Raw genomic sequence first — 51,119 nt, 5'->3', positions numbered from 1 at the left:
ATGAAGGAGGCTGATAAGCTCCGTTAACCTGCTATGTGCACAAATGCTTCCCGAGCGCGTGCAGATCAGGCACGAACGCGTTATCATAGTTACTAGAGTGCATGGAGACGCGCCGTCACGCACGCGCTCCCGTTGTCCTGCATCTGAAATCCTGTCACGCGCATATAACTGGGACTCAGGTGACAGAGGTGTGAACTCACATGCCGACATTTCCGTAGGTGTTGTAATATTCCATATGGGTGCACGCCTGGATCCAGCCCACCACCCAGGTCTCGTTGCGCGGGACTGGAGGCATCACAATCCGCGCAGACGCTTTGAAATAGGGCGTCTTGTACTTAAGATAACGAAAGTGCTCCCTGATTTCCGTTGGGCAATGGTCTATGGTGGCGGACAGGTCACACACCACGATGCTCTCTCGTTTGATGCACGAGTTTTTGCTGCCCATGGCTGTGCGGTTGGAGGTGGCGGTCAGCAGGGATTAAGTGAACCTAAGTGAGCGGCTAAGTGAGCCTTGGGTAAAGAAGCAAGTGCTATCTTTTGTGCTGCCGTAATATTGCTGGCTGCAGGACTTTGACCCAAAATTACAGCAGCACATATAATGTTGTTACCACGCCCGCTGAGGTAAACGGAAACTGGACCAACTGATTGTCTTCACCAGGAACTAGTCTGGTGTTAGTGTTACAGCCACGTCAGTCACTCAGTGTGACAAAGGAGCAAAGAACCAGAGCGCAGTGTTGCCAACTTAGCGACTTTGTCGCTATATTTAGCGGGTTTTCAGACCCCCTTAGCAACTTTTTTTCTAAAAAGCGACTAGCGACAAATCTGGCGACTTTTTCTGGTGTTATTGGAGACTCATTCATGACGACTTTTTGATGTGAAAGGGCGTGTTGCTCTTACTCTCAACAAGCAGCGGTGCTGCTGTGGGCACCTCACCCGTGCTAAAGCGCTCACGGGTGGAGGATAGTCCTCCCCCACCTGCAGGAGATGTTCACACCTACGCGTCCAAACTACAAATGAACCGTGCGTGAGCGAAGCCGCTGGTCCCGCACTGACTGTAACGCAGTCAGTTCTTTTACTGTTATGCTGTTTTGTGGATCACAAGGTTTAAAACTACTTATAAACACACACACACACACACACACACAGGCAAGGTACTCTTTGTTTGTATGTAGACGTCATATGTTAATGAACCTATGTATATTCATGTAACCTCAATAAAAGAGCAGTGTTACGGGGGAGCGGACGAGAGCGACTGGGGTCAAGCGAAGGAACGGCGTTTGTCCGGTTCTCTCCCGTGCACGAGAAACATGAAGAACTTTGCCTACTTCGTGTCTTGCTTGCTGTGTAATTATATTGTCTTCAACGTTCCAGCGAATAGGTTCAAGCTACAAACCTATCAGACGCGATAAACGTGAATGCACAAATTGCACCACACAAACTGCCGCGTGTATTTTCGATCGCATTAATCGCACTAATTGTTCGGGTGAATCAGGCAGAAAAGCGTTTTCGCGACGACAATCTGCTTCTGAAGTTTTGTGGGACCCCCAGTCGCGCTTCATCGTGGTCCTCCATTGACTTTATATGTAAACCTGAAGCTCTGGTCGCTTCTATCGCGTTCGGTGTGTATGCACCGTTAGGGTCAAGAGTTTTAGGGTCAGAAACACGCCTTTATCAGCCTAACCCAGAGCTCGCTGAGGTGCTGTAGTTTCAGAGCCCAAGTTCATTTGGCCTCTGAGCTTACAGAGGCCAAACAGCGATAAACACCCCGAGGTGAAGGCGGCAGCCACTGGGCTACGTGGCAAATGTGGCTTGGAAGAATAGTTAGAAATAGGTCTGGGCGATATGACCCAAAATTCATATCTCGATATTTTTTAGCTGGATGGCGATATAAGACATATATCTCGATATTTTTTTAAAACCATAAGGTAAGAACAAAAAGAGAGTTCTTAGTCAAAGCTGTGTCCCAGATGTCACACAGGCACTTTTATTAACATACAGCATAGATGTACATGAAAAAAACTACTCAAAAATAAATTATGAGCATTTATTAAATAATAATGCTCCATAAATAAAAGAAAACTATGTTGATTTTATGCATAACAAAGAGCTCACAATTGTGCAGTCAAAATGTAAACTAAAAGACGCTGAGCATAATAATAAAGACAGATTTCACAGCTGCTCTCTTTCCAAGTTCGTGACTGACAGCCTGGAGTTTGAAATCCGCTTCATAACCGTGTCTCTTAACAGGTGCCATTTATGGTCCTTATACACACAATACGGTAATATTACGTTGAAGCACAGTACGTATCACTCCGCAAGGCTCCTCGGTAGCCATAATGCTCCGACAATCCATCAAGCCGGTGCCAGAGGCGGAGCCAGACATTTGAAACACCCGGGGCTTAGCCCTAAAGGGTAGTATGCATGTGGGATTTTTTTTTTTTTTTTTTTGGGGGGGGGGGTTAGAAATGACTGAAAGATTAATAGGCTCTGTTTTGAGTTTTGTTCAAAAAAGAATGACTTCATATAGGGAAAAGAGTAAAGAGAGAAACTATCTGTATTTCTATCTGCATTTCTTAATTGCAAATGGCACCAAATTTTATTCAAAATTGATCCACACTTATGGAGCTCCATAGTTCTTTTCCTGGTGTTTTGGTTGACATCTCTTAATTTTCCCATTTCAAAGAAACAGGCTCTGTGTTTTGCCTTATATGCATCCACAGCTGTGCCACCAATTTACTCACATGGACTCTACTAACCAATCAGAAGCTTCTTCAGCTCAGAATGGAATCGTCTGGAGTTTTCTTATTAATTAACAAACTTAGTGTATATGTACTCCTAAATTTGATCAAAGTGATAAAAAATAGACAGCTCTGTCTCTCTTTATTCTGACATTTAACTAATTCAAAATATATTTCAATATTTATCTAAAACAAAAGTTTACTCTAAATTGATGTTGTACAGTAAAAATGTTTTATGTTTTCTCCCTAAAGTGTAAATATCTGGTTACAAATGTGAATATCCTGCTGTGTACTGAAATCCCTCTTGTTTTGCATAGAAATATACTGAACAACATACAAAGCATAATATATAAAATAACATTTACCTGAGTTTTTTCTTTGAAAGAAGCCTCTAATGTCCATTCTTATATTTCAGTGCATTACTGAAACCGATTTAGTCGGGGAGGGTAAGAACTGAAAATATGAAATAAACACACGTAAGCTAAGACTCTCTAAAAAAATAGCATTTGTTCGGCTTTTCATTTCGCCATTTGTTGATTCACTTGAAGAGCAAGTAACGTAATATTGGTCAAGTGATCAGGTTGATATCAATCTTTCGTGATTCACCGTCATATTTACATTATTTGTACTGTACGAATGATTTGCTTTGGTACCTGGTCAAACTTAAGCTCTCCTTAGTATGGCTGGCTCCGTTTCTCCAACAGCGCACTCACTGCTGGCAGCAGCTGCCCCGCCCCCTCGCTCAGTCGCTTAGTGCCTGAGCTCGGATCATACCAATATCAGGGGGGATTCACGCACAGTCGTAAATTCCCACAGTGTGCACTATGTGCTTCGAATATTGTGTGTACTTTTTGTTTTATACAGTTGTCAGCCAGGCATCTAACTATGAAAAAATTACACTCCAAAAGACCCCGGGCTTCTGACAAAACAACCCGGGCTTAAGCCCAGTAAGCCACCCCCACGCTCCGCCCCTGGCCGGTGCAGCTCGTAGCTTACCAAAGTCGAACTAAAACATTTTTTGTAGTGATGGGATTTCCGGCTCTTTTTAGAGATCCGGCTCTTTCGGTTCGGCTCACTAAAAAGAGCCGGCTCTTTCGGCTCCGAACCGGCTCTTCAGGTTGCTTTGTTGCTTTAATTTATTTATTATTAACAATAATATAAAATTATGCACAAAAGGAATTACTAATGTAAAAAAAGTGGTTTTATTTATATATGTTTATATATAAATATATGCGGTGGCCCCTAGAGACAAAACACGTACAAACTCCAAAACACATTTCTAGCATGAACTGAACTTCCAAAGCAGAGCTACTAGATCACTTAAATTACACAATTGAAAGCATGTGTGTATTGTTTGTGTATTTATACACAGGCACTCATATATATTCAAATAATTTAAAAAAAAAAGTTAAACTACCTGTTACTATCACACACCAAATCCGGTCGTTGGTACTTGCTGGCTTGTGTAGCCACAAGATAACAAAAGCTCAACACTGCGCCCAGCATCCTGGAGCACTTCTGTTGTCTTTTGTACGTGTTTTGAGTTTTTATGTGCTTCTGAGTTTTTACATGCTTCGGAGTTTGTACGTGTTTTTATGTGTTTTGGAGTTTTTACGTGTTTTGGAGTTTGTACGTGTTTTTACGTGTTTTGGAGTTTGTACATGCTTCAGAGTTCGTACGTGATTTGAAGTTTGTATGTGCTTTGTCTCTAGGGACCACCGTAAATATACTTTTATTTATTCACTCCACATAAAATGTAATAAATAAATCATATAATACAAAAATCAACTATTCACATTTCAACTTTTAACTATTTAAATTTTCAGCTGTTTCCTTTTACAAATTTAAAGTGAAAACAACACAAAACACTGCAAACCACAACACAATTAAATATAAATTATAATATGAAAACAAAAAGAAGATGCATATTCTCTGTCATATGGGCCCGCATGAATAAACTTTCTGAATCCCTTATCATCTGCAACCGAAAATAGTTGTGGATGATTACTATACCTTTGTAACGTGACGTTGTTGTCCCTGGCTCTCTTTCTCTCTCTCTCCCTCTGGCTCTGTTCCTGTGCTACTGAGTGTAACTACCGCCCCTCCCCCCTCTGCCCAGCGTAAAGCACAAGGCTCGCGTGCAGAGTGAAACGGAAAAAAAGTGCAAGAGAGAGGGTGAGAGAGAGAAAGAAAGAAAAAAAAAACCCACGTGACGGCTCGCGATAAGGAGCCGGCTCGCGTCGTTCACGTCAAAGAGCCGGCTCTAAGAGCCATTTCGTTCGCGAACGACCCATCACTAATTTTTTGACAGATTGCTGAGCGCCGTGTTCCACATAAAATCGGTTCGCGGTCATCAAGCACAACCAGAATTCATACATAACACTGTCGATTTTTGAGAAAATGAAAGGATTTCAGGCCGTGCATGGCGTTAGCGTGGTTAGCTCGTTAACACGTTGACACCGTCCAGCCCCACGCACGGGGCGATGCGCAGTAACTCGTTAACGGAGATTTGCCGTGTCCATCTTGTCGCTGCCTGCAGGTGAAGCGATGGGGGAGGAGGGGGAGTTGTGTTCAGTGAAGGAGAGGCGAGGCCAAGTACGTTGCGTAAAGACAAAAGCGGACAAAAGAGAGGCAAACTTGTGGCTCCACAACTATAATTATAACGTAACATAGACTATATCGATATAAAAGATATTGTCACATCTTATATCTCGCATAAAAATATATCGATATTTAAAAAAAAACTCGATATATCGCCCAGCCCTAGTTAGAAAGGACCACCCTCTGGCAGTGTTGCCAACTCCTCAGTAATGAGGACCAGCAGGTTTAGGGAAGTCATTTATGGGGTCACACTCTGACCCCATAAATGACTTCCCTAAACCTGCTGGTCTGGAAGTCCAGCAGTTCATCTAAACAAAAGGCACTTAGCCTAAAACAGATATAGCTATGTTTTATCCTACCATAAAACAATAAGACAAGGTACGACCTCTCCCATGCTCCCAGAGTGCTCTGGAATGCACACAAAGTTTGCAGACTATTAAGGATCAAACCTCTACCAATCTAAAACTAATTATAAAACTCTAAGCATATATAAGTAGATATTTCTAAGCATAAATGACAATCAACAATACAAAACCTAACAGCGTCTACTGCTCGAGTTGGAAAAATCTGAACTCTAGCTTCAAGTTGCGCCGCGACAACCAATCAGGAGCCTGGTGACGTAATGCTCTGACCTAGTTCAAAGGGGCAGGTCCAGCCAAAGCCATTTATTCTTCATTCAATATGGAGGAAAGGCTCATCAACGCCGTAGCCAACCATCTGGAGCTGTATGACACCAGCTGCTTTCTCTACCGAGAAAGTGGAAGAGCCAGGGACACATACTCCAAGGAGAAGAGGAGTGGGTCTGCAGTGGGATCGGGGAGGAAATGGAAGTTCTCCGCAGTCATGGGGTTTCTGGACCCCTTCCTCACCTCGCGGGAGACTAGCAGCAATATCGTGCGGACCGTGGAGAACATCCTCCCCGAGGACCAGGGAAAGCGCCTCAGACAAAGAATTGAATTTTTCAAATGTATAAATTAGTTTTTGAAAACTGCACAGCTGTGTTAAATTTGGAAACATTGGACCCTAGCAATCAGTAGTTTTCTGATGAGGCAGCAGGCTCTACAGGGCAGAAACAATGTTCTTATTTTTCTCCTCCTTCTCCCTTAGACTCTTCCACTTTAAGCTGGGTCCTTTTTATTCCTGTCTCTCTGTAAGTAGTTATATTTTATATATTTATGTTTAATGTTTTTCTGTTTGAGAATTTTAATATTATTTCAAATAAATTTTTGTAACGACTAATGTCTCAGTTCTACCACACAGCAAATATTGGCACACAACTTGACACATGTAGAATTTATTTCATATTATACTAATGAAAAAATATACTATAGGCCTCATGATCTCCCGCTGCAGCGGGAACGCTTCATCAGCCGCAAAGACATGGGGCTAGGCTCCACGGTCTTCTCCACCAGGTAGAGGCTGGTCAGGAGGCAGATGGAGAGTCCCAGCCCGAAGAACCTGACCAAAGGTGGAGTTGGCCAGAATACCACCGTCGCTAGTCCTCCCGTACCCCCCAACATCAATGACACGGGAGCGATACCCTGCATCCCCAACCGCAAGGAGAACAATGGAAAAAGTTCCCTTGTAGTTGTGGAACATGGATCCTGAGTTGGGGGGTGCCTTCATGTGGACGTGCTTCCCATCCAGGGCTCCACAGCAGAGAGGGAAGTTCCAGCGCTCCTGGAATCCCTCTGCGATGGACTGCCAGTCTTCAGTTGACGGTACAGCCATGAAGTCGTCCACTAGACAGTCCCAGATGGCCGTCACTACCTGGGGGATGATCTGGGACACCGTGGACACACCGACTCTGAAACTGGACGCGATGGTCCTGAAGGAGTCCCCGCTGGCACGGAATCTGGACAAAATTGTTTAAAATTAGTATTATGTGTACTGCAGTTACAAAATACATTATTCAAATTCCAAAATACCTTTGTGATGTCAGATTTAAATTACACAACATAAATTTTACATAAAACATTTTGTAATTATAAGAATAATTCCATAATATATATTAGATATAATATAAAACTGCGAGTTGTGTTTTGTTTTAACTTTACCAAATCCTAATTTGATTGGTAGCAACTTTTACCACTACAGTGTGCCAATCACTCATAATTCCTAAACATGTCAATCAGGTAGGAATGAAGTAAGACATTAATAGAAATAAAGATTTGGATATTGACATGTAGCCCTTTCTTAAATCAATTTTAATATTTTTGAAAAATTAACCTGTGATAAGACATAGCATGTCAAGATAGAATTGTTATTATCATATAACTAAAGATGAACCAAACTGTTCACAATTTTATCTAGCTCTCAGTTTTGAAAAGGCTGGTGACCCCTGTTATAGAGTCTGACAGCTGCAGGGATTGTATACAAATATTCAACCAGTTCTATACCAGAATTAAACCAGGTCTAAATAAAAAATAAGGACTTTATAAGATAGACCTTCTGAGTATCACTACAAAGATTACCAACAGTGGTCCTCATACCACAGTTTGATATCAGCAAACACCGAGAGCATACATTGATATGACACCACAGCCATGCTATCATTGCAAACACTGATAACAGCATAAATCGAATTAAATCAGGACTTGATGAGACCTTTTGAGTATCACTAGAAATATTATAAATAGTCGTCTCTGTACCACAGTTTGCTATCAGTAAACACCGACGACATTCACTGACAGCATACCACATCCATGTTATCAGTGTATAAACTGATAGTTTAGCATATATTAGCACAGGTATCAATAAAGGACTACCGTATTAAACACTTTTACTAACCTCAGGGAGATGGACAGGCGCTCTGCAGGTGGGATTGAGCACCTGTAGTTGGTGTCTAGGCGGGCGATGCTTGGACTGACGCGGGACAGCAGCTCCTCAAACTGGGCGAGGGAAAGACGGTGGTACTGCTGAAAGCGACCGTCATCCAGACGCAGCTCCTGGAGCAAGTGGTGAAACTCACCAAACTGCTCACACTTCTGGAGGACCTGATGGACCCAGGTACGGCGAGGACATCCTTTACGCTGCTCTGCTCTCCACAGCAAATAGAGAAAGAAGACTCTCTTCAAACGCTAGATCGAAAGCTGCCATCTTGCAAACATAACGTCTGGCACTACTTCCTCCCAAAAGTTACGTATTTCTGCTTCACACGCGATGTTTTCAAGCGTGACCGATTTGCTTTGGACAAGCTTAAAGGTGCGAATGTCAGGGGCGTGTCGCGCTTCTTGGTCGCTTCTATCGCGTTCGGTGTGTATGCACCATAAGTTTCATTATCCCAAATCTTAGTCGGCCTAGAAGTGATACCTTTATGAAGCATTCAAATTTTTTCTTTTGTCTGGCAAACCATGAGCCTGTGGGCTTTAGTTTCATTGCAAGGCTTTATTAGTGCTGCACACATGTGAACAGCACTAATAAAAAGCCAGAGAGGTCGACAGCGACCACTGATTGGTCGTTAGGAGTTATTGCAATTTAGAAACTAGAGCAGCTAAAAAAGACCCTGCTTTAACATCCTGGCTGTAATAATTGACCAAATAAAAATAAATTTGTGTTCAGTAAGATGTGAAACCAGGATCAGAAGTTATAAACTCATCTGGAAAAGTGCTGAAAGTTTTTCCAGTAGATTTCTATACAAGTATCTTATAATCACTGAAGTCGCCTCCTGCTGGTGGATATAGGGCCAGCTCGTCCATCTTTTACCTACAGTCTGTGAATGTACCATGGGGACATTGCAGCCTCTTATACCCATGTAAAAATGTTACACTGTACCTGGGCTGTGGAGTGACAAAGAGGACCAAGTTCACACTTTATTTTTGGCATTTGTTTTAATGAGTTTAAAAACACTGCATGCAAAAGCCAGACAGTCTGAGAGAAAGGACTGTACGTCCTCCACATTAAAACACTGTAAAACACCGTCAGCCTGTCGCTTTCAGACAATCTAACGTCGACCGGCAGGACAAGTAGGAATAACAAGTCAGATTCACACGAAGGGCCGTGCAGCGCTCTGCTCCGAGCCCACAGGCACGGCTGTTAACTGTAAAAGACACTTGAGGCCCGGATGCACTTTGACGGCAGACTGTGTGACCCTCACGGTGAAGTAAAAATGTATTTTTAATTAACACGTTATTTTCATCGGGGCATGTGGGGGGGAAAAAGTTTCCCACTATAAAAGCATCAGTTCTCTGCGCAAAGTTTCAGTCCAATAACGATCGCCTTCTAAGTTGTCCCATTGGAAGTGCTGCTCGTGATTGTCGGCTTGGCCTCACAAACTGCCCCTGTGTCATGGCTACAATAATCAGGGTGTTAAACTATCTCTTTGTCCACATCGCTGTGCAGTTAGTGTGTGTTAGGGTTTGCAGTAAGCCGGCAGAACAGTCCTCCTCTGTTGTTGTTCTATATGAGGTGTGTGTGTGTGTGTGTATGTGAAGGCTTGTTCGGTTCGCACCAAGAGTAATGAGCAGCATCGGCAAGATAATGTGGTTACATCATCCACCTCTCTTCATCTCTGTCTCATCTGGACCAGTTCAGCAGAAGCCTTTTTTTTCAGTCCCACTGAGGCCGGATGAGCAGATCTACAGCAAATGCACTGCCTGGAAAATCATCAGAAGCAGCGTAGAGGTTTCTGGTTTGGGGCACTGTTTCACCTCCTTCTAAGGTGCACGGAGGAGAGGAAAAAGCCTGAAGAGATCAAACCTCCTGCAGCACCGACAGTATACAGAGTAACTGTAAGGCTAGACAAGCGCATTTGTGGCTCGCAGCATTCATCGGGGTCATCATAAAACATATTACAGATTAAATGATGCAGACGTGAAATAGAAAAAAATACAAAACGCACAATCTCAGCCAAGTGTGTGATGTTTTACGACCACGATGAAGGCTACGAGCCAAAACACAACAGCCTAATAGTGAACTACACTGAAGCTGTGAGCTCGTAGGCAAACAGCACACACTGGCTTTCATTTTCAGCTGCAAACCTTTTGACACACACATCACGACAGACCACCAGAGACGCTGCGAAGCAAACACTTCCTCTCACACCGTCACGTGTTTGGATATTTTGCTAACTGCTGAATGGACAATTTTTGAATGGACGAAACTTTTTTCGTCACCCTGAAGATGAACCGTCATACATTTTTTCTAGATATTTCAAATGCTGTTAGAAGACAAAGAAAAATCCTGTAACCCTCAGATGAGTGAGATTTAACAGGCGTTAGTTTGATATCCCAAATCTGGATGAGCAGGTACGTTGACGACAGCTGAAACGTTGCTGCGCTTCAGCAGATCACCTTCTAACTGCAGGGCTGCACGCTGCCAGGGTTAACTCAGAAGAAACTATGTTTTGGTGTGATCTCAGTCTTACATGAGTGGAACTTGGCATCAGTACGTTCTTCAAATGATAAAACCATGTTTGACTGTAGCAGGCTGTCATCAACACAGGCATCTCTGGCTTTTCAAAAGGCAGGGAGGGAGAAGCTCTGCAGCTCGGACGAACTGGCCACGTGCGATTGCAGGAGGGGGAAATAGTCCTGCTGCAGGGCTTCAGTCATGTCTGTGTGTATGTGACTGAAACCAAAGTGTTATTTCTGCTTTTCCTCTGATATGTCAAAAACAAGGTAGCTCTGTGTTTGCATGTGACAATCTTTAAAACACAAAGAAAAGAAATGACCCTACAATGTTTCGGCTTTACAAACGAGGCCTTGTGTGTGTGTGTGTGTGTGAGTGTGTGAGGCAGTCCGGTGTGACACAGCAGCACGCGTGGGCCCGACCCCGGGCTCCATTATAGAAAGCACACAAGCACAAACAGATACACGCGTTTGCACGCTCACGTCATCCCGGTGAGATTCTACTTGTCTGCGTCCACGATGAAGAAGAAACCCCACAGCGACGGCATCCTCGCTGGACGTGAACGCAACGCAAACTCTAACAACTTTCCTCGCTTAAACTCTTACACAGCACTTAAGTTTACAGAACAGAGCAGGCCACGAGTATGCTGTCTTTAAGGCCGCGAAAACCTTTGTCAATTGTATTTAAGCTCCGTCACTTCTTCCAGGGCCTGAGTAGCTACAGCACAGGTATCATTTACATCCCAGCGCAGATGTTCAAGCTTCAGACGAGTATTCCCTCTGTTGTGCAGGGCCGGAGTGCATGCCTGCACACCCGGCGGCCCAACGGCACCAGAAGCAGAGACTAACAAACTTTCTAATCGTCAAAGGCAGCGGTGGGGAATTAAGGCGGTTGTCCCCTCAAGATTCAAAGCACTGCAACTCTGATGAGGTCATCAGCACGTAATGCAATTCTCAGCCTGCTTATAAATATCATTTTTGTCCTCTTTTGCGTCTCATCTGATTATCCTGTTAGCAGAATTGGCCTGATATGATATGATGTCCAAAAACGGCCAATCAGATGCACGTGGTGTTCTACTTGGGCGGTATGACAACAACCGGAGGGCCTCTCCTCGGCCTCCACATCAGAACCTGGGCATCGTTGGCGTTGGGCCTCCCCATGGCGTTAAGAGGGATGGGCTCCATTCGAGTCAGCACCCGCGGCTGGTCCTGGTGCACCCGGCCCACCAGCCTGGCCCTGGAACCCAGAGGCAGGGACGGGTCCACTGCGATGTCAACCCTCATCCTCCACTTGATGGTGTGGAGCAGGATCTTTTCCCTGGATGTGGTGTTGAGCGCCACCAGCCAGGTGGTGAAACTCTGGTCTCTTTTGATGTTCGTCAGTAAAGGCGTGTTAGATTCGCTGACCGGCACAGCCCAGGTAACGCTGGGGTAAAAATTGTCATTCATGCTGACGATGAAGCGGGACGGCTTGGACGTGGGGCCGACTATGGTGACTGTCTCTGTCGTGTTTCCGTACCAAGGGTAGCTCACGCCATCTGAGTCGCTGATGGCCCGGACCAGGCCTTCACGGAGCTGAGGCAGCTCCCAGCTGGACCTGGAGGAAGACAGGAACCAAGAGATCTCTGGGTAACTCCAACATTCATTCAAAAGATGTTTCATAGATTTTAACTGACGTTCAAACTTATTAAAAACACAAGTTAAGCCACTGTTGCTGTGTATGACATGTATAAACATGGCACCAAATCCACCGATGAAAGTAGTCCCCAAAAAACGCATTTGATCCCTGTTAGCTGCCCCTTAATGGACTCCAGGAACACGTGTAACGTGTCTGTTAGTTTGCTAATGATACCAGCATGACTAGATCCAGTTGTGGTGCTGTGGCGACTGTTTTTCCTACACTGAAAAAAAGAACATGTTGGATTTACTTAATTCAACAGTGAGGACACTGGTTGAACATAGATGTTTTGCTTTGGCAGCAACTTAAACAACAACAACAAGTTAAATCAACACAAGTTATTCATATTCAATACACCTGTGTAGTTTGTGTTTATAAAATGTGATTAAAACATGTTTAGATGAAGTAATTTCAGCTCTTGAAATATTTTTATCCTTCACAATTTTCTCATTTTATTCCAACACTATTCAATAACTTTTTATCCCAATACTATTTGGTTACTTTAAAAACTACACGTTATCTTCATATTACATAATGTACAACAAAGTTTAGAGTCTGGTTAACAGATTTATAACAACTTCCATCCATCCTCTTCACCAGTCTATTGCAGGGCTAACATGGAGAGAATTCTTTTAACCAATTAACGTAACCCCAATAACTGCATGACTTAACTGTGGGAGGAAATAGAGTCCCCACAGAGGATTCAATGCATACTACACTGAAAAAAATGAAATTGGGTGATTGTTACATTTACAAAATTCTAACGTGTAATTTGATACAATCTAGTACGAATGGTTAGTTGCCTGGACTCAAGAAATGCACAAGATCACACAAGATTTCAAACTGCAGGAAAATCACTGGAGTTTTAAAAGGCAGACAACTGCACACACCACATGTATGCTATCACTATTTATTGCGGTTTAAGCTTTCAAGGACAAAAATGTATGGAAAATTCTGCATCAAGCCTTGAAATCATAGCTTTTCCTACTTTTGTTAAACCTCGATTGACATCTTGGTGGCGTGGTGGTTAGTGCTGTTACCTCACAGTAAGAGCATGGGTTCACTGGTTCAAATCCACAATCTGGCTAGTTTACAGTGAGTTCTATCTGAGTACTCTGGCTTCCTCCCACAGTTAAAAGGCATGCAGGTATTAGAGTTAGGTTAATTGGTGATTCCAAATTACTGTAAAGTGTGAATTTGAGAGAAAATAGTTGTTTGTCTGTATGTGACAGACTGGTGAGCTATCCAGGGTGCACACTGCCTCTTACCCTATCACTTCTGGGTTATGCCCCAGCCCCCCCTGCAACCTGGATAAAGATGGTAGTGGTTGTAAATCCATTCAATTTTTATGTTAACCAGACTCTAGACTTTGTTGAACATTTTGTAATATGAAGACAAATTTAATTATTTAAGTGACCAAGTAGTATTGGGGTAAAAGTTATTGAATAGTGTTGGAATAAAGTGACAAAACTGCGAAGGATTAAAATATTCCAAGAGCTCAACTTAATTCATTTAAACAAGTTTCACTCACATTTTATCAACACAAACTGCACAGGCTTATTGAATATGAATACGTTGTGTTGATTTAACTCAGTTGTTTAAGTTTCTGCCAAAGCAAAGTAATTGTGTGCAACCACTGTTCACTTAAGTAAATCCAACATGCTCTTTTTTTTTTTTTTTTTTTTTTTTTTCAGTTTAGCTGGATTCAAACCCAGGACCTTCTTGCTGTGAGACAACAGCGCTAACCACCGCACCACCAATCAAGACTTGACAGCTTAAACCACAATAAATAGCAATAACATACACGTGGTGTGTGTATGGTTGTTTGTCTCTTATAACTCCAGCGATTTTCCTGTGGTTTGAAATCTCGTGTCATCTTGTGAATTTCGTGAGTCCAGGCAACTAACCACTCTTATTAGATTGTATCAGGTCATCTGAACAAGAACAAATTAAGTTGTTGAATTTCATGCAGATCCTACATAATTTAATTATGTTCACCATAGGAACATGAAATTATTTTGTTCAAATTACAAGTTAGACTTTTGTAAATGTAACAACCACCCAATTTGCTTTTTGTTTTTGCTTTGCTTGTTTTTTGATTGGCTGCGGATTATTTTATATATATATATATATATATATATATATATTTCTACCATACCAAGCTTTTAGTTATGTGATACTGTATTCATTAAGCTGTTTTGCTTTTTAAAATCTATTTTATTACAAGAAATTTCTCTTTGTTGGGCCAAATTGTCTAAAGAAAGAAAGAAAGAAAGAAAGAAAGAAAGAAAGAAAGAAAAGCTATGATGGTTCAGTGTGCCAGTGGATTATCATCATCATCATCATCCCTTTGTTGTAATCAACAGCTTTGTCATCTGGAGGCCCCCTACCATCTATTTACCATGCCATGTGACCAATCCGATGACAACCTAAACCCCATCCTCTCACCCGTGCATGCACCACCCACACCCCTGCACCCAGCAGGATTAAACACCCCCTCGCATATGCCCTCCAGACATAACGCGTTTGTGTGTGTGTGAGGTGGGGGTGTGGGGGAGGACATGTCTCCGTGGGCACAATTTGAGTGTGAGAGCAGCAACTGTTGTTTAGCTCCTCTAATAGCAGCTTTTCTATTTAGGTGCCAGAGTCACAGGAACAGAATCTGTCGGTGGGCGTTTGAATGAAGGAGGCTGACGAGCTCCGTTAACCTGCTGCGTGCACAAATGCTCCCCGAGCGCGTGCAGCTCGGGCACGAACGCGTTATAGTTATTAGAGTGCACGGAGGCGCGCCGTCACGCACGCGCTCCCGTTTTCCTGCATCTGAAATCCTGTCACGCGCGTGTAACTGGGACTCAGGTGACAGAGGTGTGAACTCACATGCCGACGTTTCCGTAGGTGTTGTAAAATTCCATATGGGTGCACGCCTGGATCCAGCCCACCACCCAGGTCTCGTTGCGCGCGACTGGAGGCATCACAATCCGCGCAGACGCTTTGAAATAGGGCGTCTTGTACCGAAGCACTATGGGCGAGCTCTCCTCGATGACCGTGGGGCAGTGGTCTATGGTGGCGGACAGGTCGCACACCACGATGCTCTCTCGTTTGATGCGTGACTTGTTACAGGCGATGCTCTGGATGCAACCCATGGCTGTGCGGGTGGAGGTGGCGGTCAGCGGCGGCTAAGTGAGCCTGACAGGCCGGGAAACAGCACAGCTGGCCGGGACTCCACCGACACCGCGAGGCTGTGCATCCGATGAGATTATAAGGCAAAGGTGGGTGCTACCACGCTGCAGGCCCGGGAGGGTACCCGGTAACGCAGACACCCGCCCTGCTGATGTGCGAGCACATCTGCCCGCTGCTCTGGGGCTGACCCTGCGCGCTGACCTCCGGAGGATCCGAAGCAGAAACAAGGGAGCAGATAAATCGAGTGTCACGTGAATTTTAGATGCAGGGATGATTGCATCCTCTCCTCTAAACCCCAGCGGTCAGTTTCTCCCGGAGGATGCGATCCATCCGCGCTCCTGCTGCAGTCCCTGCCCGTAACCTTTGATCCTCGCCTTTCTGCCCCGAGCTGTCATGTCACAACAGGCGTCGGGGGACCGGCGGACGCTGGGACACCGGCAGGGGGACCCGAGGATCGGGCGGCGGTGTTTGGCGGTGCTGAACCGTGCATGAGATGCTTCTGCTGCTGCTGCTGCTGCTGCCGGTAACCTGAGCGAGGTCGTTAGGGTCCGTCATGCCTGGCCACTCGACCGGAGGGAAGCCCGGTGGAACAAGCCGGGAGTCCGAGCATCAGCGGTGGGGTAACCAGCCTCCTCCCAGCCACCACCCGGAGGGCAATTCCAGATCAAAGCCTCCAGACCCCGGGCATCAAATCCTCGCAGTGCAGAGCGAAAGAGCGCCGAAGGATCAAAATAAGAAAAATGAGAGAAACGGTGTCATAGTAACCGCGCCGCGTGCACCGCGCCGTCCTCCGCTGAAGAAGGCTGCGTGGCTGTGCGTCGCTGTTCAGCCTGCGCGGTGCTGAAGATGCTCAGCCGACCAATGAGCGGCGGAGGGAGACCGCACGGGAGCAGCTCTGCGACCTCTCCCCCCAAAAATACCAAACCCCACAAACACGGAGTCCACGCACGTGCCACTCTGCTCAATTTTTTAGGAGTGACTCCACCCTGGCAAAGCACCTTCCCGGGGGATTTGTGCCGAAGAACAGCACCTTTAACAGGAAGGGTCGTTTAATTGGTTTGAGAACATCAGGCTTTTCAAAATAAAACTGACACAGTCTCGGCAAAACGACATCACCTCACGGTACTCCGGCGTCTGCAGCCTCCCCTACCTCCACCCCGGCAGGCGGATGTTTCATATAAAGTGTTTTACTGGCCTTGCTCACCTTACAGCTACCCAGAAATGATACTACTGCTTTACATATAAGTATATATATCTACACACACACACAGAATACGTTGTTCCTTTTGCTTCACGTCTTTTAACATTACAGATTTTTTTGTTTATAATAATAAAACATACATGGGACATTTCCATTTATTAATAAACAACTAGTCATAAGAATTTCAGATGTGGTGCCACAAAAATATATGTATATATCATTTATTGGAGATAAAGAAGCTACTTGCTGTAGATGGAGAAGTGGGTCGATTTAAGTTGATAAAGATGGCTGAATGCAGGATGATGGCTTCTGAAAACAGCTTAAACAAGATGCAGATTCTTATTTATATGCAGTGCTGTGAAAAAAGTATTTGCCCCTTCTTGATTTATTAGTTTACAAATTTCAGATCAAATAAAATAAAAAAAAAATCATTTATTAAGGAAAAAAGTTATCCAAACCTTCCTGCCCTGTGTGAAAAAATCATTGCCAGCTTCAGGTAATAACTGCTTGTGCCACCATTGATGTCAGTAGTAACTGACATCAAACATTTAACTGGTATTGGAGGCCATTTTTGCCCAGTGTCTTTCTTATTGTTGAGTCATGACCTCTGACCTTAACAGAGCCAGACGAGGCCTGCAGGTCTTCAGATGTTGTTTTGGTTATTCTGTGACCTCCTAGGTGAATTTTGGTGGGCTGGTCACTCCTGGGAAGGTTCAGCACTGTCTGCAGTTTCTCCATGTGTGAATAATGGATCTCACTGTGGTTCATTGGAGTCCCAGAGCCTCAGAAATGTCTCTGTAATCCTTTCCAGACTGATAGGTGTCAGTGACTTTGTTTCTCAGCTGTTTGTTTAGATCTTTTAGCCTGCTTCACGTTGTTAGACAGCTTCTATTTAGCGATTTCTTGATTCAGCAGGTCTGACAATAATCAGGCCTTGGTGTGACAGTGCAATTAAACTTTGCTTTCCAAAAACGTAGTTAATTACAGTTAATTTAGAAAGGGGCAATTACTTTTTTACTGTATATATCAGGTTGACACCGAATGTTTATAAGATGGCGAAGTTCTATAATTCCAGTACTGTACAGTACAGTGCGAACTTACTAAACTTTGTAAAGAAATTGCATCTGCGTTTGGACATGTGTAATTAGTTGTTTTATCTATTTATTTCTTTTGTTTGTTTTCTTTCTGGTGTGTAATTGACCTCCTGCTTTGTTTATGTGCGTCTTCACTTTTATGTGAGGAGGGGTTCATTAAAAAGAAAGAAAGTCTCTTTTTTGTGCAACCGACGAGTTCAAGTGCTTTTATTTTGGAAATCAGCCATTTACAACCGCATGTTCTTCATTTCCGGGTCAGGTTGCTGATTCACATACAGGAGGAAAGCGGCGTGTTGGGCTTATAAAGTGTAAACATGGTGCCATTATAAAAAGTGGAGAGTCATCCCGGGTGTGTTACAGCCATGGTGAGTTTCTTATTTCACAGTTTAACTTCGCAAAAGCCCAACTTTAAAGCTAACACATGTGCTAAGCTAACCAAGCTAATGGTAATTCGGGAACCTCCAGCTAGTGATGTTGAAGCATTCACGCTGCTGTCTGAGTCAGTGAAGCAGGACTTTCTCTGTTTAGTTCGCTCCGGTCGAAACCATTAACAGAAAAAAACAGCAACATGACTTCATTCTAAACTGGGTCAGTAATCTTGATCTTTTTTTTCATGTTACATATTAATGAGTATTTAAAACAGCCAAGATATTAGTTAAAATTCAAGCTTTCCATCGGTGTTTGTGAGAAAAACTAAACTTTTGTTATTTGGTATTTATACCATGTTGAGTTGTCACGATTTAATATGTTAGTTACACGAATGTTACCCCTATGAGCAAGCACTTGGTGACAGTGGGAAGGAGAGAACCCCTTTTAACAGGAAGAAACCTCCGGCAGAACCAGGCTCAGGAAGGGGTGGCCATCTGCCATGACCGGACAGGACAGAAGACAAGTTATAGAAGAGAGCCAGACATTAATAATAAATAATGAGTCAATGCAAAGACGTGTATAAATACACAGTAAGTGAAGAAGAAACACTCAGTGCATCATGGGAATCCCCCAGCAGGCTACACCTATTGCTGCATAACTACGGAAGGATTCTGGGTCACCTGATATGTTGCAATGAGAAAGTGTAGCTTCAGATTTGTAATCCAGTCTGAGTTCAGTGTGATTAAAAATACATCCAGTGAGTCTCCTGCGACCTGATGTTTTTATATATTTTCATTTTGGTGACCTGTCTCGTTTCTCCAGGTGCCTTCAGATTTTAAAGCCCTGATCCAGAGATTTTATCATCTTCAGTCCGAGCGGGTCGAAACCTACCGGCTCTTTGAAGAGTACGTTTGAATCTCATGATAATGCTGTTAAACACACACAGTCCTGTCTCCAGTGATTACATCATGTACACAAACAAGAGGAATCTGTATTAAATGACTAATTGCCCCCCCCCCCCCCTGTTGTTTTTGTGATGGCTGCTGAATGTTTTCCAGGGGACACGAAGCCTACTTGAGGACAGGGCCCCATTATGACTTTGACCACTACAGGCAGCTGGTCCATGAGATAACGCAGGCGTTCTGCGGCATCTCTAAGGAAGTGCTGGAGATCAAGGGCAGGCTGCACGACGAGTTTGACAGACCAGACCTCTCCGAGCACATTGAGAAATTGCAGAACAAAGAGAAGGAGAAACTTGAACTGGTATGTAAGCACTTTCTGCATGGGTCACTTTTTAGACCGAGGCAAAGTCGAGGGGAGTCTAAAATATAATATACGTCTGTGTGGTGATGAGAGATTTCCTCAACGGGCCTTTGGCAAGAAACTATGGATGCCAGTAAACACGATCACAGTAAAGGCAACAAGGCTGTGTTATTCTCTTTGTCAGAAAGCAGCACTTTCCACTCACTTCTGACCATTTGTTAAACATAAATATGTATCCTACTTTAGCGAGCCGCCGACAGCATGCCTTATAGTACCTGCTCTGAACACAAAGACACACACGTTGTTCGCACTCGTTCAGAACATCTAAAACGGTTTGTGCTAGAAAGCAAAACTATAAATATATAGATTAAAGAAGATTATAAATGACTGACCAGAAAAGTTGAGCAGTTGTCAAAGAGGAATTTGTGTTGTTTAATAATGTGGTGTTAAACCGTACCTGACAGATAATGTTTCAGAACTTTTTCCAAAACTGGATGCAATTCTACTGATTCACCACAAGGAGGCAGAGTTTTTGCTTTAAACGAAAATCATTTCTTAATCGTTCTTCAGCTGAAAGCAGATTTCCCCACCATCAGTGTTGAGTGTCAGAAATCATTTGTAGGGCAGCAGTTTGTTATAAATCCTCCAGTTTAAATCACCAATGTGAGAAAAGCTTCTGGAGGGATATGTTTGAGATTTCATATTTGAGACCTGGATCTTTTGAGGTTGATTTATCATCATTTCTTCCCCCTGTCCACCTCTTACACACATACACTCTCTATGCTAAGAGTTGATTTGAAAAGGAAGAATGATCGAGTCACTGGTGTTTCTCAAGACTTGCTGTGAAGATGCGGAGATGGTCACCACACGGTGGTGCCAGCAGTCGGCCTGTGGACGCATATTTCCATCACCGTCAAAACTGGAGGACGCACCTTTTCGACTTACTTTGTATTAAAATTGTATTAAAAGTAAACAGAATCATCTGCTAGGAGTTAAATTGCTTCAAAAAGGCACAGCACCACAAACACAAGTCTAGTTTGCTGGGATGAAATCCAGCAGTGAGCTGCCATCCGTCAGCCTCCACCGGTCATTCAAAGTGACCAGCCTGTAAGCTTTAGTATCACTTTAAATCAACACACTGTTTAAAGATATATGTGGTGATTTTTTCTTTTTTAGTGTGAAGGGGAAAATTAGCTACAGAAACCAAAAACCTTTCTTTAAAGCAGAATGGAAACATGATTACTGCACAAGCAAGTCCTTCATCCCGAGGTAAAATGCCAAGCACAAAAACCCCTCCATAATAATGTTACCATGGTGATTTAAGTGAGGGGAGTGGCCGCTTTGATTGACAGCTGTGCAGATGCAGCCTGCTGTAGCTGGAAGCTTCACCTCCACCAATTTGAGCTACTGTAACGAGCCTCTTGACCTTTTTTAAATCTTTATTATTATTATTAAGAATGTTGACGTCTAGGCTGGATGTTTGGTTATTAAATGATCGTTTTGTTATACCACTATAAATCATAAGAACTGTGCTTCCTTACCAGCTTACAGCAAAATAAATACCATGATGTAACCTATAACGAAGGAGAAAAGGCTAACTTAATTTTGAATGACACCATACTTAAAATCACTTGCAGAATAATTTCTCTCCTTTCCTGTGTAATACCTGAAGTCATGCACTATTAAAGTTATTTAAACACTATAGATCTGTGTTTCCTTATTCTAGTGTGCCTACCTGCAGGTATTTGTAGATAAATATATTTTACTGTCATTTCAAATATGAAACATTGAAGTTCCTTTTAATTACGGGCAGTATTACAGAGTGTTGGACAAATTTGACCACCTCAGTGCTTCCCACATTTTCACAGACTTCGGTACATCTGGTGTTCAGAGATGCTGCTTTGTTCTTTTGTATAAAGGTTTACATTCCTCTATAATTCAGCTCCCTTTCTTCCAGTAATGTTATAAAGCTCCCATTATCTCTGGGTTAATCATCCGCCTTTCCTCCATCCTCTGCTGATGAGTGGTTTGCATAAATCTTATCTGATGTGCCCTCTCAACAGACGGCTAAGCTGCAGCTGGCCAAGCAGCAGGCCCAGGATCAGCCGGAGGACCAGAGCTGTCAAGAACAGATTCAGGAAATCAAGCATAAGTAAGAGCTGCCATTACAGCCCCTCAGTTTACTGTGCTCGCTTCCCATCAGCTCGCTGCTGAGAGGCTCAGTTCTTCTTCTAATTGATCCGATAATCTTTGTAACTGTTCCATATCAAACCAGCACAAATAAAAGTGTGTGTGTGTTGCTTCGTTGCCCAGGATCATCCAGAACAAAGAGGCTCTGAGTGAGATCATGCAGGACTTCAAGTATGACTCAGAGGAGTGCGACTGACAGCTCGCTCCCAGGAGGTAGCCTCTGTCTCGGACACTTTGAGCTGCACTTATCAATCCCCTCCCCCTCCACCCGGCTCCACCCAGCTCGCCGCTGCAGTCTTACTCCTCCCGGAGGGCCTTTAACATCCATCCTGCGTGAGTGTTTGTCTGCAGGCATGCGTTTGTGTTACTTCAGGGCTCAAAGAAAGAACTCTGCTGGCGCTGTAATGAAATGTGTATATAAAATATTCAGAAGGTGTGATCGGTTTGGAGACGCTCTCTTTGTTTGGATTGTATTTTTAAATAAAGACGCTTTACAAAACAAGTTTTGCTCTTAACTAATAACCAGCTGGTGTTTGTACACTTTACATCACACACAGTAAAAATAGATAAAATATTCACTTAAATGTGCAATAAGCTAAACGACATTTGAGCTGATCTGGTGACATGCCGCAAACTTTCACTTCCAGAGACGTGTTTATCTTACATTCTGTTAAACACGAAGCAGTTTGAACTTTTTTCGAGTATAAATTTGCAGTTTTTGAAGGCGTTAATATGTTTTGTTATTGCTAACTGATCTAGCAGACAGACTGAATGAAAGGCTGCTTTGTCTCGGTTATCTCCCACTCGGGCCTTTTAAAATCAAGAGTGTGTGAGCGCACAGCCTCTGCAGCGTCCCTTGGACGGGAGTTGGACCTCTCAACACTGCGGGGACCCTGTGGACCAGTCATCTGTCAAGCTTTCTCGATGTGCGTCTTGAATTAAATGCCACAGTCACGCCGAGTTTCTGTGCTATGAATTATCTTCTTGCAGAATCTGAAAAGACAAAAGCAGATGGTTCTTACTGGGATAATTCAGCTAGGGGAAAAAAAAGCCACCTCCACTAATCGTCACATTTCTCCGTGTGACTGCCGCTTTTCTCCTCGTTTTTATTCACCGTGTTGCCTCTCGCTGCTTTTCTCTCGAGGTAATCAATGGGAAGCTGTCACACTTTGCGGACAAAGACATTATTCAGACGACAGCTTGCCCCCTATAAAGCACACAAAAAAAATCCAGGCACCTCTGAGCTAATCGAGTCAGGCAGACCAAAGGTTTCTTCAAGTTCAAAGACTGAGCGTCAGAGGACGTGAACTCCTCACAGAGACTCACAAACACAGCAGATCTGGAGGCTTTGCGTGCCATTTGGGCCGAGTTATTTCTGTGAAAGGGGAACGCTCGCGCCAAGAGAAAACAAAACACAAAAGGAACACATTACCGAAGGCTGTTAATTACATTTACGTGTTTATTTCTCTTTGTTGTGGCCATCAGATGAAGATGAGAAGTCCACTCATTGAATATGTAATAAAATCAGAGTGCTCGACTGAGAGCGTGTCTACTTTCATGCTTCCACCTCTGGGCCTGTAAAGTCTAAACCGCACATTTTACCCGATCATAAAGTACAGACTGAAACTTCACAGAGCAAGTTCAAGAGAAATCCTTCCCCTTTGTGTTTGCAAAGATGCCGACCATATGATGAAGCAAAGGCAGGGTCAGAAATTCAGCTCGGGCCGCGGACACAGCCGCGCTTACCTACCTGCTTGCGCGTTTTCTGCGATTTCTGCAGCCACACCCTCCACTGATCGTACAGTTTCATCGACATGCCGCCGCAGCCGTAGGCGTGCTTGCGGACCCAGCCGAAGAACTGCTTGAGTTCCCGCCGCAGCGTGGGAGTTCTGCTCGCCGCTCTTAGGGTCGCACGAGCCGCTCTGCAGCTGCTCTGGGAGGAGACGGGGCGGGGGGAGACAAAGGAAGTGAGAAGATGAGCAGGTGAAGTGTGAGCACAGGTGTGACTTTTTAAATATCAGAAGAAGTTATGCATTAAAGAAAACGAAGCATGTTCCTGACCCGACTGCTCTGTGAATATTTGGAATGATTCGTATAAGTTTAGAGTTCTTTTCAGGTCTTCATTAGACAATCAAACGGAGCAGGGTTGAATTGAGACGCTGCCTTCGGAAGGGTTGACTCTCACAGGCGGGAAAACTCGTTCAAAACAGTCGTTGCTGCAGACAAAAGCTTCGATTCCTATTTTTTCTCCTCAATCAAAGACATTAAAATACGCTTTCCATCTTTTTGTACCTAATCTGTCTGATTGCGTGATAAAAACAAACAAAGTTACTCTATCGTAGCTCAACACTGCAAAACCGAAAATCCAAACAGAACTTTAGTTTCATTGTGACGCCATGTGTTTGTGGAAGCGACACTCAGTTTCTGGGCTCTTGTCGTCTGCCACCATCAATTCTTTATTGCAAACAACAGAGCCCGATAACGACTTCCTCCCCCTGACCACATAACCTATGTAACTCATTATCTGCCCCTCCAGCTCCCAAACCTGCTTCCACTCAGGCTTTATAGGCCCTGTGTGCGCCGCTGACAGACATGCCGCTTTTTAACTTGATCAATGTTTGAAGCCGACGACAAAAATCTATCAAACGTCCCCGCGGCTCTCCGCAGTTCCCTCTAATCCTCCGTCTGGAGATCCCTATCAAGGTACGTAGCCTATTGATGTTTGGTTCCTTTTAGGCCACATGCGGTTTGAATCTCCTTGTTCAGGATGTTGGATCGGGAAGGAGGACACATTGTTCTTTTTTTGGCTTTTAATTAGCAATGAAAGGTTGATTATTGGAGAGAACGGAAAGAACGGTCAAGATTTGTGGGCATCACAGACGCTTGGGAAGCATTTAAAGGCCATTTAAGCAAAGAGACACTCAGGGACAGGAAGGACTTTAGTGACGAATGTTTGCTACATCCAGGCTGATAGCTTTTACTTGGAGACGGCGTCTACTGTATTTCATGTCGTCTGTAAAGTTCCTACCACTGCTGGGCGTGGAGGCGGCGGTCGGATGGCTCCAGTCGCTCCAAATGCCGGCTTTCCTCGAGCCAAAGATGCCCACTGGGTTGCACCTCACCTGGACAAAATAGACGGTCCCAGGCTGGAGGCCTGCGAGGCGGCACGATGTCAGATTGCCGACATCGTCCACCAACTGATGGAGAGGTCAGAAAGAAACAGAGTTTGTAAGGAGACAGTTTTGACAGCTGGTGGAGGAAAAGCAGAAAGGCCATAAATGCCTCAACGCCGGATATCAGTGTCACTGTCAGGGACAGTAATCCACCGTGAATCCATTTCACCTGCTTTGATCTGAATGAAAATGAGGACTTCTGACCTGAAAGTGCTCAGATCCATTCTGCAACGTGACAGTGAGCTTAAACTTAAGGCTAGAGTCATACATGATCAGTCCTGCAGCACATGCTACGAGCCCCGATCTCAAATCCACAGAAGACCTGAGACAAATTCGCCAACTGTACCCGAAAACTGCAGCTGTACCAAGAAGCACGCTGCACACTCCTTCAACAGGAGATAACGATGTGATTTTGGCTCTGCTATTTTCTCCTGACTGCCTCTTATATAAAGTTAATTAATCATTTTTAATTTCACGGTCTTAGCTCTGAACGCCTCCCCACATTATTTTTAGCGTCTGAAACTTTTGTTTGCTCTGCTTTCATCCTGAATCTCCTCTGGATACTGGTGACTTCGTATTCAATAAATATTACGGTGTTTGCTTAATCTTCTCATTCAACAGAGAAACATACAAAGCAGAGAAACAGTAAGGAGCTTTGGTTAGAAAACATCAAAGAGAGTTAAAGGAGGAACATTTTGTGCACTTTTGGATCAAAACCAAGCTTCAACACTTAGAAGCTATAAATCGCTAACGACAGCAAGGAGAAGATTTGTTTTACAGCAAAGCAAGAAGCTTCATGTTCATCATTGCTCACACGTTTCCACAGTAGCTACAGAGAAAGTGTGTGTAGGCGAGTCTGCGGGTTTGTGTGCGGACCACCTTCCAGTCAGCGCTGTCCTCCAGTCGGTAGCGTATCTGATATTTGGCCTGAAACAGGATGTCCTTGAGCTCGGGGGGGATGGCCCAGCGGACCGTCAGCTGGTCCTCGAGCTCGCCGACACGATTGACCTGCACGTTGGCGGGAGGGTCTGTGGTCACTGCACACACAAGGGACATCTATTAAAGGGTTTGCATGCAGCAGGTGTAAAGTCCAACAAGGCAGGGATGACCAGTAAGAGATGAAATGAATGAAACTACTCGGAGGCTGCTTCTTAAATCATTAACACTCTTACGTGCAGCTTTAGAGTATTTACTATATTTGGCCTCATCCTTGGTCTGCTTTACCACACGATCAAAGCAAGAGCTGAAGCTTCACAGGGAATTTCCACGGTACAGATGAACTAAATAAATAGCTGTCATGTGGAAGGAAAAGCAGTGCAAATAAATATTTAATGGGGACCAAATATTATCCAACTTTATATTTATATCTTTGAACTCCATTACAGCAAGCTTGTGTTCATACTAATCGCAATTTATCTGATACCAGGACCTGGTGCAGCACCTCACGTCATCCTCTCTCTGAGACATACCTCACCATTTCAGCCAGCCTTCTTCCGATTGGCTGATTGTCAGAAACAGCAGGTTTCAATATCATTTGCCTTTATTTTTTCTGTAGTAATAACCCCAAATGAAAGAAGCCATTCTTGCACTGGAGAAAACAACAGCTTACGACCACAGCTTAAATAAAATGACTGTGATGGCGTGCAAGATATAGTCTGCTCAAACTGGCATTTACATGAAAAATTGTGTTAACATGGAGCAACTCAGATTCATTTTTATTTCCAAATCACATCAGTCGCCTCAAGACAATCAGATGAACCCCTGTGAGGAAAGACTTGGAGACAGTGGGAAGGAAAAACTCCCTTTTAGCAGGAAGAAACCTCCAGCAGAACCAGGCTCAGGGAGGGGCGACCATCGAGAGACTGATTGGGTTGAGGGGAAAAATACTGGACAAAACCCACACTGTGGAAGAGACGGAGATTACTAATAGGTAATAATTTTTTTAACTAACGGCGTATAGATGCCGCTTTCAATTTAATCAGAGAAAATCATACCTAAATTTGCTGCCGTCTACAGACAGAAATTCCCATCTGAGATCCGAGAAATTCAGAAATTCCTCCACATTATAAATGTGGTTTCTGCAGGACGGTGATCTTTTGCAGCTTTGCTTTCAAACAGGAAAATAACCAGAACACAACCAGCTGGTGACCAGTCGAGTGGACTCCCTACTTCAAAGGGTCGTGCTCATTATTCATTCACTGTGACGTGTTGGCATCTGTCTCCAGTTAGAAGCTACACAGCACTTATCTGCAAACCTGCACACGTCTGTCAGAAAGAAGACAACCTGCAACTGGTTGCTGCAACCTGAGATTTTTACTAATCACAGGTAGGTTTCCATGTTTTGTTTTGTTTTTGTTTTTACTGTAGTGCGAATGACTCATTAACGTGTACCCTGGTATGATTTTTTGGACCAGCTGATTACAAAAATGTGTGTGATTAGGACAATTTCAAAGTGATACCACGTTATAGGAAGACTACTTGCTGTCATGTTCAGAGGTTTCCTAATTTATCATTTTAATAGTTAAATGCTATTAAAATGCTAAATTAAAAACCTGGTGCTGTTCATTTAGTGTGTGCGCTTCAGTTTAGGTCAGTCTGTAGTTCCTGCGAGAGCACGTCGTTCCCTCAGTCAGTCATAAATAAAACAAAGTGGCTCGAGTGCTATGAAGGGGAGGAAGATGAAGGCAAAGAGGATGGCAGCACGAGAGGGAACACTCGTTAAAAATGCTTCCCATTTGTAACCTTCCGCTTAAGACATCGCTCACTGTGTGTCGGCTGACGTGTCTCTTTGTTCGGCTCAAGATGAAGAGGGAAACGGAGCCGGCAGAACTCATTGTTTCTGGTATTCTGGCAGCGCAACGCATCACACACGGCGGCGCTCCTCCTTCGCCTCCAGCCCACTCACAGCCTCCACGCTTTCTGTTCCTCAGCGTCCAATGAGGATTCACAGAGAGAGGATGCCGAGTTCCAAAACACAAAGGCTGCTTTATGAAATGCGACAGTTTACCGGAGGCCTGTGCAAGCAGATGAGGGCTACACTAATCATAACGCCACAATTTAAATTCCAGGAACATGTGAAGCCGTCACATGAGGGGCATCTGCTAAGGTTAACTTTTACAACATGACAGTTTTGTCTTAGAGCCACACACTGGAGCTCTGCAGACAAACGTAAAAGGAGAGGGGGAAGCGTAAAGCTGAGCTGAAACCCTCTGTTAACTTTAGATAGACGTCTCTCACTCACCTACATCGAGGATGTCCAGGGTGGTGATGTCAGAGGTAGCAGAGCCCAGCTGATTGGTTGCTTCCACCCAGATCTCGTACGGAGTGAAGAGGGCGACGTTGCGGGGGATGTAGCAGGAGTAACGCTCGTTTCCCGTGCTGTAATTTTCACACTCCTTCTCTTTGCCGTGCCATCTGGACGCAAGAACAGAGACTGAATCTGGTGTTTTCCGCCACAGAGGCAGACGGTGTTTTTAGGGGTTTGCATCCTCGGAGTGAACTCTCCAGTCTACCTGAGGGCGGCGGGATGAGGTAATCACCTGTAAGCTGCGACAGCGGGTCTGGAGGCACTCACCTCAGTTTGTACTTGAGGGCGTATTTGGTCGGGACGTGAGTCTCGCCCTGACCACCCAGGCTCCAGCGGCAGCTCAAGTCCTTCGTGTTTCGGGACCAACAAGTTAGATTGACGGGCTTCTCGGGAGGCACTGGAGACAAAACGGAGCAGAAAACAGAAGAAGAAGAAGACTGGTGTCAACCTATTACAATAAATAAAATAAAAAACAAACAAACACTAATGTCGCCTTAAAGATACTGCATGAAAAAAAGCACAGACAGACATAAAGATTATAATCAAGAAGGAACAAAGAGTAAGAGAGCGTTAATCACACACACAGTGAGTGTGAGCCATCTGATGCTTCATGTGGTTTTAATCGAGGTTTCTTAAAAAAATGAATTTTGTCCAGAAAAAGTACAGCTGGAAATCATTTAACTTTGAAATCAACTCAACTAATCTTAAAACGTTCAGATCAGAAATCTCTGAGAAAGTTACAGATTTACCACATGGACGTCTGACTTCAATGTACTGACACCTCACTTCCTAACCTTAACTGAAACTTTTCCACAAACATGCGTTTTTAAATGTTTTATATAATTTGGATTTTATGAGTTACATCTCTCAGGATATTCTGACCAAAGTGATACATTCTTATTTACATATAAGCAAGTTTTTCAAATTCATGTCAGAGTGAATGTTTATTACAACCTGAAACCCTTTGCTTTGTTTTTGGACCATCTCCTAATCTTCCCTCTCAGGATTAAATAGGCTTCGTTCCCATAAAATCATCTATTATGGAAAATATATGACTATACTTTCATAATGTAAATATTGTGTATGTGTATGAGTATAATAATTTCTGCCTTCATCAGCACATTAATGCAACAATGAGAATTATATTAACCTGTAGTATCACTTTAATAAAAATAACTATGATTAATATGATTCTTATTATAACTTGCACAAATGAAGATTTCTGATTAGGCAGACTAGATAATAACAGCTGAATTCTTTGAATTTTGCCCCCTACAGGACGACACAGGAGTTACACCTCCTGGTTCATGTCGCCTGTTAGTGAGTTTATTCTGCAGCGATTGCAGTTCTGCAAAATTAATACTGAGCTAATAAAGCTGATCATGTAATTATGAAGTGTGCTCATTTATAATGCCATCTGCAGAGTCAGTGTTCACCCTCCACTTACTGCCCACGTAAAGGCAGGATCCAGCCAGGACGCGTCCGTCCGCTCCGTGGCACACCAGGTTGTCTCCGGACCGCTGCTGGGATCCACTGAGGCCGTGAAGGGTGACGCTGAGGACGCTGGGGGACACCACACTGTAGGCGCTGCTGGACACGCGCGCTCCGTTCAGCGTCCAGTATAAAGTGCTGGCGTGCACGCCGAGCTCAGGGCTCAGCGTGCACGTGGCCGTTAGACTGGAGCCAATCAGCAGAAAGGGATCCTGGGGGGAGATCACCGCCACATCTGGGTGTTGGAGACACATGGACACAAAACAACCTCTTAAGCCAAAACCAGTATGAAGGCTTCATGTGATAACAAGTCCTGTCATAATCAAGTTCTCAAAGTCTAATTAGTATTATGCTCTAATTACTGAATGTGACAGAATAAATACCCAGAATCTAAAGTTTAAGATTATCTACAAAACCAGAAGATCCTCACATCCAGGCCTGACCAATAAAATAATATAATACATCATCTATTGACGGTTTTTAGAACAGTCCCTCTCTCTTCCCCCGGCTGAATGTGGAATAATTTAACCAAAACGTTCCTCGGAGGTGAAAAATCCTGTAAACTTGCTAATGTTCTCTTTCCTAACAAGACTACATTTAGATTTGAGGTTTGTAGCTTCCCCCCCCCAGTCATCGTTTAACCATAATTAACTGCGCTTTCTTCAGCAGCATCCCCAACACAGCGCTCGGCGGCTGTTTGTCTGAGTGTTTCTCAAACCGACAGCAGAGCCCGAGGTGAAACCACAGCACTTATAACAAGAAATCATTAGAGGCAAAATTTTTTGGCCAGCCGTGGGAAAACGTGTGTGTGCGCGAGTGTGTATTCATATCTTTGTGGGGACCAAAAATGGGAAGTTTGCTATACTTGTGCGGAGCAAAATCCCGGTCCCCACGAGTTTGAAGGCATTTTGAGACTCAAAATGTGGTTTTGGTGACTGGGTCACAATTGGGCTACGTTAGGATTAGGGTAAGGGTTATGGTTAGGCATTCATTTTCCATGGTTAGGGTTAGGGTATGCATTATGTCAATGAGATGTCCCCACAAGATATGAACAACCGACGTGTGTGTGTGTGTGTGTGTGTGTGTGTGTGTGTGTGTGTGTGTGTGTGTGTGTGTGTGTGTGTGTGTGTGTGGGAAGCAGCAGCCTCTCGGCACATATTTATGACCCAGTAATGAAGCGGATTTATGGAGCCCCGCTAGGATCAGTCAGAGAGGTCACCCCGGTTTACTGGTGAAACCCTTGAATGCTTTTCCATACCGCGACCGTCTGAGGCGTGAGGTTTGCCCCTGTGATTGATGCCCATGAGAAGCCCTCCTCTCTGTGTTTGAATGGCACCACCGGGCTCCTTATTCACAGATATTTGAGTTAATGTGTAGAGTTTTATGAGCCATGCTGCAGGTGGGCGGCGGATAAGCTTTCTAACATATGTTTCACTTCAGTGTTTTAATCTGTAATGTAAAGAGAAAATGTTTGAGGAACAGCACAGCAGTTCTCATCCTCGGCCCTCGGTGAGAGGGAATTAAACACAGTGCTAATTATGAGCGCAGTAAACAATATATCTGTGATAATATGAAAAATGAATACTGTTCTAACTGCACACCTCAGTTTTCTGTTATATGCAGGCACAACATCCCATAGTTCATCCCTTGGGTTAGATGCCTTTTCATGCTCGCATGATTCAGTGGTCAGTGTTAACAAACAAACAAAACCCATTCCTCTGAAAATGGTCAGGTCTGACGACAGGACCGAACATGAGCGAAAAGGCAGCCAATCTCCAAAGAAACACTTTCAAAGACCTTCAGAAAGCTGGAGAACTGTTGCTCAAGAACACTCGAGGAATGTCTGGCTTCTTGGAGGCAAAATATAAAAATGTTTTAAAGGGAAATTAGGAGTGGCTCAAGACTTTTGCACAGTGCTGGATACAGTTATCTGGCATCAGTTTTGCCATAAAGCAAGTACAAAGTCATAGGTAAGATTTCCTCTATGATCTTCTTATTACCTCACTGACTGTCAGGTATCAGACAGACACATTTACTGCATTAATACATTTTAAATAACGTTATTTTGCAGATAGTTCTGAGTTAGTTTAATCCTTATAATCGCTATGATTCAAAATAAGAATTTTTACAGGTGAGGAACAAACTTGTTCACGCAGTTGAACATGAACTTGTTCTCTTGCTTCGAGCGCTGCTCTGCACTCTCCTTTAGACAGGATCGAGGTGACGTAGCTTTACCTGAAGTTACCGAAAGTTCGGTGTTACTCACGTGTCGAGGAGAACAACACGCGTGGAACCAGGAGGATCACCAACACGATGGGAATCATGCTTCTCTCTGCTGCTGTCCGCTCGCAGCTCCAGGAGCTGAAGCTGGAGGAAGAACTGCGCAGCTGCACTCCGTGAGAGAGGATCCCTCCTCTGACTGCAACCCTCACGCCCCGCCCCCCACAGACACACTTGCACACTTGCACTGCTGCCATCGTTCCTATGCAGAGAGATGCTTCAGGTGAGGCGGTGACAACTGTCAGGTTTGAATATCTCACCTTTCCTGACATCACCACGCCTATTACAATACGTCATTTCCTGTCAGTGTTAGGCGAGGCTTTATCCTCACCAGTTAGTGATGGAAGTTAAAGTCATGTGATACTAAATGATTTTTAAAAAAGAAATATTCTTATGTAAAGAAACGAAACCAGTCATCAGTCCAAGTATCGAGCTCCTTGTTCTCTCACAGCATATTTTTTTAACACAACCCCACTGAATGCAAAAGCTGTGGGGTTTGTTTTGTTTTTACACCTGTAAAACAACTTATTTTAAGTTATTACAGTTTATTAGCTCTAATGCAGGAGAACAGGTAATACTGTATTTTGTGTTTTTAATAATATTTGGGCTGCAGTCTTTCACCACATGGATGTAATGCTCTCACCTCTGAGTGAATCTGTTCTATCCTGAAGAGTGGGAGGCATACAGTTGTAAACTCGCCTAATCCAGATGTTATTTCACAAAACACATTTTAAAACATCTGCACCAAAGATATTTTTACCGACGTAAAAATGGATTTAAAACATCGCCCCTGCATTCACACAGAATTGGCACTAATGAGATGACGGGAAGAACAATGCAGAATAAAAAGTGCATCACGTGTTCTTCCAAACACAAGAGGAAAAACTGTAAAAGCTCATCTGCAGGTGAGGCTCTGCTTAAGTTTTTACACAGAAAATGGAGCGCTGCTCAGGTCGATGTCCTCAAGATCACAGCATCAGCATCAGAGGGTCCAGAGAGTGATTAGAAATATTAAGAATAAAAAATGACACTCGCCCACAGATATCCACCCAAAGCAGAAACGAGTAATGGGCAGTCAGAGACAGAGGAGGAGCCAAAACACTCTGTTTCATTAAGAGCTTACACACAGTTAGCCCAGACACTCTCAGATACTGTCAGTTACTCACAAATACTCACGGATACTCTCAGAAACTTACAGACACTTACAGATGCTGTCACATACTCACAAGTACTCACGGATACTTTTAGAAACTTACAGATACTGTCAGATACTCACAAATACTGTCAGAAACATATGGATACTCTCAGGTACAAATGCTCACAAATACTCTCAGTTATATGTTATATTATATTGTATTATATTATACTATGTTACATTATATTATGTTATGTTATAATACGTTACATTATGTTATATTATTTTATGTTATGTTGTGTTATGTTATGCTACATATACTCTATACATATACTTCTATAATTAGCATCGGTTAAACTTTTTCATGATCCCCTTTTTTCAGGTAACCCAGCAGTAAACCGTTCTTCTAACAGGCGTGACCGTGAGTTGCGTGTTGTGTCTCTGTGAGGTCTCAGGTGTGGGTCAGGTCCTCCTCTCCGCTGCTCGTTTATGCACTGCAGCAAAGGCTGCTCTGCGGATCGAGTAGGCTGTTTGACGGCGCGTGCGTGATGATGATGATGCGCGTGACGCCACGGGCAGAGGCAGATCAGCGGAGCGGCAGACGGGACCCGGGCTGAGGCAGCAGCAGCATCCGCAGCAGCAGTGGCGCCACAAAGCGACTCTCCGCGGCTCTCTCCGGGATCTGGCATGCTTCGGCTCGGCGGCAGGATGTGCGCGCTCTCGGCCCTGCTCTCCGTGCTCCTCGCTGGACTCGCTGCAGCGTCCTCCGATCTGTTTGACGACCAGCTGGGCGACATCAATTACTGCAAGAAGCAGTGCGCGCTCACCATCAGAAACAAAAGCCCCGCTAAAGTAAGTGGTCCCCGGCAGGTTCCATCCCGCTGCGGCGCGCAGCGCAGACTAACGCGGGAGCCAGAGCTCACGATAACCCGCAGTGAACGTGTTTAGGTCCGCGCGAGGGCCTCAGGGACGCTTCGGCGCACTTAGGCCGAAAATGGATGCAGCTGATTTCTGTGTGCATTTTAAAGGCCAGTCGAGACGTGAACTGCGTCAGTGACCCACTCGGATCCGCTGTTTGTAGACAGGTTTACGCAGACAAGGCCAGACCGGAGGGCGGCAGGCTGAGACCGTGAGGTTTGTGAGTTTCCGTGGATTACAGATTTTATATCTCGGGTGTTTGTCTCCCCCCTCCTCCCCTTCTCCTCCTCTGCTGCCTTCAGGTGTGGTTCAGACACCCTGCAGGGCGGCAAGGGGTAGAGCTGCAAACACCCGGTTTGAAATCTGCGATCCAAAGCTCTGCGTCCATCACACAGAACAGCGACTCCAGACACGCTGTGTACGCATTCACCTTCGCGCTTTGGGATAAACAGCCTTTCCCCTCCCTCCGAAACAGCGCGGAAACGCAGTAAAGATGATGAAAAGCTCAAGGCTGTAATAAACTGGCCAAAAACCTTTTTTGTCTCGTCTATTCCCAGCGAGGCCACCAGAGGACGCTGTTTCTTTATTTGCATCAAGAGTGTGGTGAGAGGAGGATGCACATTGCTGCATCCTCCTCTCACCACCACAGTATCCTGCAAAATTTTCATGGAGCTCGCTCATTACCATCAGCTTTCTCTGGCAGCATCTAAACGCGTCTTATAAACTGTTTATGTCAGGCCATAATATTACAGCTGCACCGTGTCATTACGAATGCCATGACCCATCTATGTCACAGCTCCTAACAAGGTTATCTGGAGTTTATCCAAGACTATAGGAGACATCTCTAATTTTGAACCCACCCTTCTGTCTGTTTGACTGCTAGGACTCCATAATGAACGCCTGTCACCGTGGCTGTCGCCTCTACTCCATCTGCCAGTTTGTCAATGGCAATGCTGGCTTTAATACCAGCAGGGAGGAGTGTCAGGGAGGTGAGTCAGTGTGTCAAGCTGTCCATTGGGCTGTTAGCTTGACTATCTATCTATCTATCTATCTATCTATCTATCTATCTATCTATCTATCTATCTATCTATCTATCTATCTATCTATCTATCTATCTATCTATCTTTGCATTTTCTTCAATGTTAATTGTAAATCAGATTGAAAAAAGAAAGAATCCTGAAGAGAGGTCACGAGGGTCAAAATCCATACGAAGCACAATGGCTCTTTTATCTCGAATTTGGTGTTTTTGTAGTCGTTGGAAAAGACAGGACTGGATTTGAAAATAAAATCTGGAGAGCAACATCAAAGCTCTGGTAAACACTGCGGTGTTTCCTGAAAGCTGGCAGGCTCGTTTTTGTCAGGGTGGGGGGTTTCAGGCTGTTCTCCCTGTTTGAACTGCGGTATTGAAAATCAATGATGTGATTTGCTGTCCAGACAGCAGATACCCCGGTTCCTCCTGCTTCAGTAACAGCATTGTGGAGCGAGTCGTCTTGGTTGTGTCCGTTCTTTCTGCCCTCACCTGTTTTATTTCTTCTCTGCTGACTTCCCTTTTGTGCTCATTCTTTCTTTTCTCGCTCCTTCATCTGCGCTGTCAACCTGCTTTTGCTCTTTTCCTTTTTTATATATTCTGTCATACTTCACTACTGCGCCCTCTCTCTCTCTCTACAGCATGCCAGGAGGCATATATTAAGCTGCTGGAGCAGGAGGCCTGCAGCACCGGCTGTGCCAGCCAGCCTTCCGAACCCGAAATCAAGAGAAGGAAGGTGAGAAAGAGCACTTTGCGCTCAATAGGTGCACCCAGACACACACAACTTATAGGTGTCGGTTTAAACTTGGCACAAGTGTGTACACAGGAGACCACCCTCACTGCCATCCTGCTCTTTCTCCTGCAGCTGAAGGCCATGACTCTCCGCCCAAAGCCGCCCTCTGTGATGGAGGCCGTGTCCAGCTGGTGCAATGACATTGTCAGCTCCGCCCAGAGTTTCATTTCCTCCACCTGGACCTTCTACCTGCAGGCTGATGACGGCAAGGTTGTGGTTTTCCAGGTAGGACCAGCTGGCACTGGGAGACGGGGAACACCACAGAGCAGGGATGTCAAACTCATTTTACACTGTGGGCCGCATACAGCTTTGATATGTTGGCCCGACCAGTGAAACTCCAATTTCTGTCAGTGTAAACAAGTTTAACTCCACAGTGAGATACCTTAATGTAAGACAGAGAAGCAATTTCATCAGAAATGCTGACGACTCTTAGGGCTTAAACTGTAAAGACGTAAATGTGTTTAATATGTAATTTAATTACCTCGGTGCATTGTGAGTGGCCACAGGGGGAGCTCTTCATCAGCAGGAGAAGCTGTAAACTTGTGAAAACACCAAAATTTATGTCCTTCACATAAATTCACAAAGCCAACCAATTAGGCCAGATTGATGTCTTCGCTGGGTCGATTCAGGCCCCCGGACCTGATGTTGGACACCCCTTCCATAAGCTGTATATAAAAGAATGATGTAAGGAGATAACTGCGGGTTGGATCTGACTGCAGTAGCAATGCAGGAAAATGTTCACTGAGGTCATTGATCCCACGGCAGCCACACGCGTCATCACTGGCTGGCTGTTAGGAACGTTTGTTTTACTTTTCAGTTATGCCCTGAATGTGTCACCTGTAAATAAAAACAGCAGTGTGAGCATTTACGCCGCTTTTCTTACCCCGCATTCAAAATTAAGACAAACCACCAAAAAGATGGAATCCTGTTTTTTGCTTCGGTCAGATCTTCAGTCTGTTCTACAAATTTCACACCACGTGACTGGAAAGACAGAATATTTTAACTTGCATGTACACAGTATCTGCACAGTATATTCAGGATATATTCGTTCATGCAGGGTCTGTTGCTTACCGGTGTTGGAAAAATATAAAATGACTACTTACTGCGATTTTACGCCTCATATGTTTTTAATTGGAGGTTAAGGCAAGCCAGCGAGCCCTTATAGATTACTGGATGAGCTCACCTCTGCTTCCTTCCCGTTAGAACTGTGAAATGTATCCTCTGGTATACACTGTGTACAGCCTGGGCCACAGCTCATTTTAGAGTCAGTGCATCTGTGAAGGTTGAGTGAACAAGGGCACACAGCGGGGTGGAGGAAAGGTGGCTGAATTCAGAGAGCTGGGTGGGTTTTTTTCCCCCTCACTGCACTTTAATTGTTTATAAATTTCCTTTTAAATGATGTCACTTCCCCTCGCTGCCATGCATATTTGATGACCAGCTGTTGAGCTCACCTCACGATGGAAACTCACTGCAAGATTAAACAGAACAGACTACGCCGAAGAACAGTGAAAAAGTGAAAGTGCTGCTTCCACTGTGGTGCTGATGCAGACTTTTCTGCATTGACAGCTGAGGTCATGTGTGTCTGGTGACCTTGGCTGACTTGGAAAAAACCTCTCTATTATCCATCGCCGTGCGTCTTTAGATGCAGAGTGGAAAAAAGATTCAGCATTTGTCGCGTTTTCTGTTTTTGAAAAGAGTAAATTCAGATGTTAGTGTATCTTTTTTTGTTAAAGCCAACACAGTAAACCACCTCTACATTAAAGCTAAAATAAGATTGGGTCTGTTTAACCACCGACTGCCCAGACAGATCCTCCAAAATCAAAAACCATCTCTCCCAAGTGTTTTCCCGTTTGTATAAGTGACTTCAATGGCAGTTAAAGCTACATAATTAAAGGCTTCCGTGGGAAATGATAGTATTTATGCACTCTAACGCATACACACAAAGGCTTCTGTGTAACACAGAGCTGTCTGTTATGCTGAAATTCATTATTAGGTATAAAAATGTGTGTGCACGCTGGGCTGTAATTCTCAACCTCATATATGGCGATGGAGCAAGCGCAGAATATGAAATTACCGACATTTCTTTTGGACTCTGTGATGGATGTTTGCTCTTTATGGCAGCGACACGCAGACTGGAGCAGCAGGGGGAAACCAGCAGGCTCCGAGAGGCAGTGAGAAAACTATCAGGCCTGTGTTTAGTGGGCAGCTGGCGAACCGCCACCAACTCGACAGATTGACTCCCTGAGTGTTGAAACAACAGAAAAAGTCGGGCTAAGGATCGGGACAGCAGAGAGGAGGGGGGAATAAACCGCTGTTGCCTGAAATAAAAATGGCATGGCTGTCCATTACAGGCTGACTGTATACAGAGAGCTTTGCCTGACACCATGCTGCGAGGATAATAATATGAGCAAGCATCATAAAAACAAGCAGGCGGCTCACAGGAACCAGACAGTATACGATTCTCAGTTATTCCTACTGAAGGGAAAAACAAACTTGTAATTTTAAAGAAAGACTTGCAAAGCAGACCTCTTTATCCCTTCTCAACACCACCTTGTTGTTTTGACAGTTCAGCCCTCGATGAGGTGGCGGGAGAAGAGCGTTTGAAACAAAGTAGATCGATTAAGCGCCTCTTCCAGCTGAGCCGTGGTTTTTGTTAACAAACAATTTGAACTCTGTGTGCAGTGAATAAATACTGACATAAACACGGACACAAGCGACACGTGTGCTGGATGCAGAGCTGCTGCAGGGAGCGAGGGTGTGGATGACAATCACAGTTTAACTTGGATCCCTTCTTGATGTTGATTGATCGGGACTGTGAGATGGAATGGGGGGGTGTACACATTTTTTTCCTTCAAAAGGGTAGCACGATAGTCCCCCCCGTATGCATATGTTAGTGCATGTTTCCTGCATAGGCACGGTGAAATACTCTTGGCCACAGAACAGGAAGGCTCGAAATCTGAGGTACACCCTGGACAGGGGACGATAAACAGCCACACACGCTCTCAGATCCACAGCTACGACCAGTTTATCTGACAAACACGTCGTGGAGGACACCCCCACAAGCGAAACGAGAACATGCGCGGAAGAGGGAGTGTTCGCCCGGGGCACCAAACAGGCTAGGACCGCCACTGAAAATGAGTGAGAATAAACTCAGTTTCCAGAGTGACTTGCAGCGCGTCAGCAGTCCTTTGCTGCTCTGGTCATGTGACTGAAATCACTCGCTAAGTTAGCAGATCACTCATTTCCAAAACAAAGTAAAGAATAAAGTGAAAATGATCCCCGATTATAGCGTCCGACACAGCAAGAGGTTTCAGATCCCGTCGAGTGTCCGAATGGATGAATAACGGGGAAGAAGACACTCCACGGGGATGTGTTGTGCTGTTAGTAGGCCTGTGAGAGTGTGCTGTTGCTGAGGCCAGCAATAGTATCGTTACAACTGACTACAGCTGCTGCTAGAGTGGAGGGAGGGTCAGCAGTAGGGAGGCAAAATCCTCTTTTAATGAGTTCTCCAGGGGAACCGAAAACATTGCGCACGTAATGAAACACACAACAGTGCAAATGGCAACAGCAGGCTCTATGTGGGTTTAAAAAGATGTTTTTCAGAGATGGTGTCCCACTAAAAGGAGCTTTAGTGAACTTATTTCAGTGTCTGAGAGAAAAGGAAACTGAGCATGCTTGAAAAAACGAATTCTAATGACGGCGTTGGTTTCACACAACGTTAAATGCTGAAGTACGAATAAATGAACTTTTACTGAACAGAGGAGAAAGATTCAGAGTCCGGAAAGACTCTGTCGTTATACTGAGAAACTCACGGGGAGCGTTTGTAGACCGTACCCTCACAGACGGCTCTTAAAGGGCTGAAATGTCCTTGAATACAAGTTTGAATCATCCTTCCAGCTCCAGGGCTGTCTGTGGGTAAGAATCTCAAATCTTTGTATGAAGGAGAGAAAAGAGAAGCAGGTGTTTTGTGTCCAAAGTCAGAATTTCCGCAAAGATTAACTGAATGTTAAAGGTTTTCACTATAATCGTGACCTTAAGGTGACGTAGGATCACCTGGATGCCTTCTGTGGGGTTTCTATGTGTTTGCTCGGACTTTTCTCATCGCTTAGGAGCTCATCTGATGCTGTTTTCCTCTCCTCAGAGCCAACCAGAGATGGAGTACTCTCTGCCCGAGCTGCAGGCTCCTCGATCCAGCGTGGCAGACAAACCCTGGCCTCAGGTCCACTCTCACACCCAGAGGCCCCACGGTTAGACCAAAATGCTCCGCACATCCATGCTTCTGCAATATCCCACCATTTGTTGTTTCAGCTAGAACTGATGTCCACTTTTTTAACTGTGTGTCAGGTGCGAGGGGACACGGGGAGAAGGGAACTCCCAAAGCTGCAGCGAAAGGGAAACACGCCGTCCAGCACCCGGAGGACCTCGCATCTGAGCACGACTTCCTCGGCTGCATGTCCAGGTGACACTGTGGAAAATCACCAATTAAATGATTTAAGCAGGGCATTTATCATAAATTTAAATTGCTTTTACACAAGCGCTCCTTGGAGCCTGCATGAAAATGAACCTAAAGACACTTGAAACCTGTTTGATGAAGCTAATCTAGCACAGCTAACAGAGCTGCAGTATCGCGCAGTGTTTGGCAGTGGACACATTTAACTCCCTGACCTTACACTGACGTCCTAACTGACAAAGACAGCTGAACAGATGAAGTTCATCCTGTTTGCAAAGCTCATAAAACGCCATTTAAAACCACAGAGAATCAAATAAAGTGATTCTTTCACTAAACGAGTTACAACATGCAGAAAAATACCTCTCTGATTCTTTGACTTTGAACTTTAATTGCATTAACGAGATGCTATTTAAGTCTATGCAACATCTGCAGCGCATTTATTTATAATTTGGCGATCTTCTCGGTCTTTCTGACCCACCTCATTCTCATGCCCTCCCCTGCTCCCCCGCTTCCTTCTGCAGACGTTCTGGCCTTCCACGGTGGATTTTAGCCGCTTGTCTCTTCCTGTCTATCATGGTCATGCTGTGGCTCAGCTGTGCCAGCCTCGTTACCGCACCGGAGCAGCACATCAAGACACAGGTACACATTTGGAAAAGAAATGAATCAACATTAAATCTTGAATTCTGCTCTGCCTGGGTGGGCAGTGCACCTGTGTTTTCTAATCTCGGAGCTCCTTAAGGACACCTTTAAAGTAACACAAACCAAACAACAGCCCACTTCTGTCTGAGTCTGGATTTCATTCCAGGAAGGCGGCATAAACATTGCTTTGATATCTGATTCTTATCAGCATTTCCCATCCACAGCAGCTAGCATGTCTTCTCCCGGTCTTCCCTTTCTGCTCATCCAATCCGTTAGTCGTTAGTGAGGCGCACTTCATCTGCAGCCTGTCACAGCCTTAAAACATGCTACCAGGCTGCAGCTGGATCATCACAAGCATGTTTTGTGCGCTCCGGTGTCTCACTTTGCTTTGTTACTGAACATATCTCAGCCACACGTACAAGTTTTATTTGATTTATTTATCTGTTGATAGTTTACACAAGTTGTAATTATGAGTAAATAAAAGCTGCTGTGTATGTAAACATGCTGTGAATGCACTGGAGGACGTACATCGTGAGGAGTTCTTCAGTCTTCTCAGAAAGCTTTAAAGGAAAGGGAATGTTTCAAACATTAGATAATCGCAGCATTACCAACTTAGACTTTGAAGATTTTTTATATATTTGACTCTGATAAACTGGGAATACACAGATGTGTGTTTGTCAGGTTTTTTATCCTGGATCCTCAAAACTCGTGCGGTAAAAATCCATGAAAAACAAAACAAAACAGGATACAGGTAAAATTCTCCTCTTTCCATCGCTGAAGCTGTCGGCTGCTGTCAAACCTCAGACGTGTGCCTTCTCTTCCCTTTAGAAAAAAGAGCTTTTAAATCACAGCAGTACACAAACGCTTTCCTAGAACTGTCAGTTTATCCACGCCGTATGGTATTATGTGCCTTTTTTAAAAAAAAAATTATTTGTATCTTTTTAGCTGAGTATCAACGGAGATAAAGAGTTTCTGGAAAACGCCCACAAGGTCAACCCGTACCACCTGAGTCCCGTCATCGCCGTCACCGTAAAGCAATCGGAGGAGAGCCAGGAAGCCGGGCCGCTGCCGGTGAAGGTCGACTTGAACAAAACGTGCGTTTAGGATGGAGAGCGGCTGTCTCGCTTCAGCGGGTGACTAAACTCTGAGGCTCGTCAGAGAAGAGGGGTGGGGTGAAAGAAACACATTACGATGCTTACTCCATCAGCAGAATTTTAAAGAAACATATTCTTAAGAGCATGGCACCCTCCATCTTTTAAAGTGATCTCACACAAACATCTAGCTCGTGTCAGTCAGTTGGGTTTTTTTCTGTGTCAGCTCCACCTGTCATGCATTTCATTACTTTGTACAATCCAGGTTTCGTCAAGCGAGGTCGTTCCCTAATGGTTAGCCCGCTCATTGCTTATTGATGAGTCTCGTCTCCGAGCCACGCGCGAGACAAGCAGAGAGGACAGACCGCAGCCGAGAGCGCTCGTGTCATTCGTCAAGTGTGGACAAGAAGACAAACGCGGAGCTTCATCTTAGATTCAATTTCCCTCGTTCTCAGAGAGTTTGGATTAATTAGTGGCTTGCTCACAGCAAAGAGGGAGAAACAGCTCTGAGAGGAAAGGAAGATGAATGAAAGGTGAGCGAAACACCCAGAGAGTAATCCCTCGCAGTTTATGATCCGTTTACTCAGTCAGCACCGTGATCTGTGCAGAAATAGCCTCGAAATTGAGATTCGCGTCTCGACAGCGTGAAACGGTTCTCAGGTGAGTGACCCTCGCCGGGTTCAGAGGTACAAAAACAGCACGTCGGCGTCTCTCGTCGCCTCAGTCCCGTGTGTTTTCTGGATCTTTGTCTTTTCACACAGCTCGAATTAAATCTTAAACCGGACCCCGTCTTTAAAAATGAGCAAAAATCGACCTTAATTTATTTTCTCCTCGTTATATTCCGAGTCATCAAAGTGAGTTACCCGTTAGTGTTTTTGCAGTACCATGTACAGTTCAGTCATCATGCAAATGTAATTAGTCTGTATGTAAAATACTGTAACATCAGCTAGAGAGAGACACACACAAAGACAGATCACACCTGTTGCTATATTATTAATAATGCTATTGTTATTATTATGATGATAATTATTCTGTTATTGCTCTTCTATCACTTCAAGACTTCATAGCTGTTATATGTGCTTTCTAATAGCTGACTATTTTGTATGTCCTAGGAGCACATACTGATGGATTCCCTCTGTAACAGTGTGTAATGCAAAGCTTTTAACACAGACCTTTGTTATTGAGCACAGTCGCAGTCTTAGAGAAGAGTTTCTGTTTTCCTCTCAGTGCTTTAGATGTCCTGTAGCGCTCTCTTTTAATCCAGGCTATGTAGACAAAAAAGCGTGCATGCAAGTGATTCTTTGATAGTTTATCTTAACCGCTCGCCACTACGGCACAACTCTACTGTAGACTTGTGATTTTTTGTGTTCATATTACTGTAAACCTTGAATAGAATGCGTAATAACGAATGACAATATCCTCATGATATACAGGAAGGACTCTTAATAATAATTTTTTAAAAAGCCATCCGATCGATATCTGTGCCGGAGGTATGCCGCAAGGAACGTGAAGATGGATTTCAAACTGTATTGTTTCCTTTTTACTGGTCTGTTAATTTTCAATGAAACGATACAACATGATGAAATAAAGTGTTTTCATGGTAAGCGTGATTTTTTTCATTCCTATAGAAAACCTCAGACAAAGCGCGCACTCGTGCGTGCTTGTGTCAGCGTGTGTGTGAAGCTCGTAAAGACAGAAATAATATCAGGCTTAACGGTAGCATGGAGAGCAGAAGATTAATGGCAAATGGTCCGGTACTTATATAACGCTACACTGAAATCACATTCATACAGTGCTTTATTCTAAGCCTTTAAGCACTTTCTAACCGTGACGCCGCACACGCAGTCCAGTGGGTGCTCTGGGGACCATTAGGGCTTCAACGTGCAGACTGGAGGAGCCGGGGATCGAATCACCAACTGTCCAACCTCCTCTAACTTCCGAGCCACAGCCGGACACACTACACAGATTATTTCAGAAGCACCCAAACACAGTAAATGAGCACATGAACGTCACTCACATGTGTCGCTGCTGAACATATCCCCCAGCCTGAACAGAGCGGGTCCCATGGTGCGGGCGAAAAGGTCATCAGGCTGAAATGTTGTTATTCACTTTTATACGGCCAAGACAGGCAGCCCATCTGAATTCATTATTCAGTCACACTAATAACATTTTTAAATAAGCTTTAAAATGCTTAAAGCTTATTTAGCTTATAAGCTAAATTAATCTAGTAAATAATTTGTTTTCAGTTTCCAACAAACAGGAAAATTAATTGACTAATCATTTTGCTATTTTGTCATTAGTTTGTTTAATATCAAATAATTATTTTTGAAATGTATATATTTTTAATAGTGTATAATATCATAAGAGTCGATAACAACTATGTTAAATGATGACTTTTAACTTTTCGTGTATTATTTATTTTTATGTTAGAGTTGTTTTATAATATATATTTTTACTGATCAGTGAGCCCATTCTCAGCCCCAGTGTGTAAAAACCACACTCACCATACAGCAGTCATTATTTCCACCTGCCTAATATTGCTGCCTCCAGTAGTCTCCAGCTGTGGTGCTGTGGTGTCAGCTGTGAGGTGAAGCCTCCGTGGATCCAACTTGTTTGTCCAGCACATCCCACAGATGCTCGACTGGACTGAATGTGAAGGATGTCAACACCTCAAAGTCGATGTTGTGCTCCTCAATCAATCCGGAACCATTTTTGCTTTCAGTGCATTATCCTGCCAAAAGAGACCACAGCCATCGGGGAGCACCGTTTCCATGAAAGTTTGAGCGATAGCAGCTCATCTACCAGGACCACCCGGGCCGGCCTTCGCTCCAGTGAGCCTTGGCCGCCCATGACCCTGTCTCTGGGTCGCCGCTGTTCTTTCCTTGGACCTTTTAATAGACACTGACCGCTGCAGACCGAGAACACCCCACAAGACACCATACTGTCAAACCCACTCAAATCCTCACACTCGCCTATTTTCCCTGCTTCGAACATCAGCTCTGAAGACAAAATGTTCACTTGCTCCCTGATGTGCCCCGCCCACTCACAGATGAAGAGATAATCCATGTTATCCACTTCACCCGTCAGTGGTCGTAATGTTATTCTGCTAATAAAAGTGACAACAATGAACCAGGACACCCCACCTGGCTCATACTCACTCACAACTTCTCTTAAATAAACATTCGTTTCAGCTCTATAATAGCCTTCGAAACGATGTTTACACCATTAACCTTTTTATTAATCATCTGCAACACTTTATGAAAATATGTTGCAATTTTAAGCCACCAGACACTGTTCATTCATAGTTTTTATAATCAGTCATTTCCTTATTTGCTGTTAAAGAACACAAAGTTGGACTACTTTATTAATTATTGTCATTGTAAAGCATCCTATTGTTGGGGGATAGATAGATAGATAGATAGATAGATAGATAGATAGATAGATAGATAGATAGATAGATAGATAGATAGATAGATAGAATTTCCACTAACAGGCTCTTTTTATTGTGTAATAACTATTTCAGTCCACTTGGTGGCAGCAGAGGTTTGGTGGGAGGGTGATTATAGGACTTTCTGCTATTTTTAAAATCCTGAATCCTGCTCAAGCTCATTCATCTAAACGTGAGTGGGATTATTTTTAAGATCCTTAATGCTACAGAGAAAAGAGGTTGTATTTAGTTCTTTTCACATCAGACACTCTTCCTTAGAGAATACTCCTGTATGTGAAGACAACTCTATATAACTGTGCCATTACGAGAGGACTCCCAGGGGTAACCGAGTATTTCAAAATAAAGCTACTGGGACAAAGTGCTGAGAGAAGAAAGGATGCATCTACCTGCATTCACCTGCAGGAGACAAACACATGCAATGAAGTTCTTCAGCTCAGTCAGAAGAGAAGAGAAGAGAAGAAGAGAAGAGAAGAGGACATTTTCTTAGGCGTCTCTGTCACAGCATCAAAAACAGACGAGATACAATGAATTCATAATCAAACACCACAAAACAAGGGCAACACAACAGAGCTTCCAGTGCATGTGTCCAATTAGCATAACATGCTGGATGGCTGTGTGAAAGACAGACAGACGGAAGGAAATATCAAAACATGCCTCAGCTGTGACACATAATCAAAGGGAAGAAGCTTCTCTACACGAGGGTGTGATATTACACCACCCAGTGATGTTTTGGCAGGATACAGTTTGAAGTGGGTGGTGGTGCTGCTGTCACTGGTCACCATGCATGGTGTGTCTGTGAAGGCAGCGCTCTCTATTAACACTGCCGTGCTTGTGTGTGCCAACAAGTGACGACAGGTAAAACAGGCCCGTAAGTGAAGGGAATCAGAGTGAGTTAAGCTGAAGACAAAGGCAGGGGCCGGGAAGGTGAGGATGGAATATTCTGGGAGTTTTCTTTTGTTTTGTCATATGAGCTCAACTCCTCAAGGTGCAAGGTGCAAATCTGTGTCTTTAACTTCACACTCAGCCATCCAGGAGACGGATTAAAGCTCAGATCTGTCGGCCATACATTCAGACACTTTAGGTAAAGAGAGAAAAATTGCCTGCTGTAGCACCACTCCAGGAACTTGACCGAGCTGGCCTTCGCTCTGTGTGCACTGAATGATTTGGCAGCGGTGGGATCTCACTGATAACAAACTGGAGAGAGTGGGAGAGAGAGGTTTTCTGTGAGTGAGACTATCAGGTCTGGTTAAAAATACATTTTTATTTATTTTTCTGTCTGTTGACGAAAAATAAAGTAACGGATTGTTCTTTTCACACAGACGTGCTGACTCATTTAATGCAAATGGGCACTGCTGTCTCACTCTCGCTCTGCACGCCACAATCAGGCCTTCCGTGTGAACGCAGGGAGAGATAAACTGAGACTTTATGGTCCTTGTTGCCTCGGGCTCGGACAACACGTCGCACGAGCTGACATTTATGACCTGATGAGAGCTCTGTCTGTACTTTGAACACAGCGTGTGGACGACCATTTAGTAACTGAGGGTCTCGGCGCTGCTTCCCTGCAGCATCAGGGACCAGGAGGTATTTGGCTCAAAGCACGTGGTTGTCATACATCAAGGCTGAGGTCAAGGAAACTGAATCTGCTCTCTCTATACGATGATCTGAGCGCAGCTTCAGAGCTGCCTCTTTGCTCTCACAGATGCTTCTGGTGGAGTCGGTCAATGAAAAAAAGGCTTAATGTAAATGTAATTTGTTATTTGTGTGTGTGCAAGTCTTCCGCTTTGCCCCACAGCACAAGAAAGAGAACAGCAACTGTGAATCCAAAGCTCCAAATTATTCTCTGTTTCCTCTCTGATCACCAAGTCATTGTCATCAGCGTGTCATTCAGCCTTGGGGCGCATCTGAGACCCCGACAGTCAGGTGTCCCTCAGCTAAGCGCCCTTAGGGGGCGCTATGGAACCAGGTTTGAGCGCTGGTGGCCCCATTATTACAATTTAATGGTTTATGTGAGTGAAGAGGTAATGTTCCTCTCTCGCTCTCCCTCCCAGCAGAAAGCTGTGTGCTGCTCTTATCTGGCCAGACCTGCTGCAGGAACCAACCTGCAGTGCATTAAACAAGCCACCACACACACACACACACACACAAACACACAAACACGGGGTCTACACAGAGCCGCGTGTGTGTGTGAGACTGTGAAAATGAACAGAATAATGAGAGAGGAGCGACAGCCAGAGACAGTTAAGGGAAGGAGAAGGAGAGTTCATCAGGGGGATTGATTGGATGCTCCATTGTCGTGTATATTTGTGAATAATTTATCTCAAATATTACACTCAGAGAAAATGATGAACGTGTAATGTGTTCACGCGCTCGCACGGAAGTGACCTGGAGATGAGAAGTTAAATAAAGCTGCGCTAATAGCGCGAGTAATGGTATTAATAGGCAAATGGGTGCAAATTGGCTTTTTAAAATATTAATATTATACATGACACAGCTGAAACTTACGCCTTTGCAGGTGGGTTTATTTGGCACCCACGCAAAAGGGTCCACGTTTTCCCCAGCCACGCAATATTCTGACTACTTGGGGGTGGACGCATTTTAAAATTAAAGTCTTGGATGGAGCTATGATGTGTGTGTGTGTGATGAAACCTGTCAGCTCTGAAGCCGTCTGAGTCACACCAACTGTGTGTGACAAGTGTCAGGATGGATGTGATTGTGTGTCAGATAAGCTCCGACATGCTGGAAACTTTTGTGTTTTTGTGGAGGGGGTGAAAAATCCCCCCCACACGCATACATACATACACACACACATCCACGCGGACTAACTTTATTTCACCACATCTGTCACAAAGCTCGCCTGCGCCTAAAACAAAGATTCAATCAGAGCTTTAACAGCGCGTCAGATCTGAATTCCGAGCACCCCCCACCCCCACCCCCCGGTCTTTCACAGCCGAAGCAGCCGTGCACGTACACATGGGGAGACAGACATGTACATACAGCACGGATGCTACCCGGACTATTAAACTCCAAGCTGCCCGACACGCCACTCTCTCCAAACTAAGCGCGCAGGCACGAGAGGCGGTTTCAAGCTGCCCTCTCTGTGAATTGATTCTACTATGAGCCTGCCCGCACTCTGCTCTCAGCGGCAGGGGAGGGGGGGAAGCCGCGAAGAACGTTAGCCCCTGGCCGGGTTAAAACCTTGCGTGATCCTTAAAATATCACAACACGTATTTTGACACGTGTCCGTGACATTTGTTTTTTCGCAAAAAGCACAAAAACAGCTTTTTAAAGAGTGAGCTGGACGAGTCTCTACGCGCGCGCCACCCCCGCGCTGCCAGATGGAATCGTCCACAATTTATTCCAGGGAAAGACTGACAGTTTTTTGGGTCATGAAGCAGCTGTTCAAGTCAGCGGCCTGTCCCCCCTCCGCTGGAATAAGAAATTAGATCATTTTAAAGTAAATAACTAAAGCCTCTGGCCGATAAGGAGGAATTATAGAATGGTGTGCAGGCTCAATTTAATGTAGAGAGAGAGCCCCCACCCCAAAACAGTTGAATCCAATAAATACGACCCCTCCCCTCCTCCATGAAATTATTTAACACATTGGTGCTAGAGTTACACCAACTTATTATCAACACAGGGGATGGATGGGGGCCCGTATCATAAGCAACTTACTGAAGAATTACATTTGCGGGGCAGTTCTGTGGTGCTCGGCTTTATAATAACTGCTGGTTTGAGGTAGAGGGAATGATGTGGTGTAAATAATGACATGAAATTAATGTTTGGCGTTTGAATGAAATTTTAGGCTCCCGAAGGTCAAATTAGATCATGTTGAATGCAATCCTGATTAGTTTTGATTCCTAATTGTCAAAACTGATTGCCAGTGTCACTGATGATAATACCGTCTTAACGAGCTCCATTTGCGTCAATTATCACTCCACTTAGAGTTTGACAATAATGTAATGTATGGGAGAGATGCATTATAATAATTATGGTCTTTGTAGTTTACCTGAATATAGACTCGTGAAGTTGTTTTTGCTCCACTCTGCCTTTTTATATATATCTTTACGCACCATTAAAACATTTGCTGAACATAATGCCTGTTTGCCACCTTTAAGTCACTTATCGTTTTGACCTTTCAGAGCAGGTACGATGTAAGACTTACTGTGTAATTAATTCTTCTCCCTTTAAAACAAATGCCATCTAACACCTTGATTCTATTAGTTGAACATATTCCAGGTTTTAAAGAGCTGTGCTGAGAGGCACTTGGTTAAGTAACATCCCAAGTATTGTGCCAACATAATTAAGTTTCATGAACCACATGCTGTATCAGATTAGCCCATAGATTTGTGTCATTTTGGTATGGAAGGAAGTATATTACGTGTAGCTCGTTATCAGTACAGAGGAGCTAATTCTTAATGCTGCCATCAAGTCTGCCATGCTGAAACGTCATTTAGGAACTATTTTGTTTGTAAAGAGAGGCCTGGAGCTCCAAGCTCCTGCTTCATGCATCAGATCAAGTATCAGCTGATCATCATTTGTAACCCTGTTATATCACCAAATGTGATTAATTGTACAGAAAACTAAATTTTCATCAGAATAAACTCCTCCTGGTGTGTATTACTTTGAAATTTGTGATTACATTTCCTTCACTGTCCATCAGTACATCATTTCTTTATATGTAGGGTGGCATATAAAGGAGCCTGACTTCCTTGTGAATTTTTGAAGTGGTCTTTGAAACTCTTTAAAAATCTTTCTTTGGATACTGGCTGCTTTTCACTCATTTTCAGTCCCAACCTTGCCAACAATAACAGTTTGACAGACATAAAACTGTTATTCTCAAAGAGCTATTATCTGAAAACTTTGCGTATCTCAGGATGGTGTGCAGTGTGTCCTTCAAAACAGGGATGAAATTGGGCAAGATGAGGACAGAAGAAGACGTACAAAACTATCTACAGCAGAATCTGAAAATCCTATTCATAAGAAATGGGAAAAATCCAGCAAAGACCCAAAGGAGGTCCTGATCTGGACTTCCAGCTGATCCATCTACTGTTCACTAAAGCCTGATCAGAAATGACTTTAGTTGAGGGGTGGCTGTCAAGAAGCCACGCTTATGGAAAGTTTTGTTCATAACATCATCAGTATGTACGAGGTCATGAGAGAGTTACAGCAGTGAGAGTCTAGAGTCATCTGTAAGACACGGTGGAGGTGCTGTCATGGTTTGGACTGCATTTCAGTCAGTGGTGTTGGAGATCTTATTAAAACTAATGGATTTATGAACACAGAAATCCCCCATCAGATTTCATCCACCATGGAGTACCACCTGAAGACCATCTGATTGGCAGCAGCTTCATTTTTCAGTATGACAATGATCCCAAACATACTGCCAGTGGAGTAAAATTATACCTGCATAGGAAAACACAATGGAACACCATCAGTCATGGATGGGCCTCCCCAGAGCCCGGACCTCAGCATTACTGAAGCAGTGTGGGAACATCCTGACAGAGAACAAAACAAAAGACAGAAACATCCAAAGATGAAGATTTCACTGTCCTTTAAAAAGCCTGGAGAGCTATTCCTGAATATCCTCACAGAGATAACAGAGAGCTGCTCAGAGCTCAGATGGAAGGATGAAGGTGGACACACGAAACATCGACTTTCAAACTTGGTAGAATTGTATAAACTTTGTTTTTACCTTATTTCCCATA

The 51,119-nt window shown here is 44.1% G+C and overlaps 4 protein-coding genes across 4 annotated transcripts; 2 read left to right on the top strand and 2 right to left on the bottom strand.

Annotated features, from left to right (window-relative positions):
• Positions 1-9,881: 9,881 nt before the first annotated feature.
• Positions 9,882-16,464, bottom strand: LOC120738758 (protein FAM78B-like). The gene is made up of 2 exons (XM_040040192.1): positions 15,243-16,464; positions 9,882-12,284 (listed from the first exon to the last, which is right to left on the bottom strand). The coding sequence occupies exons 1-2, from the start codon at positions 15,506-15,508 to the stop codon at positions 11,762-11,764; spliced, it is 789 nt and encodes a 262-aa protein (XP_039896126.1). The 5' UTR covers positions 15,509-16,464; the 3' UTR covers positions 9,882-11,761.
• Positions 16,465-18,062: 1,598 nt separating this feature from the next.
• rex1bd (required for excision 1-B domain containing) lies at positions 18,063-22,164 on the top strand. The gene is made up of 5 exons (XM_040040193.1): positions 18,063-18,205; positions 19,032-19,114; positions 19,268-19,472; positions 21,536-21,624; positions 21,786-22,164. The coding sequence occupies exons 1-5, from the start codon at positions 18,203-18,205 to the stop codon at positions 21,856-21,858; spliced, it is 453 nt and encodes a 150-aa protein (XP_039896127.1). The 5' UTR covers positions 18,063-18,202; the 3' UTR covers positions 21,859-22,164.
• crlf1b (cytokine receptor-like factor 1b) lies at positions 21,010-33,556 on the bottom strand. Its single transcript, XM_040040190.1, is given in 9 exon segments — positions 21,010-22,655; positions 23,413-23,545; positions 23,547-23,595; positions 24,691-24,859; positions 25,715-25,872; positions 28,077-28,249; positions 28,410-28,539; positions 29,590-29,868; positions 31,900-33,556. Coding segments are annotated over 9 exon segments (1,401 nt in total). The 5' UTR covers positions 32,186-33,556; the 3' UTR covers positions 21,010-22,631.
• An 81-nt stretch (positions 33,557-33,637) lies between these two features.
• Positions 33,638-43,570, top strand: tmem59l (transmembrane protein 59-like). Its single transcript, XM_040040191.1, has 8 exons — positions 33,638-33,900; positions 34,850-34,955; positions 35,635-35,729; positions 35,859-36,011; positions 39,928-40,033; positions 40,131-40,245; positions 40,758-40,875; positions 41,821-43,570. Exons 1-8 carry the CDS (start codon positions 33,736-33,738, stop codon positions 41,977-41,979), a joined length of 1,017 nt encoding a protein of 338 aa, XP_039896125.1. The 5' UTR covers positions 33,638-33,735; the 3' UTR covers positions 41,980-43,570.
• Positions 43,571-51,119: the final 7,549 nt, after the last annotated feature.

Source organism: Simochromis diagramma, unplaced genomic scaffold (assembly GCF_900408965.1).
Source record: "Simochromis diagramma unplaced genomic scaffold, fSimDia1.1 OVJJ01000026.1, whole genome shotgun sequence".
NCBI lineage: Eukaryota > Metazoa > Chordata > Actinopteri > Cichliformes > Cichlidae > Simochromis > Simochromis diagramma.
The sequence above is the reverse complement of the archived record's forward strand: the minus strand, read 5'-3'. Positions and strand labels throughout refer to the sequence as shown.

What these genes read in the sequence shown, in the direction of transcription:
- LOC120738758 (XM_040040192.1), bottom strand. Translation starts at nt 15,508, where the DNA reads ATGGGTTGCATCCAGAGCATCGCCTGTAACAAGTCACGCATCAAACGA. An exon ending in ACCTACGGAAACGTCGGCAT is followed by an intron (nt 12,285 to 15,242) that starts GTGAGTTCACAC and finishes GTCTTCCTCCAG; the next exon opens with GTCCAGCTGGGAGCTGCCTC.
- tmem59l (XM_040040191.1), top strand. Translation starts at nt 33,736, where the DNA reads ATGCTTCGGCTCGGCGGCAGGATGTGCGCGCTCTCGGCCCTGCTCTCC. An exon ending in CAGGGAGGAGTGTCAGGGAG is followed by an intron (nt 34,956 to 35,634) that starts GTGAGTCAGTGT and finishes CTCTCTCTACAG; the next exon opens with CATGCCAGGAGGCATATATT. An exon ending in TCACACCCAGAGGCCCCACG is followed by an intron (nt 40,034 to 40,130) that starts GTTAGACCAAAA and finishes ACTGTGTGTCAG; the next exon opens with GTGCGAGGGGACACGGGGAG.
- rex1bd (XM_040040193.1), top strand. An exon ending in ACCTACCGGCTCTTTGAAGA is followed by an intron (nt 19,115 to 19,267) that starts GTACGTTTGAAT and finishes AATGTTTTCCAG; the next exon opens with GGGACACGAAGCCTACTTGA. An exon ending in ATTCAGGAAATCAAGCATAA is followed by an intron (nt 21,625 to 21,785) that starts GTAAGAGCTGCC and finishes TTCGTTGCCCAG; the next exon opens with GATCATCCAGAACAAAGAGG.